Source organism: Haliotis rubra, unplaced genomic scaffold (assembly GCF_003918875.1).
Source record: "Haliotis rubra isolate DU_JTF1 unplaced genomic scaffold, ASM391887v1 Scf99, whole genome shotgun sequence".
Taxonomy (NCBI): Eukaryota; Metazoa; Mollusca; class Gastropoda; order Lepetellida; family Haliotidae; genus Haliotis; species Haliotis rubra.
Window position 1 is genome coordinate 1,897,598 of NW_025767734.1, and position 72,089 is coordinate 1,969,686.

Below are 72,089 nucleotides of genomic sequence, written 5' to 3' on the forward strand. Positions count from 1 at the left end.
ACACCTAGGTTTTTAAAGAGTATTTAAGAGTATGAGAAAAGACGTTTGTAAACGTAGTTATCTAAATTTCGAAAATCTTCCTCGTTGCTCCTGCAATGAAACGTCTTTCTAATGTCTGAAAGACACAAGTTGAAACAAATCAGATAATATCTATGTGTCTATGTACTATACGGAAGACTGTGCCCCTGGCATCGTATATTAAGCACTATCATCGTATATTAAGCACTTAGAAACATATGCAAACATTTTTAGGGTCGCAAACAATCGTTTCTGTTAATGCAAATTCACATCTAGATATCTAAACTTTAAATTTCAACAGATGCCTCCGTTATATTACCATAGCAACATATTCGAATGAGTCCTTAAATACATTGTACCTAAATACCAAATTTCTACGAAATGTGTGAATATTGATCGTCGTGATATTGATTGAATATTTTAAAAAGAACCGTCATGTCGCCATACCCCCATCCACCCACTCAGTCACTCACTCATTCACGGATTATCCAATATTTGAGCAGAAATGATATAGAGAAACTATTAACCGACCGGTAACTTTTCAAAATCAACTTTACAGTATATCGCATCAATATTTATAAATGCAAATGTGGTGATACATCTACGTGAACTTGTATTGTTTTAATGCTTTCACCGACAAGCGTCTCTATTACCGTTTCTTAATGGTCTATTGGACAAGGGAATTCCACGTTGTTTACATCGATATTTTAGAAAAAGGCACCTATATTCGGCAACATAAGAAAACATTGCAAACATGATATTCCAAAGTATGTTTACAAAAGACTTTGAATTATGTTCCTCTTATAGCGCCTACCGTAGGTGCCACCTCCTCTTGAATGTTATAAAGTCCCACTGCAGATCAAAACCGCAAACTCCTTAACTACACGCCCGTAAAAGCATATTAAAAATTCAAACCAACTAATAGTGCTTTTGTAGAGTTGTTAAAATAAATATTTCCGCGATCAGTGAGAGCATTTATATAAATAAAAAACAAAGAAATCTCGCGATTTTCCCCCAAAGGTGTAATCACAGAACGCTGTTAGCATAACTGACAAGATTCACAGGGATGGTGAACCACTGGCTGCCATCTAAGTGCTCCGGCAATAACCTCTAATTTCCTGGACCGTCAGGCTATCTACTTCTCTTGGCCTCTCCCCCGGGACTCGTGCTGTCGGCCCTCACATTATGACGACCTGCTGTCAATCGGATTGTCCCGGGGATCACACTCCGGGTGAAAGAAAATAATAACTGCCTATAACATTCAGCTCTTCTATCGTCAGAGACAGGCAGGTGCGCGCAGTTAAAACACGGACGTCCCGGCTGCCAAATATTAGGGCTGATGTTGAAACAAATTGTACGCTGCCTTTCCCTTTGTTTTGATAAAGTATAATTTGAAAATAAGCGGTATCACATTAGCCATGTCCTTGTAACAGCCTTGCGGCAATGGCAAAAGCCGTGTGTCAAAATAACAGACTACAAATACAATTTGCTTGTCTCCCATATTCATAATTCAAATCCCATGGCTTGCGTTATAATATTTCTCACGCTGAAATACTGTTTTCCTAACATACTGAACATGGCAATTTTCTGCTTCGATAAATCGTAAATGTTCCTATATTAATATTTAATAGATAAATGTATATTAATTGTCACTAATACCACGAGCTCATTTGGGAAGCCAGTTTCGAAGTGGCAGTGGTGATTAAGCGGTGTTTTTGAAGAGCTAAACCAAATTATACCATCTACGCCTGCACGCGCACGTCGTTCCGATTGTAGCACGTGAATTACATGCTATTATCCAAAGCACTTTGTGAAAACTTTTCAAAGTCCATTGTGTTACATAACTTATGAGAAATCATGTGCTGTTATTATTCTGTCAGTTTTTAAAAATAATAAAACTGCTTTTAAACATCATTACTGTTGATACTGTGAACAGGCCAATTATGGTTTTCTTAAGCGACCCGTTTTAATGAATAATTCACGAAATCTAAACGACTAATAGTCCCGTGACTATATTGGCTTTAATTGTTTTAAGCACAGTGGCCTCGCCATTTGTACAACCCGGTGGGCGTGATACATCACCTATCGGATTACTTTCTTTGGTGAATTTTCTACCGGATATTATGTCTCTATATCTTGTCACTCACATTAAAATTATAAGAAGCTACAATATTGGCGATCGTATTTTTCACACAATCAGATACTACACATTTCTTCTTCTCCACACCTAGTATTCTTCATTTTTAGCATCTGCTAAACCTTCTTGTTAGTTTTCTTACTTTATCGATTCGTGGAGTCCTATTCGCCAGCACACGAAGTCAGCCATCTAACCCACTCAGCCACCACGGCTTTCACTCACCCTAACAGAAGTACTAGAATCGTTACTTTACTGAAAAAGTGTTATCCCAAATATAACACGTTTTTATTGTTTCAGCAGATATGGTTCCGTTTAAGCTCAAGCTTCGCAGTTTTTTTAACAGATTTACGCCCCTTCGACCTATCAGGATCCGCTTGATGATGTGGTTTCGAACCCTTAATGCGCCCCTATTTTGATGCCTATTCTGTCAGCAGCATATGTCTCGGGGTATAAAGTAGTAATATATAATAACGCTTCGGTGTAGATAAGCATCTTCAATCAGATTCTAATGAAGACTTAGATCAGTTGTTTCTAGGTATGGCTTACTGTGATTAGATGATAAGATTTAACATCAATAACAACTTCTTTTCAAGGTTCAGAGGTATAGTGTTAATGTTGTATACAGTCATAGGTATAGTGTTAATGTTCTATACAGTCAGAGGTATAAATTTAATGTTGTATACAGTCATAGGTATAGTGTTAATGTTGTATACAGTCAGAGGTATAGTGTTAATATTGTATACAGTCATAGGTATAGTGTTAATGTTGTATACAGTCAGAGGTATAGAGTTAATGTTGTATACAGTCAGAAGTATGGTGTTAATGTTGTAGAGTGACACAGTCAGAGGTATAGTGTTAATGTTGTAGAGTGACACAGTCAGAAGTATAGTGTTAATGTTGTAGAGTGACACAGTCAGTGGTATAGTGTCAATGTTGTAGAGGGACACAGTCAGAGGTAAAGTGTTAATGTTGTGTTAATGTTGTAGAGACACACAGAGGTATAGTCAGAGGTATAGTGTTAATGTTGTAGAGTGACACAGTCAGAGGTATAGTGTTAATGTTGTAGAGTGACACAGTCAGAGGTATAGTGTTAATGTTGTAGAGTGACACAGTCAGAGGTATAGTGTTAATGTTGTAGAGTGACACAGTCAGAGGTATAGTGTTAATGTTGTAGAGTGACACAGTCAGAGGTATAGTGTTAATGTTGTAGAGTGACACAGTCAGAGGTATAGTGTTAATGTTGTAGAGTGACACAGTCAGAGGTATAGTGTTAATGTTGTAGAGTGACACAGTCAGAGGTAGTGTTAATGTATGAGTCAGAGGTTAGTGTTAATGTTGTAGAGTGACACAGTCAGAGGTATAGTGTTAATGTTGTAGAGTGACACAGTCAGAGGTATAGGTAATGTTGTAGAGTGACACAGTCAGAGGTATAGTGTTAATGTTGTAGAGTGACACAGTCAGTGGGTATAGTGTTAATGTTGTAGAGTGACACAGTCAGAGGTATAGTGTTAATGTTGTAGAGTAGAGTGACACAGTCAGAGGTATAGTGTTAATGTTGTAGAGTGACACAGTCAGAGGTATAGTGTTAATGTTGTAGAGTGACACAGTCAGAGGTATAGTGTTAATGTTGTAGAGTGACACAGTCAGAGGTATAGTGTTAGTTGTAGAGTGACACAGTAGGTATAGTGTTAATGTTGTAGACAGTGACACAGTCAGAGGTATAGTGTTAATGTTGTAGAGTGACACAGTCACAGAGTGACACAATATAGCGTTAATGGTACACAGTCAGTGAGTTAATGTGACGCAGTGAGAGGTATATCGTTGATGTTGTAGAGTGACACAGTCAGAGGTATAGTGTTAATGTTGTAGAGTGACACAGTCAGTCAGGTATAGTGTTAATGTAATGTTGTAGAGTGACACAGTCAGAGGTATAGTGTTAATGTTGTAGAGTGACACAGTCAGAGGTATAGTGTAATGTTGTCAGTTGTAGTGACACAGTCAGAGGTATAGTGTTAATGTTGTAGAGTGACACAGTCAGTATAGAGTTAATGTTGTAGAGTGACACAGTCAGAGGTATAGTGTTAATGTTGTAGAGTGACACAGTCAGAGGTATAGTGTTAATGTTGTAGAGTGACACAGTCAGAGGTATAGTGTTAATGTTGTAGAATGTGACACAGTCAGAGGTATAGTGTTAATGTTGTAGAGTGACACAGTCAGAGGTATAGTGTTAATGTTGTAGAGTGACACAGTCAGAGGTATAGTGTTAATGTTGTAGAGTGACACAGTCAGAGGTATAGTGTTAATGTTGTAGAGTGACACAGTCAGAGGTATAGTGTTAATGTTGTAGAGTGACACAGTCAGAGGTATAGTGTTAATGTTGTAGAGTGACACAGTCAGAGGTATAGTGTTAATGTTGTAGAGTGACACAGTCAGAGGTATAGTGTTAATGTTGTAGAGTGACACAGTCAGAGGTATAGTGTTAATGTTGTAGAGTGACACAGTCAGAGGTATAGTGTTAATGTTGTATGTGACACAGTCAGACACAGTCAATGTTGTAGAGTAGAGGTATAGTGTTAATGTGTAGAGTTGACACAGTCAGAGGTATAGTGTTAATGTTGTAATGTCAGAGGTATAGTTTTAATGTTGTACACAGTCAGAGTGTATAGTTATGTTAATGTTGTAGAGTGTTAATGTTGTAGACACAGTCAGAGGTATAGTGTTAATGTTGTAGAGTGACACAGTCAGAGGTATAGTGTTAATGTTGTAGAGTGACACAGTCAGAGGTATAGTGTTAATGTTGTAGAGTGACACAGTCAGAGGTATAGTGTTAATGTTGTAGAGTGACACAGTCAGAGGTATAGTTTAGTGTTCAGATGTATAGTGTAATGTTGTAGAGTGACACAGTCAGAGGTATAGTGTTAATGTTGTAGAGTGACACAGTCAGAGGTATAGTGTTAATGTTGTAGAGTGACACAGTCATAGAGTATAGTAGAAGTTAATGTTAGAGGTATAGTGTTAATGTTGTAGAGTGACACAGAGTGACACAGTCAGAGGTATAGTGTTAATGTTGTAGAATGACACAGTGAGAGGTATATCGTTAGGGTTGCACACTGTACCCTCGAATATTTATCTCAATTGACAATCACATGAACACACACACATGAACACACACACACACACACACACACACAATATTGGAGTTGACTAATCAACATATTTGTTGCTCAAACCTCAAATCTACTCGACATAATATACTACTCCACCTTTATTAGGGATCATACCTTGATTTAAGATTTTCTTGTTCCCCAGTAAATGCTAATCATTAAACGATGTCCACAAAGCAAGGGTATAAACAGATAAAGACAGTTTAGTAAGGCCATGCAGACTGTACCGATGATTTGATGATGAAACAGTGAAATGTTTCCAATGAAGTCATAATGACTGCACTTAGAAATGCTCTCTCTTCACACGCGGTGGACAGCGGTATCGATAACGCATCGCTATAAAGGGGGGTAACTCGGGTATGTCAGACATTTGACTGGATGTGTGTACGTGTGAGGTCATCCCACCCCATACATTCTGGGTATGTGCTTTTCTATCGAAGCGGAGGAGTTACTCACTTTATTATAATGTAGATTACGAAAATACTTTATGTTTTGTTTTTGTTACCGTACTTTCAAAATGGAGTTTATAGCCATACAAACACGGAAGTGCTCGTCTTCTGTGGGCTGGTTAAATCTGCCATTCACCACCTATTGTGTGAAGCGTCTTTTCTGGTGAGATTGCACAATGACACTGTACAACAAATTTGCTAGGTGATCAAATTATTCGGTCGGAATTTGGATTGGACAGGTTTCGGATAGTGCGGATGATGTATTTGTTTGTCGGTCTGTACAACAGCTAATTAAGGTTCAGAGGTCCATGGGTATTCTTGGTTAGAACTGTTCCCGATCAGCCTGTGAATGTAGACAGAGGATCGGGACATCAGGCTTAGTGGTTCGGGTGATTGCATTTCATTGATCCCGACGGTGTGGACCGATGCTGACAGTATCAATCATCTGATTGTCTGGCCCAGACTCGATCATTCATTCATTCCTTTATTCATTCATTCATTCATTTATTTATTCATTCATTCATTCATTCATTCATTTATTAATTCAATCATTTATTTATTATTCATTTATTCATTCATTCATTTATTTATTTATTATTCATTTATTTATTCTCGAATATTACTAAATGTGACGTTAGACAACCAAGCAAACAAACAAACAAACAAACAAAGGCTGAAAGACCTAAATATACATAACATACACCAGATATGTCACGGTGGAAGTCCCGTTCTGTATACATCAGCAAGAATATATTTTTTATTTAACATCTCTGGAAACACAAAGGAACTTATTAAGTAAACACTGCCTGCACCCAAGTCGTGTTCTGTGCCGAGGTGTCGGTCTTATCAAGTTTGAAGAGTTCATACTGAAAGTTTCACTGACTATTACACCGTTCGTATTGACCGAGTTGCCCTATATATTTATATTTATTTGAATATTGAATGTTTACGTGTCTATTTTGAGTCATGTGCGTAGTGATATAAAACAACGCGTATTTGGTATTGTTAAACGTAACCACTTAAGCTACTGTTAAAAACTGAGAAAATATGATTTTCATAAGCTTGAAGGACTAATATCTACCTTAAACAAAAAATCAACCCGTACACCTGTCAAAAATGTTAACACAGTTTTCAGGATGTTACATCCAAATTAGACATTTATACGACAATATATATTGACAACTGTCAATGCCTCAGCTAAAGAATGATATACAATAAAATAGAACGCCAAAGAAAACTTCACGGCCAGCTTATTCATGACAAATAGTATAGATATATATAACCGTGGCATCACCTAACACCTCAGCCATGCATGGAAGATTCCGTAGAAGTTTAACGGTTATTAATTCGATGCTTGATTTTCTGAATACGAAACAGAAGCACTAAAATAGTGGCACTTTTATTTCCTATCGACCTGCGATCTGCTTCATTCAAGTGTATTATAGCCATTTAAGGTATGTAAACAGCTTTAATTGTGAGAGAAAGCTGAGAAGTACTTGCATCCATGTGTGTCGAGAAGCATGTTACATTTCATGGAGATTCTTGACTGAGTGTGACACGTCCACATTCGCGAGGGACTCTGTCCTCGGCAAAATTACATCTGTCACAGATTACTATCGTCTGCGCTTGACTTGCCTCGGAGATCCTGCCCTCTAGCGGCCGCGCGTGTCTCGTGCTGCCTCCCACCACCAGCCAATGAACGCATAGCTCCGTCAAGATGGGGCACACGGGACAGTGCGACTGAATATAAAACACTTCTAAGTACTAACACACGGTTTCTTATGTCGAAGATTTTGTGACATATCACTGTCGTAATTCAGGAGAAATTTGTGTAATTTTCTGTCAAGATATGACCCTGTTCTAGCGAACTAGAGAAGAAAGTTTGGAAGTTTTCTCGTTCTGTGACGTTTCGTGTTATGTCAAAGAGATTAGCGAACCTGCTGTTGGGCAGGTAAAGAAAATCCGTACTTACTATTTCATAACACGAACATCGAGGAACATGATGAAACCGATTGTACCCACAGCGAAGAGGGCGAGGCATGGTTTTAGTATAGAGTCACTCATCGGATCTGATGGGAGACGGTCAGAATCCCCTGGGGTGGTGAGAGAAAAGATCCACCCTGGGGAATCCGAACTCGGAGGCAGAGTCCCTCCGCTCCACCCAACGCTGCAGTCACCGTTAAGAGGAAGTTTTTTCAGTGAAAACCCAAACGAACTATTAGCTCTGAGGTCTGCCTGGGGGCTCGTATCCCCACCCCTCGGAGGATTCGGTCAGCTGGGGCAAGGTGGATTTGGCCATCCCCAGGGTCTTCCCTTCAACCCATCTCTGTTTGCGGGGGGTCGAGATCCCTTCCAGCTCTACCCGTGGCTCCTGACCCGACATGGTCACTGCGTCTCATACCCATTTCCAGGTACGTCTTTCATTAAGTCTTCATATTTATATTAGATATATATTCATGATAACTACGTTTATACCCACCATTTAACCTCTATATGAAGCTCATGGATAGCCCAAAGGCTTCAAAACCCATCCTTATGATTCCTCGATTGAGGTGTAATAAACCATCAAAATTAGATTCAGTTTATATTATATCATTTTAACTACATTCTTTTCTTTAATTTCTATTGCTAAATATTTCATAAAATCTTTCTCTTAAATCCAATGTCTGACAAATCATGCTTCATCAATGTGTTCAAGCTCCATGTATCGATTTAACCAGCAGATAATGTTTCAAGACAGAAATTTGACCGAAGTTAATTATCGCTGACCAGAGAATTCTGCTGAATCAATAAGTCAAATATTTGAATCTGCACTGTGCTAGTATTGTTAAACGCCTTAATGAGGGAGATGTTTTCTATAAATACATTAAGTTTTTGTTCAAGTTCTGTAACGATAGATTTTCAATTTGCAGGCGACATGAAACCTCTCTACAAGCGATACTGTAATAGCCCATTGATTGGAATCAGTAGCACACGAGCCCAATTGACTACCTTTTGTACTTCTCGTTTTCTCTCCCTCAAGACAACAGAGCTGCACCATCGAGTGCAGCAGCGTTTTAGCTCTGTCAGTATTGTACGTACTAATAATCAATGGTGCCTTGACGTTTAATAAATATGATTTCAGCCTTTGAACAAGTATATTGAGTTTTTCAGAGCTGATAGAATTAACGAGAAAGGGCGTTTTGTTTAACGAGAGAACACTGGCGCAAACTGAACAACTATTTTTGTAAATTTTAAAATGTTTGGTGTTACATAAATTTCATCTTCTCATGACATCGATTAAATAGTTCACTTTAATCTATATAGTTTAACGAAAATCGATATCCTTTCTTTACCTGCATAAAACCATATACATATAATATTTTCCGTCTTTATTAGTTATGAAATAATAATATTCTGTATGCAAATAATGGACATTGGATTCAGATCTTAAACAACTCAGAACTATATTACATCATTTCACATATTAATGTCAATACAACTATTCACGAAATACAAAATAGGGTTGATATTTGTATATTTGTCACGTTTTGTACAACCATAAATACATTGTTACGATGAGCAGCGCCTTCATCACTCGATTAAATATAACATATAACTCTCAGTGCATTAAAACAAGAATATAATTACATATATCTCATGCTTCAAGTTCGAATATCAGAAATTACTTCAATTAGTCTGTCCTCGGTTAAAGCCTTCTCGATCAATCCATAACTGCCGGGGTCGTACGAAGATGGCGAGTCTCCTGCCCAGTGTCCCCCTGACCCCAGACCTCCCTCCACCCTCCCGGGGGAAAGTACCAAAGCGAGTGTTTAATTTAAATCATGGCATCATTAAATCACCCTTACAACCAGCATCTGGTCTCATGTCTCGTGTACATGGGGAAGTGTCAAGCACTGTAACACAAATGATTTATATACAGTGGATCTACGAGTCGTACCAAGGCACGAGAAAGAAACATTACTTTCACACTTACATTAATGTACAGGTTGGTCGGTTTGTTGTTTAACGCCGCACTCAGCAATATTCCAGCTATATGGCGGCGGTCTGTAAATAATTGAGTCTTGACCAGACAAAATATAAAGGTCTGCTTGGGTTACCTTTGCTGAGAATAGGTTGTTTGTACGGTCAAATAGTCATGTGATGGTCATTCGTGTCTTAGTATTAATATTAACATTGAAGAAACATTCAATTATATTTAACCTAATGCTTGACATATTATTGTGAAATACATATGTTATACACAGATGTTTACTCAAGATTTGCATCTCTCTTGACTTTAATACCAAGTAACTGCATTTTATCTTTTTTATCTTTATAATAAACATCCCCGTATAAGTCAGGAATGTTGTTCCTCCCTTGGGGTTACAACATGAGCAATAAAAACGGTTCACTTAGTAGCGAGAAAATCTACACAAGTGTCTCAGCATAAACAAGGCTTAAAGCTTGACGTACACAGAGATAACATTTACAAACTACGTTATATCATGTTTATGCGTTATGATAATAAACTGTTGTTTTCATTTTGTATTATTAGTGTAGCGTAGAATTCAAGACGCTATGATATTGAAACCCCAAACCTCAAACTCCTCTAAACAGCTGATTGAGATATTTTGTTTGTTGAGTTTGATTATAAAAATAATAATAAATATTGAAGCCTGTGTCACCATTATAACATCATTCACGGGCTATGTTTAATATTTGTACAGGTTTGTCAAGATTAGATGACTGTTATCCTTATGTGCGTTTGAAGCGCAGGTGACTTCAGTAGCATGTAATGCAAATTGAAATTTCTTAAATTAAATCTTGGGTGAAATATAACCAGTGTCATGTGACCCTAAGTATATGTCAACACTCACAGGGGATAATCCCTTTATCAAATGTACTTAAAATCCTCCAAATATTTTCCAGCCACCGGCCCCATTTACTCCGTACGACCCCGCCTCCTACAAATAGCAGTAACGCTGTACGTAAATCTGTCACTACAAAAGCCCCCGTAGAGAACTGTTGGTTAGCATCATGCGAATTTGGAATGAGATTATTTTCTCTCTTTCTTACCCAGAATTCCTTTGACCCCAATATATCATAACAAATTCACACATTTTCTACAATTTTTAGTTCATTTTTCACTTGAGCGACTTCCTTGATAACTTTTTATTCCCAAACAGGCCATATTATTTACGGAACTAGACCAGTTTGTTGAATCGTTATTTACACCAAGTCCTTATCTCCTATCAGGAAGCCTTGAAGCTCAATCAGAGATCATTCACTTTACTGGGAACTGTCTTCTTCATTCCTCTGAACTTCTACACAGTACTCTGTGATTTGAATGTAAAGAGAGCAAAGCAGTTGAGGAATTAGCCCCGTTTCAACTTCTTCCACGGACCGAGCAGGAAGGGAGTTTGTTAAGGGGAGACAACCTCTGCCGCACTGCTGTCTTAGCATGTGAACCTTCCGAGACGACAAAAAACCGTGAAGTGAACCAGTTTGATAATAAAAACCGCAATTACAAATTTAACGTTTTTCTTCGCAATATGGCTGTGAAAGGGAATCTTGTTAATACATTCTGCGCATCATTTTGTAATACTTCGCCAGCAATACATTTTCCTCCCTTGAAAGTATTTTCATAGAGCATCTCGGTAACACTTGTTTCATTGTGTGAATATTTTCATTGACTGTTAGTGTAAGCGGGGAACCTCGCCATTCAGATTAACACAGTGAGGCGTTATAACCCGGTTGATAAGTCCCCCAAAAGGGTACAACGGCTTGTCAGTACTCCAGGCATGAAACCACGGAGCGGACAAGCGTTCTCGCATCAACATCCCGTCTCTCGCTGATCGCCATTCAGACTCACTGTAAAGGTATTAGCCAATATTAGCAACTTTAAGAGAGAGGACCTTTTTATTTTGTTTAGCTACCGTCCACTTGAGTTGAGAATAGCTCGCGGGAGTTTGCGCGTACAATTAACACCTGAATTGCAAAAGACAAGATCATGGGCTTGATTTAGACATGGGAATTTCGCCACTTGTCATCACAATAGACATGCCCTCTTGCCTCCTCATCTACGTCTAATCTATTAGCATTTACTTTATTTAACACCAATTCCATTACAAGGTGTGATTATTCTATAGAGGCAATGTACAGCTTGCCACAAGGGTGTGAATAAAGCGAAGGGGGAGGGGGACAGAGCACATTACGGGGGATCGCTCGACACGATACAAACCTCTTGGTCTACCGCGGTCCCTTCTCTTCTCACAGAATTCGTCTTTTCAAGTATGAAATTGAAATTGTGGCAGATATTTGTCATCCACGTCGACTATTCATCATCCGATGATTGCCTCGAATTAAGTGTGTATCCCCTCGCGATCAGATGTAAGATGCTATAATGAGCAGCAGAAATGCGATTTCCCCTAGTCCGCTTTGTGTAGATCTACCATTAAACCTACGTCCCATAGTAATTATGGCGGATATGTGGAAACGAAATACACATACCAGGTAGGTATGTAGCACCTGTAATTACCGTGCCGATGAACAGGTATCACTACAACTGAAGATACTACTTAAATACCACTGCAGTCTATTGGGACGAAAAATAATATTGCATTCCAAATCCATGTTAATCTTGCCGGGTTTGCAAATATTCAATATTGTCCAGTTGGAGCAAAATCCTATTGAAGATATTTGTTGTTTTATATATTGAAAGTTACAGTTTTGCTTTCAGATTGTCAAATCTTCCAGGTTCTCGTATTAAAGGTTCAAGACATGAATCTGTTATTCATTTATGATAATATTTATGTTGTTATTGATAGATTCAGCATCAAAAGAAGCATATTATTTTGGGGATAACAGGCTTTTTTTTGTAAATTCAGGTATAAATAAATTCTATGATATAGATTTGTTACAAGAAATCCTTTCCAGATGTTATGAATCATAATTATTTGCCTATATATCTTCCTATTAAAATTGCAATTGTTTATATGTAAATATTAAGAGACATTTGCACAACCTGAAAAATATCGCGACCTGCAAAATAGACTGACGTACAAAAGAAAGTATACACCTGGTGTTTTGGGATTATTTGAAAAGTGTTGTGATTTTGACTGGCAACTTTGCAATTGGGCACGATATCTGTGGTGTTTTGGCAACATATTAGGAAAGTCTGTGACTTATATATCACTGTAAAAACTCCTTTCAAAACATTTACGTCGCTCTTTGGAAAGTAATCCCAAAGCACCAGGTGTGTATATCGTACGTCAGTTTATCCGCTATACAGGTCACTCGTAATGTTAAACTTCTTACCTGTCACGTAAATACAGATGTCCCTGTCTTGATGTTCACCTACGTATATTTATGTATATTTTTGTTTTTAAAACTGCTGGCAAGATGTTCTTCAAGGTATATGAATTTCACAAATATCCAGTGCCATTGAGTATAAAGAAGACATATTACTCTATGACTTTCAACTTTTGCATATACTTTATTAAAGTGTACATAGATAACGTAAACGAAAATGATTAATCTTTTAAAAAATTCATGTGCCAAAGAGTTCATTCGATAATACTCGTTGAGAAAACCTTCCTTCTTGTAGTACGTTCGTCAAAATTACAGAATTATTTCCGATATAAGACATGGAGTTTGAATCATTGAAATGTATATCCATCAATAGCTATTTTTTTTGTTGTAAATCAGAGTTCTGGTTTTACTAAAACCCCGGTCACTTCTAAAACCCTGGTCACTTCTAAAACTCCGGTCACTTTACCAACAGTCATTATTACAGTCGACCTGTTGAAGAACTGTGCATTAGGCAATAGAAGCGTATCATCTGTTATAAGTACCTATTAAATAAACACTTACCTGGTTGTGCTTATATCCGGAAATTAGTTGCTCCGCTCATGTTTTATTTGTAGATAGAGTGAATTGTGTTTAGGTCCTTTCTTATAAGGGGGAAACAAATTGAAAGGGGTATATATTAATTAGCTTTTCAGTTAAACAGCATGATATATGATCAATTTATGATTAGGTGTAACATATTGTATTCTCGTGAAAACTTCCATGTCATACCCCCCCTCATTGTGGGAGATACACCTTTGTAGGTGATCTGTCTCTTTTGTTGAACATCCCCGTTGTCAAGGCTGCAGGTTCATGTCTGTGTAGCGTTCTCTGTCAAACTTACATGTGAATTGAAAGAAACAGATTTAAAAAAAAATAGTGTCAAAGTATTCCGAGACATTGTTACAACTTGCGCCAATATTGGAAAACAAGGTCGGCCGGTCTGGTTTAATCAAAGGGTTTGTAAGAATCGTTAAGTGGAGGAGTTCATTCGTTTGCAGAGAAATAATTGTTCCTCACAACCCAATAGAGATTACTAATAATATATACCAGTATATGTTATTGAGATATTAAATATTACACTATCCCTTACAAAATTGATTAGTAAAATACATATAGCTTGAGCATAATGTGTCGAAAAGATTACGAAAAATATATACCAGTGTTTTTTGTGGAAATAGTGTAAAATATTCCTCACAAATATTGTTTACTATATATGTCATTTGATTTATGATACCTCGGTCATGATGCCTCAAAACGGTTGCAAAAATATATACCAGTGTTTTTTATGGAAATAGTATAAAATATCCCTTACAAATATTGATTACTATATTATTGATCTGTTTTATGATACCTCGGTCCGATTACTTATGTCAAAGTATGCAATGTATGTTTTTAAGAAAAGTAGTATAAAATATCCCTAACATGTGTTGATTAGTATGTCTTATTTGTCCATGACACCTCAGATCGATTACTTACGTAGTTTATACTAAATATATTGTTTTTAAAATAATATGAAATGTTACTCACAAATGGTGATTATATAATATTGTATGTCTATTTCATGACACCTCAAACCGACTACTTATGAAAGTATGTGTACATATTTCTGTAAATGAAGCAATCTATCTCACGCTAGGTTGTATTGTACAAGTTTTCGGTTTCAGTTCTAATCAATACCATTTGGGACTGCGTTAGGTTCCAGCCAGTTCTTATAAAGACATAAGTGGGGAGAAAACATTGGCAGCAGATTGTGGTAACGATGGGCCAGGTTAAATTATGATGTCATTACAATGGAATATTGAACATTACCATAATATATCCCTGCATCTGTGCGTAACGAGAATATTTATATTTGATTTACATAATGTCTTAGGACACGCAGCTTTCCTTTTGTTGAATATCATTACTTAAATCGCTGAATGTTCAAGACGACTGATGAGAACAAAACGATGCTATTGATCGTAAATGCGTTTAAGTACATGACAGTGGCGGGATGTGTAACAGAATTGGACAGGTATGAACAATAAAATCTGTTTCATTGTTGCGCATTTAACATTGCACATGTTACTCGGGCACAAATAGAGGATGTCAAATGATATTGAGCTTTTGTCATTTAGTTTCACAGCCTCATCGCAAGTAACAGGTATACATATCATTGGTATTAGTTTACCATGGAATGGCCTTTATACCCCGAGTTTACTGCCGCGACTGTATATGCCGTAAACATTTTACCGTGGGACTATCACTAAAGATGCTATTCAAAGTAAAATAATTTATACTGAAAACCACCTACCGTAGTACAATAGTATATTTTACAAAAGTGTGTTTACACCTGTGTACTTGATCACTTGTGATGAAAGGCAGACATAAAATACTGGTATGATACATTGTATTTTTGTAGAAGGTAGTAAGAAGTGAAATGTCTTTAAAGAAGTTTCCTGAGAATGAGAAATATTTTAAAAAGTTTCCTGAGAATGAATGAATAAATGAATGAATGAGTGATGAATGAATGAATGAACGAATGAAACTGTCCTGAAACACGATACGATGTAACACACTAGCCTTGTTTCAAGTCTCAACTGAATGCTACGTATGATGTACAGTAATTTTATCCTTGTAATCGGCAAGTCTACATAAGCTGTCAATATGTCTCATCTGAGGACGCCATTTGTTATAGGCCAACTTGTTATTAATATTCATTTTTTTAGACAAATCAATATTTTAACGATTATTATTTGCTCAGATAATCGAGACTCGCGCAAGTCTAATAACACACGTTAATATTTTAACACACTTGGCCAAAATTAATCCTTCTCCCTTTAAAACTATATACAACTGAAAAGAAGGTTTGGGTCATGCGATTCTTTCGCGCCACTCAAGGCATGTACACATTAAACATTGCTTGCTGAAGTACCTACCTCCTAAAATAACAACATTCAAATAGATAATGAATTCATTTGGTATTTTGAGACTTGAACGTTGGTAAGGAACAGCACATGCCATTTTACATCATGTAATTGATTCTAACATGGTTACGTAATTATCCACTTAAACTAGATCCGATGATCACTTGGCATTGCCTCCTCAGACAATAATTACATGATACAACCTACCTCCTTCACTGAAGAGCGGTTTAACAGGGACCTTTAATCTTTGTGTTTGCGTCTTGACGGGTTGTCTATGACGACAAACATCGCCATCGTCATCGACACGGGGAGGGGCATGGGAGGAGACGGTATTGGCACATCAAAGTCGGGGTTTGAGTGGGTGTGATGTGATCATGGACTCCAATCACCGACCTAACCTACTGATGGGAGAGTCATCACTACCGGGTGTAATTAGAGAACAACGTGGTTTACCCTGCACTGTAATGAACATAGTCAGATGTGGTGATTTAACGCCAGATAGTAATAATTTGAGATATCTACACATTCGGATCCTAATTTCGTGAACGAGAAATTACAGGATCGTATCCGTAACATTACTAGTTTCAAATAAATGTGGAACATTTAGGATTTTGACCTCGATTATCAACAATACAAATAATTCAAGTGAGTATAGTTTTACGCCGCTTTTAGCAATACTTTTAGCAATATCACGGCGGGGGACGCAAGATAATTCAAGGTTTTCCAATCAAATTTGTTTCTTAAGACGTTTGAACAAAAAAAACCTACATATCTTAGAATATTCTCTCAGACAAGAATGCATATGAGAGTAGACAGCATGACGAAATATACATTTATCTAATTTCTTTAAGTATATTTAGAAATATCTTCTCATTTTCTAATTGAAAATAAATGTTATCAGTTGACAAAGCCTGCAGCTAACTGACCTACGAGGCATTAATGACGAAGTGTTGACGCATAAAGGTATACTTGATTTCAGGATACTTGGCTCAAGTATTTTAACAAAGATGAGTTAATCCAGCATCCTAAATGAAATATTTTGGGCAGTATAAATAGAATATAGAAAATCCGTGTTAGAATTGTTCTTCAACATCCCATACTTGTGGTATTCGTAGTAAAATATTTATACAATTAACAGTGCTTTTTTTTGTTTTGTATATTGTGTATATATGTAAATGTTTTGCTTCTTAAGTCTCCCATAACTTCAAATGGAGCGGCTCGTGGTATTTTATGTAATATATGCGCTTATTCATATGTTGTATGCTTATAAATTGTACCAAATGAGGTGAGACTCTAATAAATGATTATCTAATCTACTTGTCGTAAGAAGCGACCAACAAGATCAGGTGGTCAGGGTCGCTGCTTTTGTTGCTCCATGTCTTTGTATCCTAACTGCTTAGACCCATGCTCATTATGCCAATCACTAGACTATCTGGTCCAAACTGCGGCGTAACGCCACAAACAAGCCTCGTTGGAGAAGCGAAATTGTTTCACCTCCGTTTGCAAAAATGATGAATAAAAAGAATCTGCCTCTACAGAGCTTACTTATTTAAAGGGACTGGCACAACCCGGGTATTCTCTAACTTCCTGGAGTAGTATATATTTATTCAGGGATTGACGGTTACAGAGATACACTGTCCAAGTTTCATACACATTACCAATGGTTAGACCTAGAATAGAGTCTCCCTTTAAGTAGTGTTTCAGATGTAACCAAATTGTTACAGTGAGTGAGTGAGTTTTGTTTTACGCGAGTCTGAACCATACAATCCATGGCCAGTGATCAACAGCATGAGCATCGATCTGCGCAACTGGGAACCGGTGACATGTGTCAACCAAGCGAGCGTGCCTGGCCACGCGATCCCGTTAGTCGCCCCTTACGAGAAACATAGGTTACTGAAGATCAATTGTCTAACCCGGATCTTCACGGGTCCAAATTGTTACCTGTTGTAAAAATAAATAAATAAATAAATAAATAAATAAATAAATAAATAAATAAATAAATAAATAAATAAATAAATAAATAAATAAATAAATAAATAAATAAAAAAAATATGTTGAAATTTTCAGAATACAATCATGCCGAAGTATCTCAAAGTTCTTGCTAATCTCGTAATGCTTATTTAAGTGTTACCATTTCTATGTAAGATCAAAGAGCAGTTATAACGCGTATCAAAGCGATACGTATCCGCATTTATTATCCATATGGTGAAACATAACCAGTGTCATAAATATGTTATGTGCACATGTCTACATAATACTTTTGCCTAGCAATCATTGTTTCTGTGTTTCGTCGTCTGTGACGTCATTAAACAATTGAAGGTGACGTCAATGAACTGGGCAGTCACACTTGCTTACCGTGTTTTACTGCACAAATGCACATGAATAAAATGGATAATAAAGACACACTTGCAAGTGTGCCACACGACTTATACGAAACTCGTGTAATAATCTCTCTCTCTATATGTTCTAATGGGTGTAGAACGTTGTAGATACAAGCTATGTACAATGGATTACTAGTTTGTGACAAGTCAGCGCTCTTGTCAGTGCTCATCGGCACACGCCCTGGCAGAATGTGCTGAAGAATAAAGCTTGTATTATACAACCATTGTATCATGTATTGTGCATATCGCAGCACAGCGTGAGGGAAGCATCTGAGCGTCCATAAACTATATTATAGGGTGTGTGTTAACATAGCCACTTTAATGCATTGACTATAAAAGCCCAGGTGTATTCATAAGCACATATTCTTGAACTGACATAACACATTATTAATAACTAATAGCATATTTTGTTGTGTGTTTATAGAAGTGTAAATTCCTCCCGTCTTTTCAAGTATTAAGGGTATTGTATTGAAACAAATATCTCTATTTTTGATTCAAGTTGACGCTACTCCCACTAATATCTCAATCTTTCTCAGGGCAGGAAACCGTCTCTCATTGATAGCACTGTATAGAGAGGTCATTTAGTTCACCGGTGTGAACATCGTCACAATGGACGACAAATAGACCCAATTTTTAATTACTGTATTCGTTGACTCTGCTGGTAGTATACCTTTGTCAGCCCTTTTTGTACAGGTGAGACGATGCTCAGATACAGCTCTTCTCATCTAGGACGTACGGCGTTCAGCGCTCCATACAGCGCAGCAGCGACACGGTTATATACGTTCCTACAATGATACGGTGATGATGACCGAAGACAACTTGATAAACGATGCGTGGAGCCGTTCTCGGGGCAGTCGTGCAGTATTGCAGCTGTGCGCGCTTGGTCTCCGACGCTGACTAGCCTCTACACGCGCTTCTTTAATTAATGAGCGACTGGTGAAAAAAATGAAATAGAGTAAATAGTGAAAAAACTTATTGCGGGAGGTCCGCAGTAGCGCAAATACTCGTGATGTTTTCTCCTATTGGTGGGTCTTTGTGGCTGGGCACTTGCCGACTACTTCAGCACACCCTTGCCAACTCCTCGCAGCGCTGTTAGCACCGATAGGTTATTCTCGGCTTTGTTATGGAGCGAAGTGTTTAGGGGAATCAGGAGCTTTGCCCCTGTGTAAGACACACTTAGGTTTATAATGATGTCCTTTCTACACCGGTTACGGGACTGAGACAGGGAGACGCTCTTGGCCCTAGCACAACCTTAGTACTTTGCACAGTTACTAGTTTGTGTAGGTGGTAAAACCGGAATACATTGGTGAATCCTGGGAGGTCCTCACAACCGACTAAATGGGTTTATTTTAGTTCAGATATTTAAAGAAAAGTGCAATCACATACTCTTAGAGACGAGCACTTAACGAGTATCATTATTTAGAATAACCTCGTTTACAAAATATCAGAATCGAATTGACCCCGGGACAGAGATGAGTGAGTGAATGTTGTTTAATGCCGATTTTCAAGCCCTGTCAGATTGTTATAGTGTTAAGCTGCAAGAGTCTAAAATCGCGGACGTTTTCGGAAAACCAACGAACCTGGATCAAATAATCATGATCGGTGCTATTCTAGGATTCGACTAGCGGATCCTGGTACAGCAAAGGGGCGTACCTTGTTCAGAGATCCACAATGCCTTGACTTCTTGGCTGAAATGCTCTCAACCTGGATCAGGAAGAAGAATGTCATCAGTTCTGTATGTCATACACTAGTCTGACCGGAAGTACACCCAGGAAAAACAGGATCTTCCGCTCTAGTTTGCGTAACCTCCTGAGCATGTAATCCCAGAAAGTTTCCCCCTATGCTCATGAGACATTCAACAAACGTTGTCATTATAGAATTAATTGATTTACAAATTTGGAAGCAGTAGCTCCCTCTTCTTCATATTTCCATTTATCTGATGAGTGAAATTTGAAAAAAAAAAGATATTTCGTCTGTATTGCATCCGGCTGCATGACACGTATGTGTCAATTAAGTGCACCTGACTATTCAGATTCGTATCCATGTGCATACGCGTGCATGTTTGTGTATGTCTGTCTGAAAGCAATGTAACGGTGCACTAAACCAAAAATAAAGCTATTTTTGTACATGTTAACAAAATACATTTTCCAGACTCTATCAGTATAGTTTTCTCTCTCTTGTCGATTGACATCTGGCGTCTTCTGGCGTCTCTTGGCGTCCCGTTCTCTTCCCTTCAACTGGACCGTTCTCGCCGAAGCATAATCTCTGTCACTCCGACGCACTTAAGTCGTCACATTTACAGTGCATGTCACAGCTCCAAAACCACAACACAGCTGACACCAGCTGATAATTACAGCATAATTCGCCCATTAAATTTCGTAATATTCGACATATAATTAGCGAGTGGAAGGTTTATGTGCGATATAATTCATTCCAATAAGAGGTGATTTATAGACCATCTTGTTTGGCCCAGTCTCATTGGCGATATTAATTGTTTTAGGTGAATGGGGGCAAAGCTAAGTCGCACCACTGCCACATCGTTCGTTGTCAATGAACCACAGCACTCTGTCACCGAGCGTAGCAGGCTGACTATCTGTCAGGATTTATAAAGATATTTCTCCGGTCTCCTGTTGTGCTCAGTTGTTCTGTTTCAGGGCGAATTTTTCATTCATAAAACTTGTTGTCATGGCAACGAAAACATGTCTGCAACTTCTGTGAAAAAAATCATTCAGTTAAACTTCAACGCTTAATCAATATCTAGGTATACACATGCACAAGCATGCACGTAAACTGTGACAGGAAACCTTTTAAAAACCCACGATCAACGACAAAAGAGAAGAGCAACAAACAAAACACAAAATAGGCAAAGGCAAAGAACTTCCCAAAATTCGGAAAATCACCATCCCCATCCCAAACTCAAAACAAAGCAAAAAACACAAAATAATCCCAAACAACATCCACCCCAACCCCAACTCCACCCCCACAAAAATAGAAGGAAAAAAACAAGACAAAATAATACACCCCCCCAATAAAACCCCAAAACAACCACACCCAAAAACAACACACCCCCAAAACCCCAACCCCCACCCCCAACAAAACAAACAAACAAAACAAAACACCCCCAAAACAACAACAAACAAACAAACAAACAAAAAACAAAAACAAAACAACAACAACAAAACACACACCAAAAACAACAACCCCCAAATCCAAAAAATAAACACTAATGATAACTTTTCTAAAAAGTTATAATGTTAAAAAAATCCATACCCAATAATGATGTGCATATGTAAAATACACAAACATCTCTCTGGTATCTTCATTTAACAAAGCAACACCAAATTTAAGGTGATAATGATCATATGAAGATAAAATCAGGAAAAAACCCCAAATTATATACGTTTAACTCGTGCTTATATGGCTGTAACGTTTTGGTGAAATGTAGCAATTCCTTACTATAAATATATAGCAATGTCATTACCCGAGATGCGATATTCTGGTAGAGACACAACCCTAGCATCACGTGACAGACATTCCTACCCTGGGTACAACATGATATTTATACCAGACATAAAATCTACAGATAGGGGGCAAAGTAGTTTAAACTACGTTGTAATGATAGGCTAATCCGCCACCCGAGATTTGTGGGGTGTCTCACGTTCAGAGAAATATCATAGTTATCTTCAACTGAAGTTTGATGTTGTCGACCCAAGGCTTAGATGTGAGGCCCCGATAGTCCAAAGGGGGATCGGGTTTCATTTCCGAGCTTGTATTTAGACGTTTTATTCCTATCAAAATCTTGACTATCAATTTTTATGTTATATCGTTTTAAACCAGTAACTATAAAACTTAATGGAGCTTTGGTAAAGGCTAGTAAAGTGGTGAGATATATACCCGAGAGATTGTCCTGAGGTGACCCCGGTCGGGGCTCACCCGGTTGCCAAACACGCCCAGTTTCATTCAGACTTGTCACATCTGGAGCCTACCGTATATTTTCAGGCCACACTCATTTTTAAAGAGACAATAAGATTGTTTTAGTCCTTAATCGTTATTGTGACCCGCACAGTGATATGATGGGGAGCTGTTTTGAAGAGGCTATAAGTGTCTTGTTTGTGCGCGACCAACACCACACGACTTCATGGACAGGACTTATCGTTCTTGTTTAATTATCAACATGTATCGCTTAGTGTAGTGCTGTACAGAGCAGCCTTAGCTCTACGGCGGCCGTATACTCTTAAAAAAGTAGGGGAACTACATTTTTTATTTACGATTGAAAAAAATGGGAGATATATTGGAGTCAATCAATGTTGATATGATAATAATGAATGTTTTGAGAGTGCATCACTACTTGCCCTTCCTTATGACAATAGCTGTTTGTACAGTAATCGCTCTTGAAAGATGGTTGGTGTATGACGTGAAATTTGCATGTGTACGACTTCTATATTCAGTGTAATAATAACTTCCATATTCAGTGTAATTCTATATTCAGTGTACGACTTCTATATTCAGTGTACGACTTCTATATGACATTCAACTTCTATATTCAAACGACCCGGCTAGAAATAAACAATCATGACATCTGTGTGATGCAAGATGATTGTCAAAATTAATGGTCTACAGTGGGTAAGAGTTCCTCCCGTTCCCCCATCCCAAATAATATTTATAAATATACTAAAATTATTAACAAAACTAAACACAACAATTACTAGAGAACTCACAACATGACTAAAAGCCAAAATTTAAGTTAGGGCTAGGTTTAGAGTTAGGTTTAGGGTTGGGGGAACGGAAGGAACTCTTTCCCTACAGTGATTTATCGACCTTCTTGAAAACCGTCAAAATCAAGAAGGACACACCATGCACGTGTATGGAGCTACTGCTTTGTGCACGTGCATCCCATGCGTTGTGTTTAGGGGTGGTGATAACTTCGGAGAAATGGTGGTGTGTTCATAAGATGTCTGTCTTTGAAAAATTTGTTAACTTGCTTCCTATACATATTGAAAGTTCAGGTTCCCCTACTTTTTTCTTGAAGAGTATATATTGAGGTGTGGTTGTTCTGTTTGTGCAACGACATCCAGATGTGTCCATAACCTGAAGTAAAACAAAACAGTAACAAAACCCCAAAAAATATCATACGAGTCAGAAATGGCCTTGGTATTCAACCCAGACGCAAGCCTAAAAGGATTGGGGTCGTTGTGTCATTAATGCTGGAATTTGTGACCTGGTTCGTCATACTATCAACCACTGATTTGCCAAGTTTGGACTAGATTACTTGTGTTCCATTCACAGGGGCTTGTAACGCTAAAAACTGCCATCAAGGTATATACTGTCACTGACGGGGTCTTAGTACTATATATATAGTATATACTGTCACTGACGGGGTCTTAGTACTATTAGTACTTAGTCTTTAGTACTAAGACCCCGTCAGTGACAGTATATACCTTCCATTTACGTAAACTGTCACCGATTATCTGCCTTTTACGCCGAATGAAACCAAATTCGTTGGAAAATCTAGACTGGCTACATTCCAGCATTGACGTTGAATAATGAAGATCGCCTTTACATGCTGCGCTATTGCTAACACCGTTACTAGTGCAATAAAACAGAAGCGAAACCATAGCACCAATGCCATTTCTAACAGAGCTCTGTTGTTCCAGGGGCGCCTGAGTCTAACCTGTTATTCCACCCCTACCGGAAGCCGAAGCGGATCCGAACTGCCTTCTCCCGAGTCAGCTGCTGAAGCTGGAACAGGCGTTCGAGAAGAACCACTACGTTGTTGGTCAGGAGAGGAAGGAGCTGGCAGCCAAACTCAGTCTCACAGAAACACAGGTAGGACCTGCATAACGGATATGTACATAGTGGGTGAGTGAGTGAGTGAGTGGGTGAGTGAGTGAGTGAGTGGAGAGAGAGAGAGAGAGAGAGAGAGAGAGAGAGAGAGAGAGAGAGAGAGAGAGAGAGAGAGAGAGAGAGAGAGAGAGAGAGAGAGAGAGAGAGAGAGAGAGAGGGTGAGGGATTGGGTGTGGGTGAGTGAGACTTGGGTGAATGAGTGAATGAGTGAGTGATGTGGGGTGGGGGTGGGGGTGGTTGCGTGTACGGGTGGATGGGATGGGTGGGTTTGATGGTGAGTGTGTGAAATCTGAAACGCCTCAGTCGACAATATTCCAAACTAATAATGAATTTCGATTATATAGTTAAATTTTTTTAGTTGCATACAGTTTCACGATAAACTCTAATAATAATTATGTTTAAGTTTAAAGGTGACTGCGACAACACAGTGTTTAAGAGCAAATATTAAAGTTATTTTAGATAAATAAAACAATTAAGTACACCATGAAAGATCAATATGGAGTAAATGCATTGGGTAAAGTTTATCGTAGTGGTGCCTACCTTCAAAGTTACATCCAAGACATAACTACAGAACCATAACACCGAGGGTGGGGACATTATGAATCATAATAGCATGGAATATTGCTACTCATGAAAACACATTTATGGAATCGATGAGCAAGAAAGTTTTAAATGATTTCGAAGTTTATTTAACCGTTCGTGAAAGTCTGGCGTTATTAGCTCAAAGAGAAAGCCTGTTAGCGTAAGATCAATGGAGGATCGCTTCTCTGGTAATTCTCGCATATGAGATATAATGTGGTGCTACTCGCTGCTGGATACATGCTTATGACGACAGATTAGTGATAGAATTAAACAGTCTTTCCGACATAGCCCTCAAAATATTTGTTTTTGGTCCTCTTTTCCTGATTGGGTCGTGGGTTCAGTGTTACCCCCGCAAGGCAAACTGTAAAGCGAGCAGACGCTTTTTATCACAACACGGCGATCGGAAATCAAACTCACGCTCTCTAGAAGAGCGCGTGATATTGCCCGTCATCTGTGACAACTTATTGAACCTCCGACATTGGAGAGTTCTGCAGTTGAATACGACGGCCCCCCATCCATGGGTTAATGAAAATTCCGCTATAAAGTTGTGCCATTGATTCCCATGAGTACCCATTGCAGATATAACGCACGTCCGAATTTTTCAGATTTCAGAAAGAAGGAAATTAGGTCTGGTATTTCTGTCGAATTAGGCTTAAATTATTTCGCCGTGTTGGGATTGGGGCAGATTATCTCATTTACACCACCAAACTGTAATTAGAAGTTTGCTTTACGTGCTCAAACGCATTTAGACAATAAAGCCTGGTACAAAGGCGGCCCATCTAAGTGGATGTTACTCTGCTTAAGACCCAAGTCTTGAGACTCAAATCAACATCGGGAGGTCTGTAATTGACTCGATGAGGCGAAATTCAACCACGCCGTATTCTTTACTCCGGGGAACGTATTTTGACGGCAGATGATGGGTCGATATCACGTGAAATGGAAAAATATTTTCCAAGTATTCTCCTGCTATTTGTTCAATCATATTTGTCCGTTGTAAGATGTTTGAAGCGGTCGGCTCACCGCGGAGTGATGAGGCCCCGTCTCTTGTATCCTTCCGCCAAGTTAACGTCGTACCTCCTTGTTGAAAACCCCTTCAAAGATTTGTCAAATTATTATGTCAGTGATTCGCGTCACATTGAACTAAGGAGCTAGTTAGACGGAATCTTCAACATAATGTTGGGCTAATGAAAATCAGAATAATTGTCGCGGGGCTTGACAAGAATCGAACACGTCGTGTTTACAGTGGCCGCTTGATTAACCTGCACGATTTACCACAGAGTTATTGGCCCTTGGGTCAAGGTTAAGTTATTGGGATGCAGCGGCACGCCTACCTACAATAGGGGCACAACTTTTGTGGTGTCTACATAATTTACATGCTATCAGATAACATTAACAAATGGTAATTGGCCCAATTGTGGTAGATGTTTATCTATATCGGCCTTCACCAGTATGTCGTGATCATGCCCAGCACAAATGATACAAGCAATTCAAGACATACATGGCCATGAGGGCTGTTTAGTACTCTGGTATTAACACGTGCGCGATTAGCACTACTCAGGGGGGAAAATGGGGTACATGACTTTGTATCAGAGGGGCTAATAACGCATGTTTAGCGTTCACATACGTTGTACGGTCAAGTCAAGGGTCGTCTCTGACGCATACTATATTACCTTTGAGTCGCTGTTTGAAATAGTGCTGATACAGCGATAAGGCTTTTGTCATTCACGTTAAACAGGGACATTTCTAAACAATGAATCCGTGTATTCTACCAAATTTATCTTGAACTGGTGTCAAATGATTGGGTATAGAGTGTTCATATTTTTGTATATATCTATCTGTGCAATTACCTGCAGTAAGCCGAAATCCTGCAAAAATCGTTTTTTGTTTGTCCGTGAGTGGCTGCGTCGAGTTTTACACCGCTTTTAGCAATATTCCGGCAATATCAGGGCGACTTTTTTCGTAAACAGTATTTGAAACATGTTTTCGTAAGAAATTTTACATATTTTCATACTATTCAAACAGACTGCGTATGGGGTTATTTTTGCGTGTTTTATTTTTTTATTTTTAAGATGAAACACGTGTGAAAGGCATTGAGTACACATAGACCAAGACATTAAGGGCAATAGTGTGCATTACATCTTCTAACTGAGCGGTGTAATTACAGGTGATATTGGACTATATATACAGGGCACTTTACACAGTGGGAGGATAGTCGGGCGGGGGAGATAAACTCGCGATAAACACAGGTAACTACCGGTGCTTCTGACATATGTCGGTATAAACCACGTGGTGGGAGTTTAATACAAGAAACGATCTCTCGTTGGAAACTGATCCCAAGTGGTAAATGCTGTCATTTCCTGGTCTTTGACCACTGACCACGGGTCATCCTCCATTATCACTGTTCATTGGCCGCTTTATACATTTATTAAACAAGTCAACACACATGGATGGGACTAGCTACCCGATACGTCTCTCGTCCCTCTCCCCCGTGATGCCGTACACCATACATCATCGTCAAACCCCATCGTGTCATCTGGCCTGCCCCTGTAGATCCACCCTTTTCACATCGCCTAGCAGTTTAGCACGTTTCTCATTCGGGCTTCAACACGCCTTCGGTGGAGGGATAGGCGACCTGATATCTAACAATCGACACCATTTAATTTCAAAACTGAGTTTTGTGTAGCTCTTCATCGTTGATAGCCCGCGCGTGCTCGCAATTAGGACCGCATTAAACATGATAATTTGTTGGTAATGAGGAAAGCAGGATTAAAGTCCTTCCTGGGTTTGGGGGACACGTTTGGGACCTCTTCAGACGTGCTAGGGTAAAGACACTTCAGACCATATCAGGTGTTGGCCTTACAATTACCGTGTTCAACTTCAATGCAGGTTTTATCTGAGTCTAATTTGTCCGTATCGGCGATCAGCTCGCTTGTCCCGATGTTTGCTCTTCTCGGGGAAAGTGTTGCGAGATCCGGCCTCGCTCTGGCCCCCGCCGATACAAGACACCCTTTCAAACCTATTTGTTCCGCGTATTTGTCAACACGTTGCTGAATAGCCCTGGATTGTTCCTTTTCTGTAGTTGACGAACATAAAAGCCTGAGTAACCGATAGCCCGTCGCCTGAACATCCACGCCGATATGTTTCACACCGTCTTTGACGCTTCTCGAGAATGCGCAGCTTGATCGCCGGCGTATGTCTATGTTCACGTTCGTTCCCCTCCCACTTCCAAAGCTGCCCTACCCCCACCCTGGCGGAACACTGATCCCTTCACCTGTTTGACACCTCATTGTACCCTCACACATTGGTCAAACTACGTCTTTGAGGAGCATTAACTTAATTGGCAAACATGTTGTTGAAAGTGACCGCCATTATCCGACACACCTTCCACAGTGCCCGGATGGAAGGACGACAATGAAGGGAGATAATGCTCTTTTATCATCTCAACAAGCTTTGTCAAAGGACGCAGTTCCTGAAGATGTCAATGCGCCTTACTTTCAACGGCTAACTGCGTGATAATAGAGTGCATGTTGTACCACCCTTTTCATTGTCAACCTCGCATTTTGGTTTGTGTCTTTTAGTGGAATCGATTCTTTTAGTATGTCTCTTCCTCCGTTTCAATGTCTCACTGTTCACCCTAGACTAATATTTCCTCTCCGAAATACAACATATATATGTGAAAAAATAAATAGAATTTAAATGCAATCTAGGACAACGCTTCATACCCTTGAGATGGGCCCTCAACACGTGCCATTTTTGTATACTTTAGTCGGATTTTTACAAATATACTTTTAAAGACCTTTGAGATATACTATGTTCAGCCAACAATTCGTTGTTTTTGTAGTACTTTGTGTAAATTGTCTGTCTGAAATTGTCTTGACTGACTGACTGACTGAGTTTGGTTTTACGCCGCTTTTAGCAATATTCCAGCAACATCACGGCGGGGGACACCAGAAATGGGCTTCACACATTGTGCCCATGTGGGGATTCGAACCCGGGTCTCTGGCGTGACGAGCCAACGCTTTAACCATTAGGCTACCCCACCACCCCTGAAATTGTCTTGAACTGTTAATGGTAAGCAAAGGGTGACTTGAACACTTGAAGCGATAGCCTTGACCTATCAAATTATCATACGGCAATATGGAAAGAGTCCGATATTTACGTTTTGGGTTTAAAATAGGTGACAGACCCAAAGTGAAAGTGCAGTACAGTAGTAGTCTATCATTTAACTTGATACAGTGATCGATTGCATCTAGGTGGACTGAACTGATCATATAGCCATTATTCAACATGCATGGTGTCCGATCCGTAGACATGGCTCATTAAATGGCTGATCTATAGCCATATAGTTTGTTTTATCTGTTGCCCGATCTTTTAACAGGTTTCTCTAAATGGCTGATCTATAGCCATAGTGCAGTTTAGCAGGTGCCCGATCTTTTAACAGGTTTCACTAAATGGCTGATCGTATAGCCATAGTGCAATTTAGTAGGTGCCCAATCTCTTGAGAAGTTTCACTAAGTGGCTGACATATAACCATAGTACAGTTTAGCAGGTGCCCAATCTCTTGAGAGGTTTCACTAAGTGGCTGACATATAACCATAGTACAGTTTAGCAGGTGCCCAATCTCTTGAGAAGTTTCATTAAGTGGCTGACATATAACCATAGTGCAGTTTAGCAGGTGCCCAATCTCTTGAGAGGTTTCACTAAGTGGCTGACATATAACCATAGTACAGTTTAGCAGGTGCCCAATCTCTTGAGAGGTTTCACTAAGTGGCTGACATATAGCCATAGTGCAGTTTAGCAGGTGCCCAATCTCTTGAGAAGTTTCACTAAGTGGCTGACATATAACCATAGTGCAGTTTAGCAGGTGCCCAATCTCTTGAGAGGTTTCACTGAGTGGCTGACATATAACCATAGTGCAGTTTAGCAGGTGCCCAATCTCTTGAGAAGTTTCACTAAGTGGCTGACATATAACCATAGTGCAGTTTAGCAGGTGCCCAATCATTTAAGAGAGCTCACTATATAGTCATTAGAGTGCTGTACTCAATGGATACATTAACTTACAGGGCCTAGGGCATTACTGTACAAGACGGAGTGTATTATGCTACAAGACCTAGAGTAATATCCTTTATGATGCTGCAATATGGAGGTAGCTCAGCGTAAAGTCTATGTTTAACAGTGCAATTGCCTTGCCCCACCCCTAAATATCAGCTACGTGCACCCTGGCGCCCGTCTTAGCCGACCAGACGGTGTGCCCTAGCTCACTGCTGTCTGTTGAGGAAATATTGCATTAATAATTTTGTGAAATGAAATATTCAGTATTCATGCTTAATTTATCCCTTTCAGCTCTGTAATTGAAATTTCAGTCGTGCCATGTCTAAATTCCTTTATCAGTAGACTATTTTGCTGTCGAAATTGGAAAATATTTCACAACTTACCACTTCTCCTTAATGCCGAACAGCATTAATAGGAGGGGTATAATTATGAATCGCTCAGCACTATATACAAATCCCATGAAAGAATCTGTCAGAGTCATTTTCCTCGCCGGTCGGTTAGGCTGGGATGACAATAGCAAGCGACAGGAAACGTGGTATATAGTGATGGACCCAGGCCATATAAAGGCAGGGTGTATATGGCCTATGACACCCTGTCTGTATTCATGCCAAGCCCCATGCAGGGGCCAATCAAATCTTGTAATGCCTTGGTGTATGGCTGGCAGACTAAGCAGGCAAGCCAGGCTATTTATCTATGCTATAATCATACTGCTATCACCACTAATTCCTCTATGTTCCACCCTAGGAGGGGGGCAAGTAATACATCATATGGCTTTAATAGGTTCCTGTAATATACAACAAAGAGAGATGTGCTGTATTAACACGGCTTCGTGGGTATACGAGAGGCGCGTTGTGCCTGTTATATCAGCCCATCTCCCACCCAACCATCCTTGTATCAACAAAGTCGGCTCACAATGTACATCCTATATATCTACACGCCCGATCGCCCCATCAGTAGCTACATAGAGCAGGTACCCTGCCACATCCTGACCCACTTCCCCACCCCCACCCCACCCTCCCGCTGCGCTCCACTTCAGCCCCTTTATTGACACGCAGGGAGATATGCATTTATATTAGCCAATTTCTGCGTGTCATTTTGTGCTGTTTGACCCGAAAATTGTTTATCTGTCATATATTGTAGTAGTCGTGTCGTCACACCACGTGATTAGTGTCAGACTCGCAATGTAAACACTATGTTTTATATTCATTGACAGAGTGTCGTGGTATGATAAATTACCCTGTCGTCTTTTTAAATACCACACAGCATAGACTAGAATGGGGACAACTACGGCAATGGGTTAATAATGGGATGTTTAGTACAGTCTGTGCAATACCTGACATGGTGTTCTTTAAGTAACAGTTAACATGGAGGCAATACCCAGTTGTAGTGAAAGCATTGTGGAACGAATCGAATGTTTACGAACAGTAACGATTTTAGAAAAATAAAAAGGTCAATTCTCCCACTTCTTTGGTTTATATCAATATTTAATTTTTAAAGTCATTGATTATGTATTGGATTTCTTGTAAAATAATACAAATATGCATTGTAGGCCCCGGTGAAATAGCTTTATGTTGTAGATTTGAGAAATATCCTTTCCTTCCATTCATAAAATACTAAAAGAAATTAATTACGCTCTTTGTGATCCGCGATCTATGTTTGCGAAAGTAGTGTAGCCGAATGATCTTTTGGGATTTCCTGTTTGTTTTAATGAAAGGGATGGGTAATAAATCTCATGATATATATTACATTCACGGACAACACATAACAACATGCAAACTCCTAAATCAACAAATATTGTTTAGACGAGTAACGCTCCTCGGGTTAGTGAGGCACTAGTCAACAATAATGCGCAAATATGCAGGGCTAATATGATATAACGCAATGCTTACGTTTAACAGTAACATAATGCATTATACACATCCAATAATTCACCAGCTTCCCGCAGCGTCTTAATGAACATTTCTCTTTTCAAGTGTCAAATAGAAGGCATTAAGCTCATGAGCCAGTGATGCAAACCAGCACGAATGGATGGCAACAAGTACAACGATATTTTTTCTTTAAAATTTAACTTTTAACAACAAAAACTGACTGATGATTAAATACATTTTGTTACATTCAATCCAATATGAAATTGAATATGAAATTCTATGCTTTTCAGTGGAATGAGCCGATAAGTCTCTCATAAAGACACTATTATTAGGATTGTGGTCATAGGTCTCCGTGCTGAATAATAACTCAAACCTAGGAAAGAAATCAACTTTGTCTTTTTATTCATGATATTTTCTAACTCAGTGGTTAATTATAAGGAAAATAGACTCTATTTGTAGCAAATGTGTCTAATTCCAGTACATTTATTACCTTCACAGTGTGTGTGTGGTTGTCGGTCTGGGCGACAGTAGCTCATTATACGTGCAGCTACCGTCGGGCAGAGAAAATGGTTGATTTGAATGATAAACCTATAATATTGTGTGCGGTCACGGTTGGAAAAGCCGGGGGTGCGTGACGGACTATGTCCCCCCAACGGCGTCAGGGATGACTGACACACGTCAGCTGAAACTTCTATACGGAACGACACCTACAACGAAATTACTGCCCGACGACAAAGCACGGAGACGAGGGAGGGCTATATTAGGCTTTGTTGGGGCATAATCAAGTTTGTAAGATGTTTCCATTGTATGTTGTTTATGTTCAGTCGGGGTAGCGCTACTGATAGGCATTACTGTTGTCAGCGAAGGTAGATTAGTGCCAAATATGATTACCATTGTTGTGGACCCCCGAGCATGGTGTTATAATTCACACATGGTGTACTTCAACAAACCCCACCTCCGGCTAACCCTAGAACTGACTTAGTCTGTCTCACAGTCCCTGAACCACATTATTTCCCCTATTGTCTAGCTCCTAAGACCCTAAACGAAGCAAGTCTAGATTCCCTCAGGTTGGGGTTCCCTCTGAATCGCTATTCTCCCTGGGACTCCTTTTCAATTTAAATGGATTTGTTTGTTACTAAAAAAATTATATGTATTTAGAGACTAATCGTTAGTCTAAAACTGGGGGTGTGGGGTGGGGTGGGGTAGCCTAATGGTTAAAGCGTTGGCTCGACACGCCGAAGACCCGGGTTCGATTCCCCACATGGGCACAATGTGTTATGAGCCCATTTCTGGTGTCCCCCGCCGTGATATTGCTGAAATATTGCTAAAACGGCGTAAAACTAAACTCAGTCAGTCAGTTAGTCTAAAACTGACTGTGGTCGATTGTCATCAATAGGTGGGACTAGCCTCTCTTTCAGACCCCAATGCGTATATTTAATAAATCGTTCACCACTAACCCATTCTCTCTTCTCACACAGCTCCATATGCTATTACACGTCCCCATTTTAGCCCCCTGAAGATGTGATACTGGAGGTTTCCGTATACTCCTTTATGGAATTATTTGTGCTTAACCGCATACATAACTTTGAAAAACTTTATAACGGTATAAGGTTGGGCCTCTATTGGAACTATCGGATAGAGATACTAGCCGAGGAATTCAGAAGCTTGGACACGAGATCCTCAGTGGAGCCGAGCTAATTCGGATGTACATCCTGGCGGATCGAAGTAGCAACTATTCATATATCCGTCTAAAAATTTGGTGATTTGTATTTTTGCGAGAGTTCTGGTATAGATTTGGATTGGGGTAGGGGTTGGAGTTTATGGTAGTGGTTGTGTTTCGGTTTTCGTAAGCCAGCGCAGTGAAAAACCTCTCATCTGACGGTTACTTGAGTAAAATGCGTGACTAAACAAAGTGAAATAGCGATAATTTGTTAATTCTTGCATTTTAATCAAGACAATTGCGCCGTTTCGGCATGGATATTGCGTGGTGCGGCGTTAGACCAAAAAAAGCCCACCTGTATTTTATGAACTTGTGTGAAAACTGTGTTATTGATTGAGTATTTGCAGGTCATGCTTATCTTTACTGACTTCCTGTGACCCATTCATAAAACTTCCATCACCTTTGCCCAATGAGATTCGTTTTCGGCTCTCGAGACTGGAGCTCTCTGGCGTTTTATTTTGTATAGAAGAATGCAAATTAATGGTCTTTTTATTCATTTGAAGGTGAAGGTATGGTTCCAGAACAGGCGAACCAAATACAAGCGTGTCAAGTCTGAGGAAGGCTCCTCGTCACCCCCTCATACCCTTGACCAGTCCGAGGCAATCGAAGAATCTGAGAACGAGGCTCTGGCAGAGGACATGATACCACGTGACTGTGGTGACGACGATGACGTCGCTGACGACAGTGATGACGAATGTGCAACAGTGGACGTGTCGTGACTGGCGTTAATCAATGACTGTACTGTCATAACGTCATTTATTGTGGCCAAATAAAAACCACCGAGGCGATTTAAACGATTTCACATGACCAAAGAACTGTAATGGTGACTATATGCCACAGACTGATTATATTGAACCTCCATGAACTTGTATAATATGGTTTGTAAGTGGAATCTGAGATTTGCACGACGTGGTGTTCGCACGTTTGTTTGTTGTTGAAAACCACGTTCGGTAATATAGCAGCAACATGCTGACTTGTCTGGACTAGACAATCCAGTGATTGATATCATCTTCATAATCTACACAACTAGGAAACGATGCCATGCACCAACCAGTCAGTGAGCCTGACAGTCCGTTCCCGTTGCGACAAACATGTCCATGCATTGTATAGTGTCCTCTTAATAGTCTCTCGACATTATGTTATGTACGTTCATTTTTCATATAGAAAAGAAAAAACACAGAAATCCACATTTTACATTGATAATGACATACATGGATGGAGAAAAACAAGCCATAATGTAAAACAATGTACTCCTTGAATTATGAAATTAATTATTCGTATGAAAGTGCTATGAATCACGACCACACGCTGATATTTATTTTCAGTGCATGTTAAAGTGTAACTTTTATGTACACTTGATGTGTGACAACCTTATTCTGTGGGTAGTCGGTAGTTGACTGTCTGAGCGGAGTAATGTTTGAACTGTTTGCACAGTATGTGTGACAATATTATTATGTGAGACAATATTATTATGTGAGACAACATTATTCTGTGAGACAACATTATTTTGAGAGAATCGTTGGTAGTTGACTGTCTGAGCGGAGTAATGTTTGAACTGTTTGCACAGTATGTGTGACAATATTATTATGTGAGACAATATTATTATGTGAGACAACATTATTCTGTGAGACAACATTATTTTGTGAGACAACATTATTTTGTGAGACAACATTATTTTGAGAGAATCGTTAGTAGTTGACTGTCTGAGCGGAGTAGTAATGTTTGAACGTTGTTTACAGCGGAGTAATGTTTGAACTGTTTGCACAACATTATTTTGAGACAATATTATTATGTGAGACAACATTATTTTATGAGAGACAACATTATTAGTTTGACTATGAGACATTATTTGAACTGTGACACAGATGTGTGACAACATTATTTTAGAAAACATTATTTTATTAGACAACATTATTTTATGAGACATTTTGTGAGAAACATTATTTTATGAGACAACATTAGTTGATTGTTGGTAGTTGACTGTCTGAGCGGAGTAATGTTTGAACTGTTTACACAGTATGTGTGACAACATTATTATGTGTGACAACATTATTATGTGAGAATACGTGGTAGCTGAATGGCTGGACGTAGTAATGTTAACTGTTGAGGGATCGACGTTCTGATAGTATATATCTTCATTTGCAGAACCAGTTATCTGAACCATAAGCCTAAATATTGTTTTCTGAATACATACCTGTATTATGAGAAATACACTCCCACGCTCTCAGATGACTTTTGATATTTATCACAAGATCAATGCTTTCGTCACATGGTCAGATGGAGATAAATGTTCACATTTTAGTGATAAATATATATTATGATAACTAATGATTTTTGATAATTATATCACAAGAATTATATAACTGTTTAACGTTTGTACACATATCACTCTAGTGAATACTGATAGTTGTGCCACATGTCTCATAAACGTTAAATTTGTGTGTTGAAAGTGAATCTATGGATGAATGTAATCACTGTATGTGATCCCTCGTTTCAAGATACTGACCGTTATTGGTTACATTTATAGTTCTCAGCGCTTATTGTTCTTCGTCTCGGGTATTTCACTGTTTGTTACTCTATATTATCACACATATTGATTCAATTAAAATTGATTGCATTACAAGACGTGTATCCATGGTTACTTATTTTGTTAAAACCGATTCTTACAGCCCATCATATCCGTTCCTCGGCATATACCGTTACAATATTCTAAAAAAATATGTAGCTTTGTTACGGGTGTATGGTCAGTACAGTATACTCTGGTCATAATGACACCGTTTGTCCAGTAGAAAATATGGCATTATATCCAGGGTGGCATTATAACCAGGTGGGGCGCTTACGAAGAATGTCTTCGGTGCTTGGAACATACTGGATCCACCATCAGAAAACCAGAGAAACAGTGCTGATGCTAAGTCAGTGTGTTTGGTTCAGCTAATCTTCTTGCTGTCAGGCTGGATTGAGTCATCTTCAAACTGTCTTCTCTGGTTGATGATTTCACAGTTCTTCTTTTGATTCGGGGTGGACATGACTACTTAAAACATTAATGAGTTTGGTCAATTAATCTGAGTCATTTCATTAACCAATAAAGGTATGTACATATGAGCTTAATGTGGATAGCTCAAAATGATGTATGGGTTTGAAGTGTCATACATTGGTTGAAAGGACATGGTGCTAACAGACCACAGTCCATAATGGGGTACATATAGGATTCGAACCCACGTTAACGGTAAACCTCACAACTCAACAAAGCGATTACAGAACAACTGAATGTTACGTTCTCCCTTTCAATCGAAAGAAAGGTCGATACTGTTAAGAATATCACTTAAAGTGAATATGACCTCCTTGTCTGGCAAAGTTCTCGGTCAGTATGCCACTCTATTGTCAAAGCAAATTCGACGAGGCGTTAATAAAATGGCATTTTTATGAAGAATAATCAAATGATATTAATGGTTGCCTATTTCGATCTTTTCTTCACGGAGAGATGATTTTTGCTGACAGTCGTAAAAGAACGACAAAAATTAGAATAGAACACGTGAAGAGCTCCCACAAATGCATTTGGAAACGTAATGGTTACACCTTAAATAGACATAAACCCTATACTTCTGTCACATCTTGCAGGATTATCCCTCCTGATAACTGGTATTTTATTAAAGGTGAACAGATTTTATACCACTAACGTCAAAAAGTGTCTTGATCATTCTTCCACTGAATGGGTTGGTCTATTCATTATCATAATAACAGAATCAGGCCATTTGGAAACAGCTGTATGATTCGGTCTTGAGTTCTCAAATCTGTGTCAGATTAGTGCTGAGATTGTAATGTAACAGATGTTATTTTGTGATTACGCCTCCTCTGTAAAGGAAAGAATCTTGAACGTTCAGGGGTACAAAACTCTTAATAATAGGTAAATCATAACTATTAACCCAGATATTAATCAGGCCATTTGGAAATAGCTGTATGATATTTTTTGACAATCTTTAATCACAGATAAACTATTTATCCCATACAAAAGATAACGCTTAATCCGTGATAAATAATGACTAATTATCCCTGGTAGTTGGCAATCTATTTATCCGAAATAAAGGAAAACACTTAATCTGAGAAAAAACATTTTTTACCCAAAGAAAAACTGTTAACCCGAGATAATAGAAAATTCTTAATCGCAGATACATGCTAGCCAGTTATACCAGGTAAATAATAACCATTTGTCTGATACTAAGCATAACCCGGAAATAAAATAATCACATTTAATCTCATGTAAATGGCAACTGTAAATTTAGGTGAAGTGATAACTATGGCGGTAGATTCGAGCCATCGCTATTTCGCTCTGAAAAATCCAGGCGACATGGATATTTGAATTACATTAGTTCAACGCTATTCACAAATTAAATGCCTATACCTTTACGTAATTATATAATCTGAGGTAAGTGATAACTATTATCAAAGATATATTCTATGCTATTTCCAATACACGTAAAGCCTACGCCATAAACACTACCATATGCATTAACATTCTATGGTACCACCATATGTTTTCATCCTAATTTACTACCATTCCGACTACCAATATATTCTATGCTACTTTCATGACCATTACTATCATAGTACATTCGATGCAACTAACATTAGATGCATATTCTATGCTTCACTCATTGCGTCCTCTGTGATATTCATGGTATATGATGCTGCCACAAGGACTAGTAATCCAATGACATTTATCTTTATGTTAATATCCTGTCAACGTGTATTACATGGTGACCATAAATACATTTTTAACCGAATCACTTGTTGCAAAAGATACACAATACAAGTCTAGATGTCAACCGAATACTACAGATGTTTGTCCAGATGCTGCTTGTCAGAATGAATGTGATACAAATTAGCATATCCCAGTGCACCCTTACACCGATACAACCCGCTGGAGACTAAGCAATTAATGGCAAGGTTTTAAACACCATGAGAAGATTCTAATCGGGAGTTTCATTTACTGAACTTTTAGAATTTGTCCTTTGCCAATTAGAGGTGAGATTCAGCAAAGAAAAGCTTTCGAGAAAGAAAGATGGCTAATTCTCAATGACAGCCATGTTTCCCCATCTTTTATTCAATTAAATCCTGACAGGGTCGGTGTGAATAGCTTCGGCTTGAGAATGTAGAGCAGCAAGAAACAGCAAATAGCAGATTTCCTCAGTGACGATTGTCAATCAGTCGGTGTCATTCCGCCATACGACAACCCTGAATGGCCGTCTGCTGTTATTGTACGTCTCAAAGAGAAGGCGGGAAAGACATCAGGAAACCCTTGTCCTTGCTCACAGGTCGCGAACCTTGACACGACCTTCATAATGCTACCATGTTTTCTCCTTAAGACTACAAATCCCAGATCAGTACTCTGCCATTGTTGTCCCGCAAGGAAATCGGAAATAATTTAGCGACACAAATTCTATCTTGACACGTAATTTACGATTGACTCTAAGCTAGCTACCCCGTCTCGGTACACGGTCAGGGTAGGTCCGGAGTGTCCAAGGGGTGACCATTCTCATTAAACCACTCAAGCAGGACGTTGTACACCATGGGAGATGGTGTCGTTAGTCATGCAAGTCATGTTGACAGTTGTAATTTGACGGATGTACCGTTGGTGATGGTGAGAACATCAAGTCAAAGTACATAGGAACACCAGTTCTTGTGTTAAGGAATCTGTGTGTTCATCATTAAAGGGGCACTCAGCTCGTTTAAATGGCAGCCCTAGCAAATTTGATTTACATCCTTTAAATGATAGTTTCTTGGCATGCTGGTTCAAACTGTGACGTAAACTGCCGGACAAAAGAATACATAGGATGCACACAAGAAAGTGTGTTTCGACGGTGGTGTATTTGATAGGGCTATGCTAGCGTGTTCTTGGTCTTATGTTAGCAGTGTTTTGGCAACAGATTTCAGCCTACTGATTATACAGTGTTGACAGCTTTTTAAAATATTTTGTCAAATGCAATTGTTAAGGGTAATCTTTCTTTTGCACGGCAGTTTATCCCAATTTTGCGGTTCACAGCCCGTATTGCCGAGTGGCAATGTTAAAGTTTTACACATGGTAGCAATAACAACGTGAAGGCAGAGAATCAGCACCAGGTCGGCCTCCCTTTAGGAGCTCCCCGATAGCTTGCTTCATCCAATTCATTTCAACTATGAGCAGCAACGACGTCAACCACATGTTAAACTTCCTGAAAACAAATATCAAATTTAGCATTCAGTAATCAACGAGGTTTCCCTTAAGATGCAGGGAGGTTTCATGCACTTTATTCTGACTTGAACTCGATGCATGCAATATTATACACTCAGTCACTGAAGGGAACGATGTCCTTAATGAATTATGCTTTTAGGGCTGGATCCCTAAATATAAGCAAACAATCACTATCATATGTGGTGATACAGGGTGTTATAGAAAGAGTGATGTACTCTGTCCCATCGGTGGCATCGGTCACAAACACATGTGAGGGCAAGACAAGTATTCAACTAAACGAAGCTTAACAGTGAGTTAAACTGGTTCCTGGCTCGTAAGATCTGAAACTACCTTCACACGTCCCTAACAAAGTGATTCATTTCACCCGGAATTATTCAACCACGAATGAAATGCCTTCATTCCATGTAGCGTTGTGGGAATCGAACCCGAGAGTCGGCGTGGTAGGCGAATGCCTGATCTCCAGGCTACACCACCGCCTTGGATCGTATTGTTGGGACATATATACCTGTTTACTTACTCGCAATTAGAGCTGATGTGATATCGGGCATGGGTGTTATGGGTGCCACACATATGCTTTATGCTTACACACCCTCAGGGAAAGGCATCCGTATACATCAGTGCACGAAATAAGTCCCGTCCGACCGCCCGAGACGGACTAGATTTCTGACGGACAGTCTAAATTTACAGCCAGCCAGCCGATGGTCTGGTAAAAATTGTAGATGTTTCATAAATCTGAGTAAATTCACCATTCTTGGTGTCTGGTCTGGTTAAATCCATTTTGGGCTGGTAACATTTTGAAGTTATCAGCCCTGATGTCGGCCTGGGCTTATTACATACACTGTAGTATACATACCTCCACACAGGAGTGTTCTGATAATCAGAAGTGATTCTGCCAAATTCTCTAGAAATGGAGGATAATAACTCACATCTTCACATCGGCGTTGTCCCCAACTACAGCTACACTGCGTACATCAATAGACAAAGAGATCATTTTTACTTTGTGAAACTTAAACAATACCAAGCTGGATCTCTCAAAACTATAGGCGCCAAAATGTGTATTGGTTTCACCTTTCACAGAACGAAAATTGTGCGTCTTGAAGAGATGACTGAAAATATTTTGTCTAAAAATCCCCCCAAATACCTTTAAAGATGTATGTCTGTTTCGTTCAAAATATCATCAATGTATTCTCAACAGAACATTTTTTTTCTGTACATAAATTATAATGAAACGTTTAGTAATTACCTTTCCCCACTTGAGAGTTAATGCAATTTGAAAGGTACAGAAAATTTGGTATACATTTTGTGTGTTTTAACATTACAACTGTCTGCTTAATCTGTTTCGACTAGTGGTTTGTGGTTTACAGGTTTAAAACATGTCCAATTTGCAAAGTCACATGCCCATACCTTACAATTTGTTATTAATTATTTTGTTGTAAACAAATGTATATTATTACATGTACTTTCCAGTACGTATGATATTGGTTCTGATTAGAGGGGTCGGTATGGGAGTCACATGCTCTTTAACTGTTGAATGTGGAGTACATTTATGAAGTTGTCAACCAAATCCCATATTTCCACAGTGCCATTTCTTCAATGGTTTTAAATAATCCCCTTGTTTTAAGACCCAGTATCCGACTCGGCAGTAAATAACCCTTATTACAACGTGTCAGTTTTGGTCACATGAGAGAAAAACATCGTCTTTGATTGAGCACAATACAAAGTATAGAAAGCGATGTTAAGGGGAGGGTCAGAGACTTGACTAATTGCAGTCTTTATTTCTTCAATGACTGCTCCCTTGGTTCGGTTTCAGAACGAGGCGGCCACCTGTCGGAAGAATTAAGTGGTCAGAGATGAAGGAATTATCGGTACAAGATTAGCAATGATAACTATGGTGTGCGCTAAAGGTCATCACTCACTCCAAACACGGCTGTATCGTATTGGCAAATGAGAGACGATTAATTATTTGGAGTTAATTCATGGTGTGTCTAAGCGAGTGGCACTTCTGGGATATACTGTGGCCAGTCGACAAGGGGCGGAATAGTGTCAGTTCGACACGCCCCTATTCTGTAGCGGAAACCCATACAATAATAGATAGAGTCATTACAGGAACAACGTGTTGAGAATTTGTCCTGAGATTTATTTCTCCTTTCTCAACCTTCTGTTCCAAAAGAACCTCCCTAACAAACTGTACTCTGATTGTAACACTGAAAGCAGGCAATTTCACAAATTGTTTAATGGCCGCTTTTTTGTTAGTCACGTGACCGGGAAGGATGCTGGGAAACTCTCACGTGATTTGAAAGCACGTTTCTAGGAAGATTTACGAGTTGAACAATTAGTTTAAATTTTATCCATTCATCGCTAATGTTACAGCGTAAGGATAATTATCAGTCTGGATACCACCGTTTACCGTGACATTTAAATTAGTGCGTGCCTTTGTTAGCGTTGTTCATTTCAACTTGGACTTCCTTGGGAAAATGGTTGGAGAAATCCTTTTCAATTGAGACAACACATCCGGTAATAATTGTATGAACAGTGAAATATTGCACTTCTCGTATTAACTGCCCTTTTTAGGAAATATTCTAATGGAATAAATAAGTTGACAATTACACAAATTCCAGAATATTGTATCTGATGTTTTTATGTAAAAACTCCTTATCTTGACACTATGACTCACCGAATGAAATGTTAGTATGTTGTGAGTTCACTACCTAATCTTAAAACAGTTTTGCCTTGTGAGTGGCCGTTCAATTTCCGGAGAAAACAGTACTTCCTCGTTCTCGTTAACCTAAATTCTGGCAGCTCTTTTCTCAACAGAAAAACGGGACTGTTTTGATGATAATTTGTTTGTGAAAAAACTCTAATAAAACGCCGTGGTTCGAGGTTTGTTTGAAATACCAATCATAAATACGAAAACGTTTCTTTAGATGGTAATTAAACACACAAAATACATTTTGTTTCCAAGACATGTCTCATTTGTAATGGGAAACAAAATATCTTTGTTGGAAATTTACCATTCATTCAGAAAGATTAAAATGCTTTATAGATTATTGTATAAACACTACAAAAGTTGAATCTTAAGAAACGGTATTATTTATCTTTGGCTGTAATATAATATGATGTGTAGTAATGTTTAACAAATATCAGCATTTGGAGCATAATAGCCACTTTTCATATTTGATTCTTTTCAGTTCATATTTAGATTTAAAAGAAAAATTGATTTTAACAACACTATTTTAAACACTCGAAGCAGACAAATAGAGCTACACCGCAGTTTCTATTGGGAAAACCTTGTCGAAATGACAGGAACAATTGATGTAATGAAAATTAAATAACCATTGCATTAGTATCTCTCGTGCCTTGCCAAACACTTGATGTGATTCTTAAACAATATCTGTTTGTTTTCAACCGATGCCTGTTCCATAATTCAAATGTCCATTTGTTTACCGGAAGTTGGGAAGCCACAAAATTTGGATTTCTCGAGTGTTTCGGTTTTCACCATATTTTGCCCAAAGAGTTCGTTTTAGTCTCATTTGCATTCTACTTGTACCACATGGAGAAATATTGTCTGAATCAGCCCAACTGGCAAGAGGCGAATAGGAAACTCTCCCCTTTAGTTAATCAATATCGTTAGAAGCATGCCCTCCAACCCATAATTGCAATTTTATTGATGTTAATATTTGGCTCAGTGCCGTGCAATTAAAGCCCCCTTCAAACAGATATGTCTCATAATGCCCCGTGGATTACAATGCAAACATAGACTCGGCCCTTAATGACTGGAGTACAGAACGGCCATGCTTTGCTCTTCGCGTTCGTGACTTGTACAAGTTTTCTGTGGAACCGTCCTCAGTTGTCTATTAGATTATCAAATGGATATGTTATGTTAGAGCGCCACTAAGACTTGATCGGGTAAATCTAGCCTTTGTTATCGAAATAAACATCACCTACTCTGCTACAATAAGAGGATGCGCATCTAGATGTATGATCAGTAATATTTGATTATGTCTCGGCTTCCGGGACGCTGTGAAAGTCAGAATCCCTAGTTAAACATATATTCAATTAGAGCGTGTGTTTCTGATATTGTTCAACGCATAATGGTAATTAAATTCGGCTTGTTTAGAATTAAGTGGTGTTTCTGTGCTGCCAATGGCTGAAATAATGGGTATTAAGAGCTATTTATTGATACCAAGGGAAAGCATAACTTGAGGTATTTAAACACAAGTTTCTGTCTGTGTTTACGAAAAACGGATTGTTTTGATCGATGTCAACGGGCTATTGTTATTAACGCATGCGCACATGCCGTCTAACCGCATCATCAATAACGCTGAACATGTACGTGCCGTAGGAAGGCTAGTGGTTAAATTGGCGTGGTTTGATTTGACATAAAACAAGCAATTATATACTGTGAACGGCGATGGAAGTGAAATGCACTGAGAACTCCGCCAATGGAAATGTTAAAGCTTGTTATGATACTTGAAAACACGTTAGTTTGTCTAGCGGCATTGTGATATTCACGCACACATCTCAACAATATTCATAACATTTAATGTTTAATGTTTCATTCTAACCAAACATTTACCTTTTCAAAAGCTAAACACACAAAATTGTTTTTAAGAAAATGAAGTTATTTTTTTTTGTATTTACAAAAAAAACTTTTAACTCTGATTTTATATTAATTATTTACACTGTCCCGCACATTGCTGAATATGAAAAGTTGCAAATTTTAGAATATTAAAGAAACGAAAATCAGTTTAGAAAATCCGGAAATAGTGGAATTAAATTCTTTAGTCTGGAAGTTCTGAAAAACCTCTGAAAAACAAAGTGTTGTGGTAACAGAATTGTTCAAAGCGCTGACAGAAAAAAAGAAATTTATTTCAAACCACAAATCCCGTTTCATTACATAAGATGTGCATAATGCGTGCGTGCGTTTTTCAGTACGTGCGAACGTGCCTGTTGTATTAGGCCGCATGTAGCAATATTCCAGGTATTTCACAACGGGTTGTTCAAAACTGAATCTGGAAAGACAATGGTTGATATTGTGAGCACCGATCTACGCCATCCGGGGAGAGAGAGAGAGAGAGAGAGAGAGAGAGAGAGAGAGAGAGAGAGAGAGAGAGAGAGAGAGAGAGAGAGAGAGAGAGAGAGAGAGAGAGAGAGAGAGAGAGAGAGAGAGAGAGAGAGGGGGGGACTTCACACATTGAACCTTGGCCTTCGGCATGACGAGCAAACGCTTCAACCACTAGGCTACCTCACCGCACCCTACGCCATCCGGGGATGTAGACACACCATCAAGTAAGACACCGAGATTGACCCCACCATCCATTAAGTCGGCTCCTTCCATCAGCATTCGGGACCAGTCCCCACGGGGTTTGCAAGTTTGTTGACGAAGGTGAAATGAATGAAGTATTGTAAATGGCAGGTTAATCCTGTGACACTAGACTTCAACAGATGACATGCGTAATGGCGGAAGTAACAACATTTCCCGCCCATAGATAAGTGTATAGATGTCAGTGTGATCGCGCCCCCTAGTGGCCTCATTACAACCTACTGCATCAGTGGACATTCACTGATCATAATTGGCTGTTTATCACTTTAAATTGTCAATAAAATCAGGTCTGAAGATGTCGACTGCAATCCCCTAATAGCGTATGTGTTAAGACACACTTCTAGAAACACTGAGGAAGAATTTGTCATTACAGGTTGTTAGCGAGGAAAACTAACAGGTAGACTGTATGGGTGCTACTTGAGGGATTACAGGGACGCTTGGGGTAGCTGGTTCACTGACCCAGTATGGCATTCCTTCCCAGGGTCGCGTTTGTGTGTGAGCGTCACCAATAGGGGTGGGACACAGGCGAACACCGCCCGGCTTGAACACAGCATCCCGCTGTACAGAGTTCCTCCCCTTATACGAGTCAGGATGCAGGGGTTTAGAAACCCAAATTCTCTTTGTTTTATATACTATGTACTATACAAATCAGGTGCTGATCAGTTAAGTGGTTAGGTCTTGTGATCTACTTTCATTTCTTGTTGCCTATATACTAGTATTATACAGACACATATATAACCGTACACACCCACTCAACTACCATCGAGGTAAAGTTCATTCCGAAATATGTTACATGAGTCTGAACAGCAGTTTGGCGTCCATTGTAGGTTTGACTTTTTGGGGACAAGTGAAGACCCTTGTTGGTCTGCCATGGTGTTTGGTTACAAGAACATTAACGGATGAACCTTACATTTCTAATATGAAACGACGCCATGCTGAACATCCCGTGGAAGTCTGCATCGAAAGATTTTCACAGGGAGTATTTTATTCAATTCCTCCACATATTTGCCATCACCTTTATACATGATTTATACGTCATATTTGCCATCACCTTTATACATGATTTATACGTCATATTTGCCATCATCCCTTTATACATGATTTATACGTCATATTTGCCATCACCTTTATACATGATTTATACGTCATATTTGCCATCACCTTTATACATGGTTTATACGTCATATTTGCAACGTAATATTTGCCATCACCTTTATACATGGTTTATACGTCATATTTGCCATCACCTTTATACATGATTTATACGTAATATTTGCCATCACCTTTATACATGATTTATACGTCATATTTGCCATCACCTTTATACATGATTTATACGTCATATTTGCCATCACCTTTATACATGGTTTATACGTCATATTTGCCATCACCTTTATACATGATTTATTCGTCATAATTGCCAGAATAGAATTTAATATCAAGATCATTATACACACATATGATATATTTCATAATATGCTGTTTAGTTTTGTCTTTTGTCTTATTTCTGTGTGAGTGTCATTGCAAATGACAAGGCACCATAGGACAAGCATAATGCTTCATCCCACTGAACTGCTGAAATGATGTATCGGCTCACGTATAGTCTGAGAAGCGTTCTTACCGGAATGGTAATATATGTGCATGATTCATATTCCATATAATTATATTTTGCAGTCATGATATTTGCTTACGTGTGTTTTTCTCCAAAGAATATACTTTAGAAACGTGGAAGGCTCCATATAAACTTACAAACAGTCCGCACGTTGTCAATTCATCGATGTATATACAAAACTAGGATACATAGAAGAATCTGGATTTATATCAAAGATGGGGAACACTTGAGAATATAGATTCATATCATTTAAATTGTACATTCATACGAAACTATTAGAGGAAGGAATATCCAACATTGTGAAGAAATGTGATTGTTTATAGAGCAATCAGTTGTATAAAATTAGTAATACGAAAGTGTGCGTTTTCATAAGAAACGTTTAGGATAAATTGAACAGAAACACGTTTCAGAGCGTTAAAATCTTGCACATGCATGTTCACAGGTAAGAATTTGTCAGACCAGGTGTGTTTGTTGATGAAATAACCAAACGATATTTTATGTTTTGGCCTTTCATAAGTTTTGTTTGTCAACATGAACAATGTTTGATATTCAATATCATTTTCATAAACACTCAATTTCAAATCAGTCTCGATCATCTTACATACACGACAAAATCAAGATACAATCGCTACTGGTTCCGTATCCTCATCCTTAAACCTATATCTTCAGATCTTCAGTCCAGTTGCCCGGGGGTGACCAGGCTTAGATGACCACTACTTGTCTTTGATGTCGTGTAACGGGCACCTGCTTCAGCCGCAATGACCATATACACTTCTGACCAGCTGATACCAATACCAAAGCAATTACTCTGATGTGTTTAACGGGATAATGACGGAGACAGTAGTCTCGTTTAACATCTACATCGGTTGTACCGCCTTGTCTAATTAAAATCCCTGCAATTAATGGTATCTGATTGAGATACCATCACGCCGTGCTGAAAGTGATGCTACGATGATATCAGATATCTTAATTACAAATCCATTGAGAAAGATAAGCGCCTTTGAGATTACAGTAGTGTTTTCTTGTGAGGTGCATTGTGATCGAGATGTGTAATTTTTATGGCCCATTTCTTCATTTCACCACTCATCCGTGCCTGTTTGTGTTGAAATACTCTTTGTTGTGCGTTCATCTGGCAAAACTCGGTTCCTTTACTCGTCTAATTGCTGTAGTCAGTACAATAAATCAACTCCCGTTAAAACTCAATTCAAGAGACCGAGGTAAAGTACCTACTTATTGGGAATTCTACTTTACCAGTTCGGATGATTCGAACTTTTCCATTCTTAAACGACATGACTACCAGTCACTATCTGGCTGAAATATTGCCCAGGTGAAGTTCAATTTTAACTCACTCACTCACTCATGACTACCGAATAGATACAGCATATGAAATGTAACAGATAAAAATATAGAATTGGATGATTGCACATGTAAATAATCACGAGTATTAATAAACCTAAACAAAGAAATGTCAGCTGTTGTTGTTGATGTTTAATGCCACTGAAAATAGCCAACCCATACTCTGTAAATATTCGTGTTTTGGCCAGACAATCCAGTGACTGACACATTGGGCATCAACCGACCCATTTAAGATACGATGACATATGTAATCCAAGTAAGTAAGTCGGACCACAAATTCCTGTTTGTCGATTATTACGACAAGCATGTGTTGCAGTAGACACATTTTAAACAGGAGCGTGTGTATGTGTAATGTAGAGCAGTTGGCTGCTATCCGACTCTGCATGATTTAAGCAACAGGTTTGTTTCTCAGATGTCCATGAAAAAAGTTATTCACAATTTTGCTAAACCAATTTTTCTTATCAAGAAAATAAATATATGATGTAAAATATAATCCAGTACTTATCGAATGCCTGTAGAATACGCTCGCATTCCTCGCAACGTTACATTCTTGGTCTAGACTATCCGTTCCGGCAATCATTTCTTGCAAGAAAAATATTTTTTAAAACAACGTTTGTAACAAACACGCTTAAAACCAGCTGTCGGACATATCTAACTGTTTGCTGCATATTTTAATCAGAATGCGTATAACGAATTACGGTTAAAACGAACTAAATTAGTTGTTCCTTTAAGTTCGTTATAACCGTACTTTACTGCAGATTATATAATTCGGGTTGGCTGACGGAACATCTGTTGTACATGACTTGAATCAACTTTCTGTAGGAGGACCAAGATCCCCGCACGGATCTCTAAATTGTAAATTAAAAGTAAACTGTAAAACCGTTTCTCACTTACATCGAAAGGGTTCTGTCATTTCCGGACAAAACAGACCCAGGGGAACATAAAACAATTCTTTATAACGTGAACTTCAAAAAGGAAGTTTCAGAAATGATGAATTCAAAATAGTGACATGAATAAATTGAATAAATAAATATTTATAAAGCTCATGTTGTAGTTGATCGACAGAGAGACGTGTTTCCTTACAAGGAAGTCCTCACACTATGCTGACTTCATCCCTATGCAGGGCACAGTCTCGAGTGAACGCTATGAGCGGACGGTACTGACACCGATTACAGCGTAGATGCATCTCAGTTCCAGGATCGTGTGCATATCTACTTGTTCCATGCAAAGTGCATAATCTTGGTGCAAATAAAAATGATTTATGGTAAAGTATTGAAAACTCGATTACAAAATCAACATCCTTGATACAACCCCTTAAAATATCTTTCCTCGTCAATCCTTACAGAATATGTTTTAATGTAGGGATATATATCAAGTTATCAGACAATTTCATCCTTGTAGCTGAAAAAGAATGTAAAAGGACTATTTTAATTCCTCTTTAATTTGAAAAATACTTGACATTAATGTTGATTTTATTTACAAAATTCTGTGAAAGAAAATACATGTGAGGAATATTTTGATTGCTGTGTACGGTGTCATGGCTTGATCGTTTCAGATATATTTATGACTTCGATAACTTAACAAGTCCTTGTCACGAATACCTTTCTGCAAACATTTTTCTAAATGCATAATCACCTCGGCGATTTGGAAGTAATAGAAAACTCTTGTCACAAATTAGATTTCGAAAATTCTTCAACTGTAGTAACATGCTTTCCAACCCAGTGGAATGATAAATGAGTGTAAGTATATTCAATTTGACTTTTCCATCTCACTTGCTTTTGTCAATTATTTCCCGTAATTCGTTCCCGGAGTAAACAATCCTATTTTTGTGAAAAGTGCCGTATCGGACGCGAGTTCAGTGGTAATTTATAGCCATGGTGGGTATGCAGGAATCATTAAGTTGGTCTGACCCATTAAGCAAAGTACTCATAAAATGTCTGAACATTTAATTAATGACTTAATTCTCCGCAATCTTTTGATCACAGTGATAAAACCTCGATTTTGCCATAAACTCTTCCAAGCTCTATGGTTTCTGCCAAAATCTTCATTTTCACGGAGTCGCAACCAAGCCGAACCAAGATGGCGGCCGCTCAAAGAAAGTGAGTGTTACAAGCCTAATCCCAATTAGCTCGTGACATCACTGCACGAGCGCACGCGCACCTCTGCCCTACCGGCCGCCATTTTGGTGTTGGAGCATCCATCATAGGAAAAAGAATTGAGGAACAAAGAGCAGCCATAACTCGAATGACCAGTCTAGTTAGTGGCAGCACAATTAAAACACGAATCTTCAGCTCGCTATTTAGACATGCGCACAAAGCAGGGCCAAGCACGTTCAAAAATTGACTCGCAAGTTGTTTGAAGAGTGCAATAGCCCCCAATAATTGAGATTGATCCCCGATAAATGAACATTAGCCCTTAATCATTCCACGCTAGAATCTTAGATTGACCACACAGCAAACGATAGCTCAACCCCGCCAGGATTTGAATTAGCCAAAAGATCTCCCATGTCACGACCGGCGGAAGCGCGGGTCGATGTTCGGCATCGCTAGTGCGCAAGACGGGAAAATCCGTGTAATTTCACGCAAGGGAAGGGGGTTGATACAAATGAACTCGTATATGACATGTCCCCCCGCGATCCTCCGAGTAATTGACATTTGCTACATTTTTTACACTGTTTCCTCGCCATCATGAGGCTATGAGTGTTATAACGATGCAGAAAATATTGCAGATCAATCAAGCGTCGGCTTGCATTTCATACACCGGCCCCTAACCGACAATTGAAAATTCGTTCCGCCTCGAGAATGATCTGATGCCAATTGAGTTCCTATTTTTGATAGTTTGCCTTTTGTCAGAATGGCAACGTAATTCTCGCATAATCGATTTTAGTACCGAAAAAACGTCTCAGAGATTTGGCAATGTATTCATTATATGGGCTCCAGCAATAACTATCGGAACACAAATCACGAGACATGCAAAAGTTGACGGATGGAATTTCTTTTCTCAATTTGGAAAAAGGAACAAGGAAAGGGTTGAGGAATGAATAAAAATTGCGAAACATTCGTTGAAGAGAGTCACTCATGTAAGTATTTCATAAGTTTAAATTTTTCATTCATTAAAGACGTTGCCGTTTAAATGGTGTACAGGTCTAGGTGTCTTCGTTGTATATTGTATTGAGGAAAGGACGTAAAACGACATGCAGTGATATGTACGTTTGAAGGATGAGTATGGATTTTCGCCACTTTTAGCAATATTCCAGCAATATCAAGGTGGGGACATCAGAAATGGGCTTCACATATTGTACCCATGAGGGGAATCGAACCCGGGTCTTATGCCCGGGTCACCATCGCCCCTTGAAGGATGAACTGCCCTGACCATTGGTTATGGGAATATACTGTTGATCCTTTCTTTCTTTTTTTAAAAAAATCTTTAAAGAAATAGTCAATTTTTGTTTTAAAGTTCCATCCTGATAGAACCCAAACGGGCCCACTTGTTGTCGTTGGATTTAAAAATAATATGTCAATGCCAGAGAATACCCAGACTCAATTATTTAACGAAACGGCGTAATAGGCAAACTAGAGATGAGATATATATGAATGCATCGCCGTAAATCAGTAATGACACCGGGTGTTAGCGAAAAGACTAAGCATGTCCTGCCCTGGCAGCACTGTCCCTCACGCAATTTCCATAAAGTGTAGGTGTTCGTTGTGAGTCACCGCAGAGCAATACTCCTGCCATGTGAGGGTGGCATCCTGACAAACCAAACAATCAAGTGATTGACTAGAAACACAGTGACATGAAATTGACAAGTTCACGCAAATGTTCCAGTCATACAAAATTACTGGACATATGAAATGAATGTATTGACACATTTTGCTTACAGTTGAGTTTTTCCATTAAGGTTTCACCATCAAGTCACTTGTCAGGCCATGACATTAGTGGACATTAGAGGTATTGAGACCCGTGAAGATCTGGGTCAGAATTGGTCTTCAGCAACGCATGCTTGTCGTGAAAGGCGACTAACGGGATCTGGTTGTCAGGCTTGCTGACTTGGTTGACACATGTCATCGCATCGATGCTCATGATGTTGCTCACTTGAGAGTCTGATCCAGACTTGATTATTTACAGACCGCCGCCATATAGCTGGAATACTACCGAGTACTGCGTTAAACAACAAACAAATAAACAAACAAACAGGATTGACAATATGTGACACGCTACTTGTCAACCTGATACGCGACAGTTTCCTTCTGTAACCCTCACAGGTTTCACACCTCGTGTTTCATTGACACTTTAGTGGATTGGTTGGTCAAGCATGGTGACGTCTTTGACGCTGTATCTTTACTCGTGATCACGTGATTGTCTGGCTCAGATTCCACTGTTTACAAACCGCCATCATACGGCATGGATATTACTAGGTGAGGCGTTAGACAACAAACAAAAACACTTACGTTTTCAGGTAAATTGTCAGAATGGCGGGTTTCAGGAGCCCAGGCCTTGCTATCTTCCTATTCCATCGCTGCTTGTCTTACATACTTTTCTTCATTATTTTATCTTTTTGCCACTCGGAATCAGACATTAATAGACCGAATATTTTTTTGTGTTGACGTCTTTAACTAACTCAAAATAGACACTTGTCTGATTGTTTAATTTTACCTTACATAAACACCTGTAGTAGAAGCAAATTCAATACCGGGTAATTGCCATATACTACTCAAAAAAGTAAAAGAACTTCACCTGTACTTGATCTGTCATGCAATATCAGATTAACTATAGTAATATATAAGACTCGGGTGTTCCTTAACTTACTTTGAACAGTATGTAAAACCAGGGAGAATAGAATATCCCTGGTAAAACAAAATTGATTTATGACAAGAGTAGACAGTAACGTCCAACCTCTGTATTGTTTATTACTACTATGCCCTAATTTCTATTCAAAGTTCATGTCTTCCATCGGGTACGGACGCACGTGGACTTACGAATTATTCTAGATTGATGTAAACTTTATGACGATCTGATACACTTTGCTAATTGTGCTAGAGATTTCACATTTGACTTGAAATATTTCTTGATAAGGTTAAATGTGAACATCTTTATTTATTATCAGACAACGTGACACTCCAGGACACGATCTTTGAGAAATATGCATTTGACATAACATATTGGTTTATAAGTCAACATAAACGTTTAATCCGTGCTGTAAATGACTGACCGTTTATAGTCCACGCGTCTTAAAATATGACAGTGCAGCGTGGTGCTACTGTAGCTGTTACTGAGGCTGCTAATGTATACAATAGTGTATCGATGACTATAAATTGTTATCATTTGATTGCTTGATCCGCTGTGTTTAGTGGCTCGACAACTGCTGGCGAGAATGACTGCCTTAAGTTGTTTGACAATCGCCTGCACATGTAACGGCAATGTTATAACAGATTTATGACAAGCCATATAACAAGTTGGCGTGGGGCGGTTTTGCGGGGAGGGTTGGAAGGTGGACATTGACGGAATGAAGGGAAGGTTTTGTTGTGGTGTGTGTGGCTGTTTTGTTTATGGGGTAGGGGCTGGGGGTGGGGGTGGGGGAGGGGCTGGGGTGTGTGGAACGTGTAAGGTCATGGTAGGAGACAGTATATTGTTGGGTATTATGATGTTAGGGATGACCGACAGTGTGTAAGGTGTAACCGGGTAGGTGTTTGGTTGTTGCAGGATAATATAGGATAAGGAGTGGGGTATGCGTTAGAGTAGAAATAGGGCGTGTGGTGTGTGCGTGTGTGTGCGTGCGTGCGTGCGTGCGTGCGTGCGTGAGCTAGGACTGGGTTTGCTGCGGGATAGGCAGTGGGTAGAGTAGAGGAAGGGGTGGGGGTGGGATGGCGGAAGTAGGCATGTAGTAGGACAGTCGTGGGGTAGGACAGGGCAAGATATGGCATCTATTAGGTAAGGTAGAGGAAGGGCCTGGGTAGGCGGAAGATAGGGTATGTTGTAGGATAGCCGTGAGTTAGGACAGGAAGGGGACACTAGAAATGGGCTTCACATATTGTACCCATGTGGGGAATCGAACCCGGGTCTTCGGCGTGACGAGCGAACGCCTGAACCACCAGGCTACCCCAACGCTCCAGGAGGTACAAAGAAGGTGGGTAAGGTACAGAGTGTTAGATGTAAGGCTTTGAGTATATTAGTGATACAATGCATAATGAATAAAATGTAGTCAATGTATTGATAACAGTGGCGGATCCGGGGGGTGGTGGGGTCCCCCCCCCCCCGAAAATGACTTAAGGCCACATTGAAGATTTTTTTGCGTTGGCGGAGCCAATGGGGGGTTCATGAACCCCCTCCTTTCAAAATTCCTGGATCCGCCCATGGATAAGATTTATTGGCTGAGGTAGAACAGGTAGAATATATTTTACTCAAGAGCTTGTGAGGTTGCCGTTGGTTGGGCTGGATGGGTGGTACAGATAGGGTGGGTCGGGTGGGATGAGATGGGATGCTTGGGGCATTGTTAACGTGGATGTCGCCGTAGCAGCTGGCAAAGTGAGGAGGCATACCCAGCAGCTGTATCTGCAACCCACTATACATACCTGTCAGCTATAGTCTGCTGTACATTAATCAGACAGAGGTCCTGTATCTGTCTCCGCAATAAACACAACCTGTCGACTCGAATTGTGCCGTAAAGGGATTTAATAACCACCTATTTATGAGTCTTATCACTCGTCAATAATCTTAGCAATTCTTTCACAATTTTCAATATTTATAACGAAAGCCGTCTTGTCACTAAATTGATATTTAATGGACAGAAATTTAAAGTCAGAGCAGGTGACAGAAATCGTTGTACTCCGACGATTAATTTCATCCGCGTACGTCGGTCCTTTATGCAGTGAGAATCAATTCCAGTGGCACCCGAATCTTGGTTATTCATACGATTTCACACAATAGTTTTAAATTTATCCTGCTCTTTGTCTCAAAATCGACCCGATACATTGCAAGTAAGAACCTCCAGCACAGCAGCTCAGAAGTCATGGGAGGGATGAACCGCCATGGCGAACAAGAAGGGATCTCCTTTTGAGACCCGACGTCAAATCACGTGTCGCTACCACCGTCATGCATTTAGCTACGTTGAGACGAGAACGCATCGTTTGATTACTTCTAAAGGTGTGCGTTTAAAAACTAGAGTATTGCACATCTGTGTTGTGCCACGCGTTCGTGCCAGCTTATTACATTTGTGGGACAAGCTGCCACAATGTCACGTACAGAATGGCTTGAACAGGTAGTTTGGTCACAATAGACTTCAACATGGGATGGATGAGGCATTATGGGGGGAGGAAATCTATTATTTGATGGCAATTATATGGGGGTAAAATAGTTGCTGAAATCAAATAGCCATGAACTGACACTATAGCAAGTGGCGGCGTTTACGTGGATATCCATACACTGGGACGGGGTTAAGAACAGGCGTGGGAGAAACATAGAGGCATGTCTTTCTTTATGGCGACTACAACGTGGATTGGTTGGTCAAGCCTCTTCTGCCATAGTGCATATGGACAAAATGGCTATGTTAAAACACATGCCAAATAACAATATCTCAATGTGATAAAATAATAGACAAGCAAATAAAGAAATCAACAACCAATGAATGAATGAATCCCTCTCCCAAAACAAGAATAAATGATTGAATGACTCGTTTCCCAAAACAAGAATGAATGAATGAATGAATGAATGAATGAATGAATGAATCCCTCTCCCCAAAACAAGAATAAATGAATGAATGAATGAATACTCTCTTAAAACAAGAATGAATGAATGAATCCCTCTCCCCAAAACAAGAACAATTGAATGAATGAATCCTCTCCTAAAACAAGAATGAATGAATGGATGAATGAATGGGACACAACTAGACGCGGTGCCCATTTTCATGGGACAACTGGTACCCGATTTCAATCTAATAGACGCTGGTCTCTGGTCACGTCATACTCGACGCGGTCTACATTTCCAGTCTAGGTATACACGATGTAACTGGACGTGGTGTCTATTCCTAGACGTTGTAAGAAAACGTGGTGTCCATTTTCGGTCTAGGGCCAGACGTTATAACAAGTATAAACAGACTGTAAAATCGGGAAAATCACCGAATGATCAAGAGACATGATTGGTTAAATGACGATGTAAACTCTGCACAAGCAGTTAATCCCTACCATATTCCTTAACAGCGAGAAACCTCTGGCCATCATGGGCAGTATAAAGGACCTTTCACTATGTGACTTTCTTCTGTAAACTTTCAATGCAATTAGTTTTGTCTGAGATCTCATGAAACGTGCTCAAACAGTATTTCATGAGAACCAATAACTCCCGAACCTATTCCCGTGTGAGAATGCTATTTACATCTTAATACAGACGAATTACGACGTTATACTTAAACTCATCAAAGGTTTCACAGATTATAACAAAATCTCCAGTCAGTGTCCACATTACTTTTGCTTTGAAATTCTTATCATTACTACTCCTTAACTCTACTAACTATAACATTGCTAGTTGAACAAGCTAGTAATTTTACTATTAACAGTAATCAGCGCTCATATTCTCCTAATGAAAATAGCCCGCTTGACAGAAGGCCATCTCAGTTGAGGTACAATAGCAATGATTACTGGTATAGTCCCAACCAATAAATAAAGTCGTAACGATGGGGGCGACTCCGTTGACCTCACTGAAAGCCGAACACTTCGATCTAGGGGATCGACATGACTAGGTAAATCTATGCCGTATTTTACAGAGACTAGCGTTTACAACAAACAACTCCACAGATTACAAGCAGCGGGTCTTTGATGTGGAAGAGACGGGCAATAGACTGTGATAATACGGGGATGTGGGGAGGGACGGGGTTGTGTTCAAGTAATAAATATTCCACTACCTGGTTATTAGGGGAGACTCAACCAGAGCAAAGTGACAAGGGAAAGAGAAGGTAATTTACCTGTAATCAGCCTGTCAGGTGTGCTGCCGTAGAACGCTAACAAGTTACCTGAAATAGGTTACAGGTAATCTGCGGAGTGATGATCGAGTTCAAATATGTGTAAAATAACATGTTTTAATGGCAGTGTGTAAGCGTGAGCGAATACTCGAGTAGATATTTTACAAGGTTGTATTTATCATGATGCAGCAAATTTTGCATTTTATTAATCATCAGGAACAATTAATATCCCTGTAATTGGTAGGGGAGTAGTATCTTGTACAGAGGTGGTCAGTTTAGCATTCCTTACAAGGGAGGTAGTAGGCTGTATGTGTCCTACACATGACTGCGCCAGTACACCTCCCAGGCGTAGCTGCGTCACTAAATAGCGACGCCAGTACGCGCAATACACACATCTACGCCAGTATTCCCTACATACAGCTACGCCAGTACGCTCTACACATAGCTACGCCAGTAGGCCATATACTTAGCCACGCCAGTACGCGCAATAAACATATTTACGCAAGTATTCCCTACATACAGCTACGCCAGTACGCCCTATACATAGCTACGCCAGTACGCGCAATAAACATATTTACGCAAGTATTCCCTACATACAGCTACGCCAGTACGCCCTATACATAGCTACGCCAGTACGCTTCCTACACATACCTACCTCAGTATACTCTACGCGTAGCTACGCCAGTTCGCGTCCTACACCTATCTTCGTAAGCATGTCCTACACCTATCTACGCAAGTATGTCCTACGCCTGTCTACGCAAGTATGTCCTACACCTATCTACGCAAGTATGTCCTACACCTATCTACGCAAGTATGTCCTACACCTATCTACGCAAGTATGTCCTACACCTGTCTACGCAAGTATGTCCTACACCTATCTACGCAAGTATGTCCTACACCTATCTACGCAAGTATGCCCCATACAGGTACATACCTACGTCATTGTTTATGCAACGTACTGATATTCTTTCAAAGAAGTGTGGATCAGTTTTAATGATATTGATAAGTTCATTAGTCCTGCAATGTATCAAGAGCAGCTAAGATCCGGTAAGGAAATCTAACAGTGCTATTTATTCGTGTATACAGTCTCATGGCTACTGTGTTAAAGTCTCTATTCGTCATACGCTTTAAGACAGCGTAATTTAATCCATATCTGCAGGTTGGCAGATTATTGTATTGGGAAATACTTCGTCATGGGACTGAAACCGTTACAGTTGGTAAATCCTTCAGTCAACATTCATGACAACATGTCATGAGGAAAGACTGGCACAACATTCACATTATGGGTCAACAAGTGAGAACCACCCAAAATCTAAAGACCGAAAACACCCTATCTATTGCGGTTTCAAATCGCTCCACACAACACACATGGTTCGGCTTAAACATGCTTGGCTTCGGTATCAGGTGTTATATTGCTGTATATTTGCTGTTAGTTTTCTACCATCACTCGCACAACGTCAAACTTAAAACACACAGATATTTCAAACTGTAAACAGGTTTTTATATTACAAAGTAATTATAACAAATCGTTCTAGCAACAGTTTTCAAATTAAAAGTGATCTAGCACAAATTGTCATAAGTTAATAGCCTATTTTGATTAGATATGATACATTGTAAAGATTAAAATTATTATGTGAAATACCTGTGCGTGAGATCAAAGGTGTCAATTACAGGTATATTCAACAGCGTTTAAGTCAATACATGTTTCATTACCACATTAATTATATATTTATTTAGGTTATGTTTACGTATCAGAAGCCGAGTTGCAACAACAGGAAGGGTTAAATCTATCTATCCCGTCTTTCTACTGGGTAATTGACAGGCTATCCTGTGGGGTGGTTCAATAAAACTCTGCATGAAAACATCTCCGCTATGTTGAAGTAACTAGCTCCACGGTCACGGATGCCCCTCCCTCGGGGACAGAAAGAAGGGGATGGTGAGAAGGGACAGAGACTCAGAAGGGGGTAAAGTGGGGAGGGAGGACAGGTATGGTACAGGTAAAACACAGGTGTAACATTACCTGGCTACACCTGCGTCACACCTGTGCCGAGACGTGTTTGTAGGTGACAGTTTAGAGTTAGAGGTCTTACTCTGTGTTGTCGGGTGTTGGATATAGTTTGTACCTCAGCGGAAGAATGTTGAGGAATGCCTTGTGGGGGGATGCTGAACGAAGGGCGGGGATGTAAGTGGGTTGAGGGGGAGGGGAGGAGAAGTATCTGTATGATTGACAGGTAAGCCTTCATGTGAAAGCAAACATGAGAAATCGTCGCTGGCATTCAGGGCGAGTTAAAAACATAACATATAATATGCGAGTACTGAGTCCAAGCAAAGTGTCAAAAGAAAGTTGTCCCTCTGATTCAAATAGAAAAGTTATGAATTCCTAAAATTTACAATTACGCTTTAGTTTTAATACCCTTTAACCCTGTTTTCAAAATGAAAACCATCTGAATCTGTGAACAGATATACATTGTATATTCAGTTATCGTGATGAAGGCGTAGATTCTGATTCAAGGTTATTACAGCGCACGACTAAAACCCTAAACATATGCACAAATGTTGCAGTTGCACCACGGATACATATTTCCCCAAAACATCGGGTTTTTAAAGCCCCTTGGGTCCAATAGGGAATCGGTTGGTCAGAATGGCGACTGATTATGAAATTAAAAACATTTAGATGAATCTGTATCCACACGAAGGACCAACACTTTGACCATCACGTGACTGCTTTGTAAGCCAGCGCTCCCCCGACGGTGGGAATAATCAGGAATAATCGCGTTCAAACGCCGAATATTTTTCCAGTAGTCTAATTACCTGACATTAACACATATTCCGGCGTACAAGACTTCCACTCACTCATTTCACGTTCAGGAGAGCAGTCATAAGGTGACATAAAGGCACCAAGGTTACCATAGCAACGATTTACCTGGCGTCGATTTCGACCAGAAATGGGTCTCATGCTGTTGTGTTTTTAGTTTATTTTGTGCAAGTGGATTGAGAGTAAATTTAGTTTCAAGGACCTAGTTGCTTCCCAGGACATGTGCTGCTTGTAAAGGTGACAGTTACCTCCCTTGTTGCAGCGTTGCGGGCAGGTGCGAGTGGCCATTTATCTTCTACAATGACCACGCCCAACTTTGTTAAACACGGGCACCGCACACGTTTTAATTACGATCAAATTAGGGGTTCAATAAACGGCTCAATTTGTCCTCCATATTACGTCTTGTGAACAGACGCCTTTTAAAATAAATGACGACTTTGAAAAACGAGCTCACGGACCGTGGGCATATTTGAAAATATAGAGCCTAAACAAAGCTTGGAACAAAAAGCACGTACCTACCCAACTGGGAGTTCTAACGTGGTGATATATTTATCAAGTGTAATTACGTGAAATTAAAGCACAATGCACGCAAATTATAGTTCAGGCGTTCTCACGGCGCATGGTCGTTTTAAATTTGAAATTGAGATGCCATGGTTTGGTAGCGGGAGATCCTGAACTGGTGCTGCCACCTTGCGGCGACAGGACGGAAACCGTAATTCTTCATTTCTAAATACTATTTATCACCAATTTAATTGACGTTGGGTGTTTTCCGCTGGATCCGAGAATCCTCGATAATTTGATCAGCTTAAGTTTGTGTCATTTTTTCTCTAATGGCTGTAGGAAAGAACTGATTACATCCTCAATGGTGAACTGTAATTGTTGCTACTATACCTCCCATCACGGATCTGGCGGGAAATAGACGCAGTATTTCCCCCGAACTCGAGTCTTCGGGCACCGTAGCAGATTGACGCGCAACGTACGTGTCTTTGTAGACTGCGGGTTGGTCTGGACTGACAGTGGAATGCTGTGATTAACGAGACACAATTTCCACACGACCATTTGTGCTTTGCTTCGGAGTTGGGACGGGGGACTAGGGAGGCAATCATACGAATTCGAGATCTTGGCCAATTCTTGTGAATAGGCATTAAATGGCCCTATCAATGCAAACCTCTTCAATCAACGTCTTAAAGAGAGCTTGTACGCTTTTACCGATAATTTCAAGGATTAAATTTGACTTTCCGTGTTATTTTGCCGTTTAATGTCATTCTCCAAACTATCTGTTTAATGAATCAATTGACAAATTGGCGGCGCTTAATGTCGCTACTGTGTATCGGCTTGTGAGGAATAATTTGGTAGGGGAACCTGAATTGATGCTATATGATATCCATGACAGGAGTTGTAATTACATGATATCAGTTCTTGTGGAGGGTATAGTTGCATGATATCATCACAGGTGACACTAACAAGTGATATCATATAACATTCAGCAACTTTGTAAGTCTTTCCTCGTGTGTATCCCGGGGTGTTGTTTTTTTCTACAACAATATATATTTCCTGAAACATTTCATCTTCATCAAACACCCGATAAATCTATTCACCAAGTTCACCGTCTACTTCATTATTGTCGGTACGCATTGCGGCGGACATTCTTTCCTGAACAAAAGAAAATCAATAAAAGTTGTTTCGAGAAACAATCAAAGTCCACTCGCGATACATACGTGTAGAATAAAAAATAGTTTATGAAGAAAGACAATATTTCTTCCTTATATAATTGTTCAATAAATTTCTTTGGCCATCACATAGCTGTGAGCGGCGTTTACTCACACATACACATATTGCATTCCTTGGAGGATTCATGCTTTTGGATTCAAGATTTCTTTGATTTAGACACCTTTTGCCATATTTGTTTGGTTAATCCGTTTAGCCATACACACTTATATAATTGATATGCAACTCTTTATATAATTACCATATCAATACCATGTATGTGAACGCATTGATGACGGGGCAGGCAGTAGTCGAGTGCATCACAGTCCAGGAAAATACAGTATGTTGTGTTCTAGTATTTGCATATAAAGCCATCTATTTTAGTGTTTTCTAAATAAATTTGCATTACATGTGGTGCAGTCTTGTACTCCATACCGGTACTGTTGATGTTTGCCATGCATTCCATGGAGAACATGTTCATTACATATGCAAACTTATACTGCATCTTTACTGCAAAGGTTACGTTCATACAAGCATGATCCCTAAAACCTCATTCGTTATATTCTGATATAGTTTTATAGTTAGGACATTTTGTGAAAAATGAAACAATGTAATGTGAAGATTACCGAGAAAAGAATACAAGAAAATATCGGATATTTTCATTGATAAGATTATTTCTATGGGCAGTTTGGGGATAAGGCATTCAGGAAACAAGTAGGCATTCCCGTGGGTACTGTTTGTGCTCCTTGCTGATCTGTTTCTTTAAGCATAGGAATCGTATTTCTGCTTGGATTGGTAAAATAAAGAAAGCAAATCTAGCCAGTAAGTTAACTTTAACATTCGTGTATAATCTAATATCGTTCAATAACGCTCCCTTCCCTTCCACCGATTCACTCATCAGTGCAGGACTATAGAGCGACTATAGAGATCGCCTCTTCTGTTTTATATTTAGGTATATGCAAAAGACCTCCCCAAAATTTGTAGGACATTGTATGTATGACCCCGGATGTAGCAGTCCTTAAGATGCATAGTGGTGTTTTCCTGTAAGTTTCACAATTTATTGTTGGCATTCTGCATTTTTTTGAGTATTATCATAAAGCTATGCCGCTGATATATAGACGTGAAAAACCAACACATCTCTAATCTTACAATACCTGTACTCATCTGTTGGCACTGCACACAAATTACGGTCGTAGTTTACATGTGTATACTCTCTTGATTAATAACGCTAAGGAATTACTCTGCAAATTGTTAAAAAAATCGCCACTACGGTGCTATTTCTACGATTCTCAGTTTAATCAAAACGCCTGTCACAACATCTCTGTGTCCGTTCTTCATGTTAAATCCATCAAATAAAACACTCGTTAGAACATGTACTTGAAACTGTCTGTTAAACGTTATCAAGCAAATATAACTTTGTGGACTCTACTCTCTTGAATACCCCAGTTTTGTCAATCATAACTTACGCCTTGCAACACCTTGTCCACAGTTCTTTGGTCGCTATTCATTAGCTCAATAGCGTCAACAAATGACGCTAATAATATGTCATAAATTTTACAGAAGTGAAATATAAAACAATTTACGTAACATTTGTATCTCGAAAAAGTTAAAAGCCTTCAAAATTTAATTTTCTACAGTCAAGCGCCAGGCTCGGAGCTGTCAACACAATAGGTAGGTCACATGTCTGTACTTTTTAAAATTCATAATGCATTAACTGTATGGTTCTCACAGATATGGCACTCAAATCTGTTACCTCATACGGTATTGTTTTCACCCTGTGTAAACGTAGTGTGTTACGCTGTTCAATGCAAATAACGCAGGTTGAACAAAATATTGATGTATAATTCTTGGTACCTGTTGTACGCCATGTCACTGCAAGCTGTTCCAGGCGTAACAATACACAATCAAATAGTTTGAATTCATAAACAGAGATTTTACATTTATTGTGCTTCGCTTGCTCACTGGCTGTCAATAGCGCCTTGCAAAAGTGCTGCCACCTAGCGGGCGTCGACTTAAATCAATCAACCAATCAGCGTGCAGCATTCTTCAGATTCCGCCCACCAGGGCAGTAATTGACGTGTAATTGGTCGCAGAGGATAGGGGCGTGCGGCTGTCTTTTCAGAGGCCACGACGGAGGCAGATAATGAAAGCGATCGTAGGCCTGTGGATTTATTCTCCGAGTAATTGAGAGCCTAGAAGGACAAGACGTTGAGACCGGGACATAGCCTTGTGTACCACCATCCTGCGTCGTCTTGCACACACAACATCACCATCCCACCTCGGCTACTACAGCTGTCGAACGGAACGCAACGTTGTTACCTGGAAGCTAACTGCATACGCAGTCACGATGACAGCGACAGCGTTGGAGACGCCACTACCTACGAGGAAAAGTCACGGGTTTTCTATAGAATCTTTGATAGGACGGAGAGATGACGACAAATCGGTCAGTAGCCCCCCAAGCCCGGGGGTGCGGCGATCTGTGAGCCCCGGGGTGCGGCGATCGCTCAGCCCTAGGGGTAGAAGTCCTGTTAGTCCTACGGAAAGGACCGAAAAAATGACAATATCTCCTGAGATGGAAAACAGATGCTCATCTTGGTCGGGATCGGACTTAAAACATTTGTTTAATAGTTTCACTAACCACTCAGACACTAGTGTGTTTCAGCCATTAAGGGTGTGTAATAGAATTCTCCCCAATCTCACATCCCCTCCTTTCGCGCCGCATCAACTCACCACCCTCCCCTTCAACCCCCTTTTGTACGGGGTAAACAGAGACATTTCCCCAGCGCATCACCCATGGATAAACCGCTACTCTGGATTTGTGCACCCTCGATATCCAGGTAAGTCGCCATATCTTCTCCCATGCAGAACTGGAAACTACCTTTTATGTATTACAGTTTATGCATCATTGTAACCCATGTATCCACTCTTCGTTCTTTTAATCTACAGCTGTTAAAATACCTAAAGAAATTAAATGACATTTTAAAATGCGAATTTCCCTTTAAGGGATTTGTTTGATTGCGAGTAAATTTTTATCCATGAACATGTTTTTAATTCAAATATATGTATTTATTTGGTGGCGCTTTTAACCTACATGAACATAAAACCACGTTTATGTTTAATTGAACACATTCCCTCCATCTTCATCAAGGAGTTCAATATGAATTATTATTCAATTTAGACAATCAAATTGATACAATAATTCATGTATTCGATTACTTCCATTACTGTTATATGAGTTTACTATTATTAGTATTTGAGTTTGGAATGCAACAAATATGGACAATAACATTTCCCAAATCAATGACACATTATTTTACTTAGACCAGTAGGTGGTCCTAATCTTTCTTCAAATTGCCAACACACTGTTCAGTCAGGTAAACTTATATTGGGCGCTTTCAAGTCAGCTTCTTTTACAACATTGTGTGCAATTCACGAGACCACCATCCCATAAGCACATGAAATACAGCACAAAATATTATTGGCACACTGCCACGCATGTTAGTAAAACACACACTGCAAATTCTAATAAAATGTAAATGTGTTAATAACACCAAATTCAAACACATTTTCAACTGGTTATGTTTACCTTCTGGTGTCAGTGACAGTGTTTGTAGTATAACCGAACCCGATTCCATGAGTTATTCGACATTTTCTATGTAAGGTTTGATTGTTCAAGCCGACCCTGTTCTACAAGACACTATCCAGAATTCAGAGGAATCGATCGCCCATTATGAAAACTCCATGGACCATTGTAATATTACATAAAATTGTCATTTGCAATATTAATTTCAAGACATAATTATACTTCCACGCATTGTCTCCACGTCTCGCTTCCACTAAATCAAACAATTAGTAATACAAGCCCAATGCGATGGGTTAGAAATCAGACAATCGCATAACAAATATTTCTCGCTCAGTCTAGTAGCGTTTCGATCGATGCCGCTTTGTTGGGTACTTGTGGTTGAGGGATGCTTTTATAGGGAATTAATAACCTCTCAATCCTCTCCGTGTTGCCGAGGCAAAGCCCTGCTTTCTTTACAGCTGGATTGTGTAAACATTTTCGCTCAACTGCCCTCATATATTCCCTGTGTCCCCAGATGCTGTCACAAACTGCCGTATGTCTGTCAGCATCCGTTCAGCTACGCGACCCTGTGACGGCTTGTCGTAACTCTGTCAAGCTTATCTTAAAATCCTCGAAGACGGGGAAATTTGTACTTATCGGGAAAAAATCCTCAAATATTTATATTCTTTTGAAAAGCTTGAAAATCGGATTTCGTGAAACACGCCAGTTTGTATTCTTTTTATTTACGACAAAGCAACGTGTGTTTATCAAAGGAGCGGTGACACATTTAAACAACAAATAAAGTTATAAATCGTATTATTTCCATTACCTGTCAATGTTGTATTGCATATAACATATAAGAACAGCTCTTCAAAATGTGTCAAACGAATGATAACGGTTTGAATATTTTGACAATAAACAAAGACAAATACATGATACACGGGTATTTTTGCTGCTTGTGTATTTTATTAGTTTACAATAACCAATAACAAGGGCTAAATACTTTAGCTTTTTAAACAGAACGCTGATTATTTTACAATGTGCTCCAACATTCATTCATACATACAACTAGACACATAGGTATCTATTATATATATGAAAATGATTTAAGAAATAACTTCCAATGTAATACTAAATGCATAAACAGACCCATGCATACATGTATCTAACTTTCAAAGTAGTCTTAAAGTATTCTTCTATTACTAACTTTTATTTCACATTAATTTTAATTCCGTAATAAAATAACTGTTGTATTCATAAAGTCCATATCTTCTACATTGCCCCTGTACACGTAAATATTACCATTCTTTAGACGATAAATACCACTTTATACCGATATTATCCGTTTCTAAAAATAAAATAAAGATATGAAAGACATATATGAATGCTGGAGATCCCGGCGTACAATAGATAATCGACTATTTGAGTGATTGAAATGGGAAGCACATTGTACGGAACCTGCGCGGTGTTTGTACGCTGCACGGAGACAGAGCAACCGAAGTTTACTTTCACGCCATGGCGTATTACAGTGTTGATTTTGAAATTCGATATCATGAATAAATAAACTCGTGAAATAATAATGTGGTCGATCCTCCGTATCATTGTTTTCCTAGTTTTTCTTCAAAACACCCCCACAAAACAGCCGGCGTGAGTTAAGCCGGATTCTATTTTATAAAACATCTTAGATAAACTTTGCATCGCTGTGTGCTATTTGAAAAATGAGTAGTATAATAGACTTCAAGTAAGGTATTAAACCTTTGAAATGGCTTTTTAAATCAACGGTTACCGATTTTTGTCTTATGAAAATATGTTTTAGCACGAAGTATCTCATTTTACAAATATACAGTGTGTAGTGACAACACTCGTGGCGTACATGTATTACATATGTAACGTGTAAACAAAAATGCTTATATTTTGTCAATGTAAACAGCATATAATTCTGTCAAACAAAGATACACGTTGGATTAATAAAAACAGGTTATCCCCAGATAACATGTGTACAAACGACCGCATGCATCTGTCATTAAGTAATACAATAGTGATAACATGCTACGAAGACGTGCAAATATATACGGCGGAATTCTCACGTTCCAATATCAGGTTATATTTACTATATTTAGTCATCGGTGTTTCAAATACATAGAAACATATAGCTGCCGTTTTGAAGACTTTACACTTGACAAATACGAAAGAAAAAATCCAAAACTTTGTATACAAGTGTCACAAAGCAGTGGTGGTGTAAAACTAAATATTTTTTTACAGGTCGTCAATATTAAATATGAAGTGAAATATTAAAAAATTCAATGTAATGTTCTATGTATGCTTGTTCACTAGATTTCTTTTAATCGAAAATTGAATTGACTATTGAATCTTTATTCTTAAGATATTCTGTCTGTCTGCCTATTCGCTACTGATTATTTTGTGGCATTGATCTTATATATTTAATACTAAAACTAATGAAAAGAATTATTCGAACCTGATTATGCGGTGATAGCTTCGTAGGTGCATATTCACAGAAAATAAATTCTTTGGGCAAAACACAAGCGACAGTGGTCTTTAATCCAGCAGCATTTTCTCAAACACACAATAATCACAATCAGTATCGATCGAAAAGATCGATTCCTGAGCTAATATTTACAGGCTAGAACAACCCTATATCATTACAGTACAATGCAACGCATCGAACTTTTTATCATCTGTTTCATTCCCGAGGTGCCATAAATAATGTTTTCAAACAAACAATCATTTATCAATTTTCCAGTTGGACCCCCACCCGGTTTGCTGTTTCACCCCTACAGAAAGCCCAAGAGGAACCGCACAGCGTTCTCCCCCAACCAGCTTCTGCAGTTAGAACAGGCGTTCGAGAAGAACCACTATGTTGTGGGACAGGAACGAAAGCAGCTAGCCGGCAAACTACAGCTTACAGAAACACAGGTACGTTAAAGGGGATCTGTAGGCGTGTAGTGTAGGGCTTTGTAACGACACGTGAGACTTCAGGGTATACGACCGACTGCATCCCGATGTTCGGGTAGTGGAGGGGTGATCGTAGGTGAGATGGTGGCGTTGCTGGGTGAGTGGGGACGGGTGTCATTGTACAAAAACAAATCTGTTACCTGTCAGAGGTTTGGGAGAAGGTAGTGATTGTGCTTTTTTGTATTAAATATGAAATTACATACCCGCGAGGAACAAGGGTGGTGACGATTTAGGGTGGGGTGAGAAAGGTTAAGAGTGTTATGATCTTGGTTTAGGGGTCAAGGTGTTTACGGTTTAAGACAGGAAGGGGAAGTTAATGGTTTTGACAGGTATTTAAGGGGTGGGGTCATGTAGGGGGTAGGGTAGGGGTGGGTTGGTCTAGTGAGAGTGACACTGCAGAGACGTACTTAGTTTTAAGTGTTGAAGCTGGTCCGGTTGGGGTGGGATGGGAACGGGTTAGATGAAGTGATATTGTGTCTTATAGGGATGGGATTGATGTCTGATTTCTAATAGGGACAGGGTGTAAGAAAATACAGTGATTGTCAAGAGCTGAAGGGTTCTGAAACAGAAGAAACTGCTCAATAAAGTCAGTTCTTGCCGTGAACTCGGATGTTTACGATTAGGGAATATACTTTTATATTCTTGTGCATGACTTGAAGCTTCATCTATTGGTAACACTTATTTTAATGTAGATATCGTTAATATACGCACTGCAGAGAAGGATATGGAAAAACATGACGTGTTTGATAAATGTATTATTCGAATCATAAATACTGTATCTATATATTCCAGTATAGTAAATCGAGACCTGTATTTTATTAATCAATACACGAACTCAAATCGGACGTTTGAAACAAACACACGTTTTCTATTACCCACAGAATGGTGTAGGTTGAAGGTTACTAGAGAAACATTTCCACGGATCATCCATCCTGGTCAATTCAATTCAGCGAGTACTTGACAAACATTATCACGCATATGATATTCAATGAACTTAAAAATACAGAACCCAGAAAATCGACAATACAAAAGATATTATACATTTGTAATTGGTTGACGAGTTCCTCTGTATGAAAGCGGATATAATTTTCTAAAACATAGATTATAGTGAAGTGTTTCGTCAAACACGCTATAACTAGAAGAAAGGCGTCAATTGAATGAATATCCGTCATAGTTTATACATCTCATTTCCCGTCCGCTAAATAAACAGAATGAGGACGCGTATAGGCGTTATCATTATAATTGCATCAAACAAATACAAGGTTGTTTTGTATCTTCTGAAATTACACATCGAATAAAATATACAAATTATTTCACCACGCATCGTTGTATTTTACTAACATCGTTGTGTAATGAGGGCAGTCGACACAGACAACGCCGCGGACACTTAAACCGATGTGTTCTTCCTGTGTTGGTCTTAGATTACGTGTCAACAGTAGACAGGCATTGATTTGGGGAACAATTATGTTATTTTGCAACAAGAAATTGGTGGTAGGAATAATAGATAGGAAATTATTAAATACACAATAATTATCTTTCGTAAGGAGGAATTTATCTACGTGCGCTAAGCTGGAATTATATTAATTTATGATATATGTTTTTAAGAACATGTTGTTTGAGGGTATTTTATTGTTTGCCTGGTAAATATGCGACACCAGAAGCTAATGTGTGGAATCGTTTTAGTTTTATGGAAAATGAACGTGTTTTGAAACTCACAAAATTAAAAATCAATGTTTTGTTGAAACTGGTAGAAAAGTTTAAAGTACATTCATCGTGACAGACTGTAATTACACGCAAACTCGGCACGGTATAATTACATCATGCTAATCTGTTTTGAGGTTTGCCTACCCGCAGATGGACTCGACAAATGGCTCCAAAACCACAAAATCAAAAGAAATATTATCGGATTTATCTCCATGAATTTGTAAACGGGTCTTTAGTAGTTGTTGCAGGGAGTAACTCGACCTTTGATGAGGAGCAAGGCGTAAAGTGCCTCTCCCAAACTCCCACCCACGGGCTAAGCAGCCCCCTAGGCCCCGAGAGTCTAATGATGACGCGGTCATATCATCCCGACCCCCAGAGCCCAACACTTTGACCCCTCTCTCCTGGGTCCGGATTAACAATCTCAGGATTTTCCCGGGGGAGGAGTTTCAAGCACACTCATAATGTATTATTGCTGCAGAAGGCTTATTTGGAAACCATCGCATTAATTTGCAAGGATTAAAGAAAGTTTGTTAAATGAAGCAATTTCAGAGTGACGATGACAAGGGTGGTGTGTTATTGCTATCAGCTGAGACTCTCGGGGGGTGCCGGGTTTCTCAGCCCCGGGGGTGCAGCTCGGCGTTGTAATTGAACAATTATCGCGGCCTTACGTCTCCTGCCACTACCACAACAATCATCAACAACAAATCACTGATATTGATCTGGACGGGAGATTGGGGCTAACTGGCCCCTTGTTCAAGACAGTTAAGAAACGGAGGTTATAGCTAAACAATTCATCAGATCAGGACACGATAACAGTGGATTCCCGTGTTAACGATAGTTGTAGATCGCTATTATTCTGTCAATGGCTTAATTAGCACGCACATATTATCTGTCCTTTGCGAACGCCCTCAAAGAGGATAATGTTTATTCATATAACCCTTTCCAACTTGAATTAATGTTTATAAAGTATCCGTTGAGTATATAAAGAATAAGTGATAAAATGGTACCAGTCAAGCATCTTCTCTGACGTCCTCGACCAATTTTTGAATGGAACAGATCAAATTTCAACAAATATTATAAGATTCTCTTTTATTCAAAAGAGAATGACAAAGAAATTACGAGGCGGTGATTGAGCTGATGGTTGGATATTTGGATGTGCCTGTTTACGCGTCGTAAACTAGAGGGGCCGCTTCTCCAGGCAACGGCCATTGTATTCTAAGTCTCGCGGTGTAACGTGAGAGGTGACGAGACACGATTAGCCCGTGTAGTAGTGATTGTCTTCATCACAGTTATCGTTTGTGTGGCACGTCGCTTAGCCCAGTCTAATTACAGGCCCATTATCACAAACATAAACTGCCTTTGATATGCTGTGAAGGACGCAATCCTGAGCCACTTGGAACTCCCTAGGGGGAGGGACCTGCTATCTGAGAGAGGGGCGAGGAGTAGATTTATACCCAATTTATCGATAACGTCACAGAAAGGACTCTCATCTTACACCGTCACTCGACTCTTTAGCTTCAATGCTCTTTGTGATTCTCCATGTTTCCCTTTCATAAACGTTTCGAAACCAAACATCTTATTCCCGATTTTATTTTTCAGGTTAAAGTTTGGTTCCAGAATAGAAGAACAAAACACAAAAGAATGAAGGCCGAGGAAGAAGCTGGAGTGACGTCACCAGATGGCGCTGACTGCAACGGCTGCTCACGTGACGAAGATTCGCATTTATCACGTGACAATCACGAGGACAGGAGCGAGATGTCGGACTCGGAAATTGACGATGTTGACGAGGACAATTGCTCAGAGGAGGACGAGGTGTTATCCGTTGCTGGGGATCCCTGAATTTCCATTGGTACATTGTGGTATGGTTCTAACCAATCAGATCTCTTCCTTGACCTCCATGGTCACGTGACAATGCTCAAAATGCTCAGCCAGTTACATCGTCTGTGCAGTCAATGTGCCACAGCTCGACACCTACCCAATAAGGGAGATGATCTGTGACGTCATCGACGTCCGACGCAGTTAAGAAAGTGCTAAGGATTCCGTCCCGAATCATGTGAGAGAATGAGATGCGCAAGAACAATGCGCGCTCACATGCACGTGTAAACAGTGCTACAGACAGGCTGTCCAAAGAGCGGCGCATCGTCATACTATGAAACGCCCACAACGCATTTTTTGCTATCTTTCATAATAAAGACAAGATTCTAGAGATGCTGTCACTGACTAATAAGCTTTAATATCAAATACTGTTTTACCATAATTATTTATTTTTTTCTCTTTAGAATGTTGTATTTCTCTAACTATTGTCAAAATAGACATTCTACAAACCAAAGACTCGACTGAAGAGAAGGAATGTTACGGGCAGTCACGTGTTAGTGCGCGCGCACACCTACGTGTGTCACGTGACAAGT

At 39.3% G+C, this 72,089-nt stretch overlaps 2 protein-coding genes across 2 annotated transcripts in view; both read left to right on the plus strand.

The window, feature by feature from the left end:
* Positions 1–7,767: 7,767 nt before the first annotated feature.
* LOC124265687 (homeobox protein EMX1-like) lies at positions 7,768–35,160 on the plus strand. Its single transcript, XM_046700486.1, is given in 4 exon segments — positions 7,768–8,179; positions 24,042–24,104; positions 24,107–24,213; positions 33,957–35,160. Coding segments are annotated over 4 exon segments (798 nt in total). The 3' UTR covers positions 34,173–35,160.
* Positions 35,161–63,647: 28,487 nt separating this feature from the next.
* LOC124265704 (homeobox protein EMX2-like) overlaps positions 63,648–72,089 on the plus strand; it is an 8,538-nt gene continuing 96 nt past the window's right edge. The window contains exons 1-3 of the mRNA XM_046700507.1: positions 63,648–64,279; positions 67,766–67,938; positions 71,281–72,089. The exon at positions 71,281–72,089 is cut by the window's right edge and continues 96 nt beyond it. Coding sequence (XP_046556463.1) covers positions 63,790–64,279; positions 67,766–67,938; positions 71,281–71,520 — 903 coding nt within the window. The 5' untranslated portion in view covers positions 63,648–63,789 and the 3' untranslated portion in view covers positions 71,521–72,089. The remainder of the gene's footprint in view (positions 64,280–67,765; positions 67,939–71,280) is intronic.